Source organism: Hippocampus zosterae, chromosome 11 (assembly GCF_025434085.1).
Source record: "Hippocampus zosterae strain Florida chromosome 11, ASM2543408v3, whole genome shotgun sequence".
Lineage (NCBI taxonomy): Eukaryota > Metazoa > Chordata > Actinopteri > Syngnathiformes > Syngnathidae > Hippocampus > Hippocampus zosterae.
Genome location: NC_067461.1, coordinates 22,710,530 through 22,776,365, shown reverse-complemented (window position 1 = coordinate 22,776,365; position 65,836 = coordinate 22,710,530). Strand labels below are relative to the sequence as shown.

The window sequence follows — 65,836 nt, the reverse complement described above, 5'->3', positions numbered from 1 at the left end:
TTGTGGGAGTTGAAGGACCGTCACTCTGCGGACGAGAGTGGCTAGATAAAATAAAGTTAAACTGGGAAATGATCAAAACTGTCACAGAAAACAAAATGCATGCATCTTCAAGAACCAAGTCAATCCAAGATGTACTCGCAAAACATGATGATGTTTTCACAGATGAGTTGGGGACATTAAAGGACATCAAGGCAACAATATCCGTCAAGCCTGATGCAGTCCCTAAATTTCACAAAGCCCGTGTTTTGCCCTTTGCCATGAAATAAAAAGTAGAAAAAGAATTGGAGCGACTTGAGAAAGATGGCGTCATCACCCCCGTCAAGTGCAGTGAGTGGGCGGCTCCAGTGGTTCCAGTACCCAAGCGGGATGGTGGGCTTCGCTTGTGTGGTGATTACAAGATAACGGTGAACCAAGCTATTAACACAGAGACGTATCCACTACCACGCATTGAGGAGGTGTTGGCCACACTATGTGGTGGGAAAATATTCTCAAAAATTGATTTGGCTGCAGCTTATCAACAAATTCTTCTCGATGACGACTCAAAGAAGTATACTACGATCAATACACACAAAGGACTGTGTACAATAGACTGTGTTTTGGTGTCAACTCTGCTGTCAGTATTTTCCAAAGGATAATGGAGAATCTAATGAAAGACCTCAATGTGGTTGTCTACCTCGATGACTTGCTTGTGATGGGCCGAGACGAATCCGAGCACCTAATGAACCTGGACAGAGTTCTTCAGCGGCTGAAAGAGAATGGTCTGAGAGTGAAGAGGACAAAGTGTGACTTTGGTAAAACGCAAATAGAGTAGCTGGGGCACGTGCTGGAATAGAAAAGGAGTCTACCCGTCCAAAGATAAGGTCAGGGCCATTCATGATGCTCCAGCACCCACAAACACTAAAGAGGTAGGAGCCTTCTTAGGTCTCGTGAACTACTATGGACGCTTTGTACCATGCCGAAGTACCGTTTTGGCTCCACTTTACAGACTGCTGAAGGAGAAAACAAAGTGGAAATGGAGTAAAGATGAGCAGAGCGCGTTTGACAACTGTAAAGAACTGTTGACAAGTGAAAATATATTAACCCATTACAACCCGCGCCTGCCACTTACACTCGCATGTGATGCTTCTGCTTATGGGATCGGAACTGTCATTCAGCACACGACGCCTGATGGGAAAGAACATCCCATCGCTTTTGCTTCTCGAACGCTCTCTCCGGCGGAAAAGAACTACTCACAAATAGAAAAGGAGGCTTTGAGTCTGGTGTACGGAGTAAAGAAATTCCACCAATACCTTTGGGGGCGGAAGTTCGAATTGTTAACCGACCACAAGCCTCTGATCGGAGATTGCAAGGGACTACCAACGATGGCAGCAGCACGCATACAGAGATGGGCAATCATATTGTCTGCTTATGATTATCACATTACGTACAGGCGATTGGAGGAGCACGGTAATGCAGATGGACTATTCCGTGTCCCCCTGCCTGAGACGATAGACGATGCAACAAAGACAATAACTGCTTCTCTCAACGCACTGATTTGTGAGCACCTGGAGGAGGCGCCATTAAGTGCAAAACAAATATCAAAGGCTACACGCAATGACACTGAGCTCTAACTACTACACAGATACTGTACATCCAGTTAGGGTGGCCAACTGAAATTCCCGAAAATTTCAGGGTATTTCACAGAAAGAAAGATGAACTTGCTGTAGAACAGGGACGTGTTCTGTGCGGAACAAGATTAGTAGTGCCAGAGAAAATGAGAAGAGCAGTGTTAAAAGAGATCCACGACGGACACCCTGGTATCATAAAAATGAAGACAATTGCACGACAATATGTCTGGTGGCCAAATATTGACATGGACGTCGAGAAGGTCTGCAAGCAGTGAGACGTGCCAGCTAGAACAACGCATGCCACGCCATGTTCCACTGCACCCATGGGAGTTTCCTGGAGGGGTATGGAGAAGGTTTCACATTGATTTTGCAGGTCCATTCATGAGTCACAAAATGTCACAGATAACCTCAGCAGCCACCATCACAAGGCTTAAAAGACTGTTTGCAGCACAAGGAGTACCCGAACAAATCGTCACTGACAACGCCACAACCTTCATGTCGGATGAGTTCCAACTCTTCATGAAAAGGAACGGAATCTTGCACACTACTGGAGCACCGAAGCATCCTGCTACAAATGGACTCGCTGAGAGATGCATTTTAACCTTCAAGGCGCGCATGAAGAAGCTTTCAAAAGAGATCCTGAGTGTTGAGGATAAGATTTCACACTTTTTACTGCGTTATCACACAACGCCAAATAGTACAACTGGAGAGTCACCAGCAGACTTGTTCTTAAAGAGACTTGTACGAACACGGCTGGATTTCCTTAAACCGAGCATCTCTGAGACGGTGAGGAGGAGACAGTATCAACAGAAGGAGGAACATGATCGTCAGGCTGCCGAAAGACAGTTTGATGTGGATGACCCCGTTTATCTCCGCAACACAGCAGGAGAACATCCCAAATGGATCCCTGGAGTAGTGACAGGGATTGATTGTGATGTCGTAATTGAAAGATGTTCACTTGTTTATTATTGAAGAAATGTTATGCAGTATGATGGATAAGGAGATGTGAATTTGTTATGTATCTTTAAACTAGGTGGGGGGGGGGGAGGTAATGTGGTGTATTAACCATCATAGATTTGTATGTTGTTTGGACGCATTGACTTCCTGTACTTAGTATTCGACTCAGCATGATTTTACTGCTTGGTGCTTTCTACCGCCTTTATTACCATTTCGTCTTACTGTTTATTGTGTATGTTAAATCGCTCCATGTACAGCACTTTGTATGCAGCAATGGCTGTTTGAAAGTGCTCTATAAATACTGTTGACTTGACTTGACTTGTATTGCCATCTACTGCGCATGTGTGAAATGTTACCTGGGATGTCTAAGCCTCAATCCCCACGAGGTTAATGGTGCAACTCGACGGTCGAATACATTATAGAAAACGCGTGTGTGCGCCTCATCATTTCAAGACACAACAGTATGCATACGAGATGGATTTATAAAGGTGTACATATTGATTGAATGTTATAATATTCGTTTTATTTGTTGCGAAATGTAATACTTGGTAATGCACTCGAACTAGCTAATAATATTTGTACCTGTACTAGGTTTCCAATGACTGGGGAGCTTAGTGAGACATGCCATGATTTGCTGACAACTTAGCAACAGGCTGTGATTCAACGTTGCAAGCTCGTTTGGTGGGCTTTGTCATACTGTATTTGAAATTTGACTTTAGCCAAATGTGAATTTATAGACATCTGTTGTTGATATTTGCATGTACTTTTTTTTAACAACATTTGTAAATAACACGAATTACATTTGGCCAATTTTGTCATCTTGTGATCTGTGAATGCACAATTATTTACCAATAAAGTTTAGTGATGACATGCCACTGAAGTAGGACTTTTTGCACCATGTCAATATTGAAGTCCCAGTTGTCACCATATCTTCTGAACCATGAAACACACGTTTAAACCTCAGTTGTACACATGGCACATGAATGTGTTTGCCTTGCTGGCCTACTAAATGTGGTCATATTTAATGGCTATATATAGTTGAAACGGTAGACCCAGATGTAACATTTTAATATAACATAATAGTCATTATGACCTTTGTAAAATGTTTTTGTGATGTGGCCCAAGCTTTTGTCCCTAAAGTCAAGTCAAAATTGTCATGGGGTGGATTAATCTGATTAATAATAATTTCACAAAAGCGAGATTCGTCACAAAACTGAATTTTGATGATCAGGACAAATAGAACATATTGAAACTGAAATTTATGTCCGTAACTATGAATCCCGAATGACTGCGAGGGGCGGTGCTTGAAGCACTGAATGAGCTCAGTCTCTGCCAAGGTTGTTTTAATTCATGAAAAAATTACAATCGAAAAAACGTTTTCATTCACTAAAAATATGATGTTTTAAAAAATGAAAACTCACTACTTCTGAGTCTTATGTTTATAAACTTCCCCGGACTAACTGCTGTATAATTATAGCTAAAATGTCCTTTGTTTTCATCTTTGTTAATGAAAATAAAATATGAGTTTCAGAGTTACAGGTATTTTTAGGTGCATTTCTTTTTGCCGTATGCCTGTGCAGAGAAGGAAGGTCAAACAGTCATTTGAGAATTGTTCATTTACTTTTCTTACTTACACAATAATTAATAACCACTCCCCTTTTTTTATCTTGGACACGACAAAGTCTCTATGAGAAAAATAAAACGAATACTCAAACTAATAAAACCGAAACTAATACAAAGCATTTCTGAAAGAATGAAAACTAACAAACCTGTTAGAAAAAATGAATACTGAAAAGAGCTGAATCTACAACAACAAAAGTTTTTTTTAAACTACCTTATCTGAAAAAAATGCCAAACTATATAACCATTGGCTTTTCACATGTTTTCTGCAATTACCTTCAGACATATATAATGTATTTTGAAAGAAATATCTTAATTCTCTTGACAGGATCTTCAAGTGATGAGGATCAGATGTGAAGGTGGAAGAAGTAATGATGGAATGATCAGCCTTTGATAACAAAACATAAGAGACAAAAATCAAGAAAAAACAATTCTACAATACAACAGGCTGCCAATGTCTTCAGTACTGCCTCTAATGCACTGGTGTCAAACTCAAGGCCGGGGCCAGATTCGGCCCGCCGCATCATTTTATGTGGTACCCCGAAAGAAAATAATGTGTGTCAACTTACATGGTCCTTGCTAAAAAAAAATGTTCAGAAATGTCAAATTGTGATGTGTAATAAATGACGTTGAGATTTTGAAATAATTTGGTTACCCATAAAAGTAATACAGTAATGCAATAACGCGATGAAACATTTTTCAAAAGCGGCCCGCAACGAAAATGAGTTTGACACCCCTGCTCAAACGAATCACTCCTGGCGGCCTACAAGGCTTGTGGGATTCATCTTGTAAAATAAAATATTTTCCAGGATAAGCTTCCTTGAAATCCAGAGTCATTTTTCTGAACTGTATGTCATCTAGTCCATGAGGTGCTGGAATCCCCATACTAGACATCTGACACCGAAGATCTTTTTTACTTTGAAGGCCGGGTGACCATACTGAGACAGTCAAAAGCCTGCTTGGGTTCCCCTTTGGCTCCAGTAAGGCTATTAATCCTGACCAAAATAAAAAATTCAAAAAATAAGATAAAACAGGAAAACCTTTATTAGTTTTGCAATGGAGAAATTCCCAATTCACAGCAGCAAAGTTATGAAAGGAAGAAGTAGAACAACAGAATATAGGAGCTGCTGGAAAGGCAGCCACTTTCGCGGCACCATTTTGAAGTCAAAATAACAAAAATAACACAACACAACACATAGGACACAGACAGTCGTGCAATCTTCACCACTTTTCTGCATACACTTTGTTGTCTGAAGCAGTTATAGATGAAAGAGGAGAGAATCAAAGTGTCCTTTCACCAGTGGATCAGAGACGTCATGCTGAAAATGTGCACACGTCTGCTACAAGCTAAGTTTTGAAAGCAGACACGAAGCTGTAGCGTCCATTGACGAAAAGAGATATGTATCAAGCCGTTTATTTTCACCTTTTCAACAAGTTCATTTGAATTTTTGCACTGGAAATGGGGGTAAGTGGGCTGTGAGATGCCTGATCCAGCAGACAGAGCTGAAGAGGAAAAAAATGGCTTCAGTGGCTTCCAGCCCAGTTTCCTGTACGGATCTCAACCAAAACCACAATTATATTAATCTGGTTTAATTGAATTCACACTAATTAAATGATTTACCTGTAATCTGACATTTACTAATTTGAAACTTTCAGATTCAGGTAATCAAGTGGTAAAAAAGGTGGGGGTGCGCTGAAAACCTCGAGTGGAATATTTCAAAAATTTTAACTGTGTTAGTGTGTGTGTGTGTGTGTGTGTGCGTGTGTGTGCGTGTGTATGTGTCATAAAAGGGAAAATGAAATAATCCAAAAACTGTTTTTGTGAAAATGAGAAGAAGCAGTTGAACGAAAGAATTTTAAAAAGCCTCGCAAGAGACCAATATTGCTTTCCACGCCATCAAAGGCTGAGTGTGCATCATTGACTCAAAATAGCGGGAGAATGACTTGGCTGTGAAGATATATATATATATATATATATATATATATATATATATATATATATATATATATATATATATATATATATATATATATATATATATATATATATATTTTTTTTTTAGGGTGGAGTCATTTTCAGTTTTTAATAATAATAATAATACATTTTATTTCTAAGTGCCTTTCAAAACACTCAAGGACACCTTAAAATCAAAACAAGAACAATAAAACCACAGATTAAATTATAAATAATAAAAGAAGAGATTAATATAAACTGAGTATGCGTTTTGAGATCTGATTTGAATGTGGGAAGAGAATCAATATTTCGGATGTTGGGCGGGAGTGAGTTCCAGAGTTTGGGGGCAGAGCGGCTGAAAGCTCTGCACCCCATCGTGCAGAGAGAAGCCGAGGGTACACAGAGGTGGAGGGAGGATGAAGACGGTCTTTGAGGATATCCTGGACAAGACAACCCCTCCCAGCAAACGAACAAATTTTTCCGAGCCTTGCTTGTTGTTTTTTGTTCTTTTTTGTTGTTTTTGTCTTTTTGTTTTGTCACATGTTGTTTTTGCTTCATCGTGTGGACCTGATATGGACTGTTTTCAGCGTTTCTTTGGCCACGACATTCGTCAAAGGAGAAGTATCTGTGCTTAGTGGTTGCACGCCTGTACCAGCACAGATTTTGATTGGGAGGAATGTCGGCGCCATTGACTGTTGGTGCTGGACAGACCTGTGGCGCTTGTTTTTTTTGCACCTGTAATGGGCAGCATTTTTCACAACCCCGTTTTGTTCAGTGGAGATGTCGGCGCTGTTGGACAGTCGGCGTTGGTGCGGCTGGATGGATGGCTGCTGAAGTTGAGGATGAGGAGAGAGGAGCGTCGGCGCAGGAATTGAAATGGATTTCAATGGGACAGGAGAAGTGAACCAATCTCTTTTTTTCGTCAATGGATGCTACAACTTCTTGTTGACTTTGAAACTTAGCTTGTAGCCGACGTGTGCACATTTTGAGCATGACATCTCTGATCCACTGGTTAAAGGACACTTTGATTCTCTCCTCTTTCATCTCAAACTGCTTCAAACAACAGAGCGTGTGACGGAAAAGTGGTTAGGACTGCACGACTGTCTGTTATGTGTTGTGTTTATTATTTTACATTATGTTAACTGTTTTGTTAAGCGCTTTGTTACAGCTGCAGCTGTTGTGAAAGCGCTATATAAATCAGCATGTATTGTATTGTAATAGTCCGAAGCCGACGCCGGCTACATCGCTAACACGCTGCCGCTGCGCGGCCGGCGGGAGTACAACCAAAATGAGGCGATGCCCCCGGGCCACTGAAGTGGAAGCCACGACGAGATCCGCGGTGGATGGACCTCTGGGAAGTTGTGTCGCGCAGGTGGGGAGCCCGACCATCGGAAGCGGAGCCCAATAAGCCCCGCCACTGAGCACTGCAACAGCCCCTCCACGGGCAGACGGAGGAGCGACAGGACGATCCACAGTAGCACGGCCCAGAGACAGGCCCCGCCGACCCCCACCACGGGGCGCACAGGGGTGGAGAAGACACGGGGCCCCGTCCGACAGCCGAACAGGCAGGACGCTGCGATAGCGCAACCAGATAAGATAAGATAAGATAAGATATCCTTTATTTGTATAATATTACTATAAAATGTATTCTTATAATGGGGAAATTACAATCAGAATTCAGAAAGGAAATCTCTGGGTAGGGAGAGGGAAAAAAAACCACGCTCGAACTATCCTCTTCCGAGGATAATTTAAGTCCAGGATAAAAAAGGAAACCGAGGACAACCGTGCGACGATCGACGGCCTAAAACCACAATGAATTGTGACAGGAGTGTAGGGGTTTTCTTATGACGAAAGTAAACCGTAAAAACGCAAAACAATTTTTTTTGGGGGGGAATATTTTGCAACAGAACATACAGTTGAACCTCGTTGCAATATATCTCGTGGGACATCACGAAATCTGGACGCTGTATCGGTACTTCATTGTAACCATTTCCAATTAAATGGCCACCAACTACGATGTATAATACAGTACATACAGTACATACACATTAATACCGGTACATTAAAAAACACAAACATGTAATCCAGTCATGTCAATTACATGTATATAGTATGAAGAAAAAATGATTTTATAAGACATGAAACAAACAACTGTAGCATTCCTACTTTCATCTTTGAAAACATTCAATCAGCAAATGAAAAGTGCCTCCTCCAGTTCAGGATATGCCTCACCCTAAAGTCGTTTACGATGATCTCAATCTGTTGGCCTTGAATTCTGCCATGATTTTGTTGCCATTACGGATGATTGTCAAAATCATAGACTTTTCCAATTTGTAGTCTCGACTGAGCTGCATTTTGGAGCTCCCTTTTCCCTTTCAAAAGTGAGAGACAATTTCAATATTCACACACAGCGAGATTTTCTTCCGTTTACCAGACATGTTTTCAGACGATGTGTTCAGGGCTGCGCAGTGCCTCCAGAAGTACAAGGATGTACAAATTGATCAGTAGCATCGCAAAGCAACGGAGGGCAATTCCGCGCTGTACATTTTGTTCAGAAGCAAAGTTGCGGTGGTAGTTAGCTTCGTTGGAATGAAGGCCTTTTGTGGGAAAAATCTTGTTTTTATCATGGAGTTTACATTATAAAGGTATTTGTTGCAGGCAAAAACGGAAAATGTGAACAGTTTAAGTGTGAAAACATTTCAACGGGGTACCTTGAAAAGAAGTTTGACGGTATCAACATGCCTAGCTGGTGTGTGTACGGGTGTACGTTCGGAGTAGAAGGGAGTCCAAATGTTTCTCAACCACAAGAGGAAACAGGCCATTTCAAGACACCTGAAAAGCATGTGGCTGTAAACTAGTTAACACAGACTGAACTGAGGACACCATAAAGGATTGTCCGCGTTTGCAGTGCTCATTTCGTATCTGGTTATCGTGGCCATTTAGTTGAATTTAACCTCTTGAAATGTTGAGTAAGTGAACAGGAGTGAAATTGAATAATAGCAAGAGTGCTAGTTCTAGTGCTAGCTAGTAACTAGTCGCTAACTCATTCAGCTATGAGCTTTAAAGTACACTTGCTACATAAAACTCAAGCTCCCAATAGAGCAGGGGTGTCAAAGTCAAATGGACAGAGGGCCAGATAAAAAATGTTGTTGCAAGCCGAGGGCCGGAATGATCGAATGTTCACTGAAAAATTGAAAAATGACCACATATAGTTTATTGAACCAAAGTTAATTGACTGAAAACCTACCAAATACATTCCAATATGATCAGATAAATAAAGCAACATTTTCTTATGGCTCTGTCAGTAAACTATAATTTTCAACAGGCACAAAAAAACTAATTTAAAAATACCCATAACATAAATGAAAGAAGCCGGTATTATTCAAGGCACCATCAATAGCCCATATTTTCTCTTTCAGCAAAAGTAGGCTAAATTTACTTGCAAGAAAAACAAACGAACAATTTTCAATCATTTACTCGAATAAAATATTTTAAAAACATAATTGGATTTAGTGGCGGCCCGGTAGTCCAGTGGTTAGCACGTCGGCTTCACAGTGCAGAGGTACCGGGTTCGATTCCAGCTCCGGCCTCCCTGTGTGGAGTTTGCATGTTCTCCCCGGGCCAGCGTGGGTTTTCTCCGGGTGCTCCGGTTTCCTCCCACATTCCAAAAACATGCGTGGCAGGCTGATTGGACGCTCTAAATTGTCCCTAGGTGTGAGTGTGAGCGTGGATGGTTGTTCGTCTCTGTGTGCCCTGTGATTGGCTGGCAACCGATTCAGGGTGTCCCCCGCCTACTGCCCGGAGACAGCTGGATAGGCTCCAGCAACCCCCCGCGACCCTAGTGAGGATCAAGCGGTTAGGAAGATGAATGAATGAATAATTGGATTTAAATACAATAAAGTGCAAAAATTGATTCACCAAAAACAACACTTTAAGGAAGCACGTCGGCTTCACAGTGCAGAGGTACCGGGTTCTATTCCAGCTCTGGCCTCCCTGTGTGGAGTTTGCATGTTCTCCCCGGGCCTGCGTGGGTTTTCTCCAGGTTCTCCGGTTTCCTCCCACGTTCCAAAAACATGCATGGCAGGCTGATTGAACACTCTCGCCCTGCGATTGGCTGCCAACCGATTCAGGGTGTCCTCCGCCTACTGCCCGGAGACAGCTGGGATAGGCTCCAGCACCCCCCGCAACCCTAGTGAGGATCAAGCGGTTCGGAAGATAGCATACAGTGAAAGCCAATATTATACTTTAATTTTTAAACTTGAAGTGAGTAAAAACTCTTCCTATGTGATTGCACAGAATTCACTTCTTTGAGGCTGAGCCTGATACTCGGTGGTGTCTCATCTTTTCTACAAGTTCATCAATATTTGGGGTCAGGCTCTGAGCTGAGCAAATCCTCAAAATTGAGTGAAGGTATTCAGCAGACTTATTCGTGATGTTTTGTTCACCTTTATCAAAGAAAGTAGTTGTTCACACAGGTATGTGCTGCCAAACATTTGACAACGTTTGATCAGCCTGGATGCGCAGCTGGGCCACTGTGTGGGGGAGGAAACGGGCAAACTGCGCAGCACCCACTGCCGTATCTTTTTCATGTATAGGATGTAAACCCCAAAACTCCTGTCATGCTTAGGCTGGAGTCCAATACGCGGATGAAAATTGACAACTGGGCAACGTCAGAAACTTCAGCGTTCTCATCCACAGCCAAAGAATATGCGATGACATATTTTCTGTTTTTCACAAGCTGTACTTTAGAATAATGGACAACTGCTCTACTCGCTCAGCACTTGTGTTTCTGCTCATGCTCACGTTTAAAAAGAGTTGCGTTTTTCGGGGCAAACTTCATCACAACTTTTAAGTATACCGTTTTTAATGAAATCCCCCTCCTCCTCCATGTCAATATTCTTGTTTTTTGTGTGTGTTTCGTTTCATAATGTCGTCTCAGATTACACTCTTTCAGTCCCGCCACACTTTCTCCGCACAGAAGACACACAGGTTTTCCAGCGAGGTCCATGAACATGCACTCCGACTCCCACCTTGTTTGAAACCCCTGGTTCTCAGTGTCCACCTTCCGTTTTGCCATTTCTGATGGGTACTAAAGTCACTGCTATGCGAACTACCCCTGCACTAATATTGAAATAAAGCGGACACTGCTTGGCGCTTCACCATTGCATTGTGGGAAATGAAGTATTGGTGTGTGTAAAAGATCTGCGGGCTCCCGGCTGTCCGCTGGCCGGTTCTAATAATAAATCAATATCATCCCAGGTGTCATGATGCTGTTTTCGGTCTGGCAAGCAGGTGGCATAAGCGGACTGAACTGCTAGCTGTCGTTATGGCTCTTTAGGAGTAGCGACACTGGCTCGAGGGGACTAAGGAGCCGTTTACTGTGTACACCGACAAGAAACTCGCATACATTCGATCAGCCAAAAGACTCAAATCACGTCAACCCCGGTGGGTGCTTCTTCTAACACGGTTCAACTTTACTCTCACTTATCGTCCTGGTTCCAAAAACGTCCTGATGCTCACCCGGATTCATGACCCTCCGGAAAGAAGCAACGAGCTGCAGCACATTCTTCCCACCCATCGTATTTGGGGGTTCTACAATGGGAGATCGAACGGAACGGAACGGAAGCCCAGAGTGGAACCCCAGTCCCGGCTGGCTGTGCCACAGGGCAAATTTTTGTGCTGGCACCCCTTCGCTCGGACGTCTTGCAGTCGGGGCACTCGTCTAAGGTTGCGTGCCATCCTGGGGTGAACCGGACCTTCCACCTCGTCTCCCAGCGGTTTTGGTGGCCGGAGTTGCAGAAGGACTTACGAGATTTCGTCATGGCCTGCCCCGACTGCGCAGGCAGTAAATCATCCCGTCAGCCACCGGCCGGGTTGCTGCGGCCTCTGCCCGTCCCGCCTCGGCCGTGGTCCCACATCTCCATGGACTTTGTCACGGGCCTGCCTCTTTCTCGAGGCAAGTTCGTCATACTCACCGTTGTGGATAGATTCTCCAAATTGGCCCATTTTGTAGCCTTGTCCAAGCTGCCGTCCGCTCTGGAGACCGCCGACATCAAGCATGTTTTCCGTCTTCATGGGATTCCGGTGGACATCGTGTCCGACCAGGGCCCTCAGTTCGTCTCCCGAGTATGGAAGCGGTTCTGTCGGGCTTTGGGGGCCACTGCGAGCTTGTCTTCGGGTTACCACCCGCAGACCAAAGGACAAACTGAACGTGCCAATCAGGACTTGGAAGCAGCACTGCGCTGCGTGTGTCTCTATCGCACTTCATCTTGGTCGACTCACCTGCCGTGGGTGGAACACGCCCACAACACCCTCGTCTCGTCTGCCACTGGCCGGTCTCCGTTTATGTCGGCCTATGGGTACCAGCCTCCTCTGTTTCCTTCCCAGGAGGGTCAGGTGGAACTCCCGTCCATACAGCTCATCGGGTGAGGAGAGAAACCAGGGCTGCGCTGTCGTGCACAGCCGCGAGGAACTGCCAGATTGCGGATCGTCGCCCTGCGCCGAGCTATCAGGTGGGGCAGAAGGTATGGCTGTCCGCGAAGGATCTACGACTGGCGGGAACGTCGCGCAAGTTGGGGCCTCGCTTCTTGGGACCGTTTGAGGTGCGGTCCATCAACAGCCCCGTCTCCGTTACGGCTCCTTCTGCCACCCTCCATGGAGGTGCATCCCATCTTCCACATTTCCCTGATTAAGCCTGTGACCGCAAGCCCCCTGGCTCCTCCACCCACATCACCTCCTCCTCCCCGGATTATTGATGGCGATCCGGTGTACACAGTGCGGGAAATCTTGGACTCTCGGCGCAGGGGCAAGGGGTTCCAGTACCTGGTCGACTGGGAGAGCTACGGCCCGGAGGATCGGCAGTGGGTCCCCCGCTCCTGGATCTTGGACCTGTCCGTCCCTTCTCCGCGCTTTCCATACTGCGCACCCGTCAAAGCCAGGTGGTCCACCAGGAGGCGTCCGTTGAAGGGGGGGGGGGGGTACTGTCATGATGCTGTTTTCGGTCTGGCCAGCAGGTGGCATGAGCGGACTTCGGTACTCACTTGCTGCCAATCTGTAATTTGTAAACTCTGTATTTAAGGTCTCTTCTGCTAGACACCTGTGTCAGAGTATTGTTTCTGGTATTGCTATTCTCGCTGCTCATGGACTATTTGGCTATTGACCTCGTCGCGTTTCGCGTTTTGCACTCTCGGTATGCCTGCTTTTTGTAAGTACGATTTTGGTTTTGTGATTTGGCTTTTCGCTCCCGTGTATTTTGATACATTGTTTTAGTTTGTATTGGCGGTCTTTAATTTTCTCCCTTGCCTTTTGTGCAAGCGCCTTTTGTTATTCGTTTGTGTTCTCTCTGGTCCTTGTTTTGACCAGGGCTTTATGTTACCTCTTTGTCGGTGCGATTATTAGCATTAAAACCTATTTTTGTTACGGAGACCTTGTTTACGTCTACGTTTTTGGGATCCAGACTTAACTCGGCTTATCCGAGTCGTGACACCAGGGGCCACTGAAAACATTCTCGTGGGCCGAATCTGGCCCGCAGGCCGGCACTTTGAAATTGTGCATTAGAGTTTGTAATGTTTACCTTTGCCGTTTTTCCCTGGGCATTCTAAAAAAAAATGTCAGCAACTTTAAAAAAAGTGCTTAAAAGTGGATAAATTGAGCTAGTTAGTGAAAAATCTACCCTCCCAGCCGAATGATACCGCTTGAGTCGTTTTTGTGTTCTTTTACAGTTAATCAGCTTGTGTACATATCAACCCTTTCAGGGACAACGGTTACTACAGTGAACAGTTTATCTATCATGTTACCAGGTTACAGGGTGCATGAAAGGGTTAAGGAACCCTGCTGTTCTCTCTGCTTCAACAATGCGCATGCATCCTGATTACGTCATCTTTTTTTTACATACTGAAAATCGGTCAATACTGGAGATGACAAACATCATGATTCAGTAGCAGAAAAAAAAGAAATTCTTTGACCAGGAACATAGTGTGACCAAAATTTGGCAAAGCAGTATTTGTTGACGGGGGCTTGGAGGGGGGCTGTTGACATGCGCCAAATCCTAGTCGTTGAAGTGGGGTGGGGAGTTTGACCAGCCCAAAAAAGTTACCGCCGTTTAGGAAATTCCTGAAGTTCCCCATGGCCACCGTGCCCCTGTCATGGGCTGAGATTATGAATTTGTATAGTTAAAATCAAACTGCTACCAACAGGACCCTCCATGATCTTCAGGTAAGATTTAATTTTTTGTCAACCTGATATTACTTAGCATTCTCTATCAAATGTATGTTTTCTCATATGTGGCAAACACACACGTGTGTATATATTGCTTCATAAAGGTGCTGTGGAAAAACATTCAGATACAATGAAGTAACACCACAGCAAGACAGGTGTGGGGGATTCCGAGTTAGACCAGATACTGGTCACCTGGGAGACTTGTTGATGTCACAGCTCTGCATCTTCTGATGAAGGATACTTAATTGGAAGATGACATCCATTTATACAACAAATTACTCCAGAGAGGTTTCCAAATTCATAGAACGTTAGCTGGTCTCCATCTGGAAACTTGATGCATTTTTTTTCCCTCAAATCACATCTTACTTTGCAATACGTACATGGGCCTGCTGTTTCATAGTGGAAAATTCCACATGCCAGAAACCTCAAAATGGTAAGTACTTGTACAGGAGGAAGTAAGGGAGTTGCCCTTAATAAGTCACATGCAAGTTTTGTTTGTAGGAAATAAACGGTCACAGAAATCTGGATCATCAAATTTACTCAACAGGTTACTTTCTCTGAGAAATCTTTCTGGGCTAGGTGGTGGTCTTTCAGTGTCATTGATGTTGTCAAAGTAATCCATTTTCAACATGCACAGTGAGGCATTCGGCCTTTCCTCTGAAGTTAAACACCTGGCCAGGCTGAACTTAAATATTGCCACTTTGGCACTTGAAGGGTTAATTTAGATCGGGATTAGTCCTTATCTTTCTTCAAGACAGAATACTATATTCCGTTTTGGATTGCACCGTTTTTGGTCCTTGGTATTTCCTCCTGAGTCTATGGATGAAACGCGGTCAAAGGTGCGTCCTGTCGTTTTAATCTTTTAGGATGCTGTTTAACATTTTCGGGGACAGGAGTTACTACAGCAGACAGCTTATCATGTTATCAAGTAACAGTATGAAACAGTTAAGGCTAGTGTCAACAATTTGATCAACAGCAATTGTTGTATTGACCCATTCCTTTCATCCAAAATAGTCTTGCTATTGTGAATTAACAGTACACATCAAATAAAATGTCTTGGAGTCATGTTTCGTGTCAAATGTAATAATCAAATCAATCATCGGAATTTTTCATGAGCAGGAACAGTTGATTTCTTTTACACCAACAAAACATTCACGGAATGACCATATTAGAAAAGGTTTTGAGAAGCAATATTTAAAGGCGTCATTACCTGTTCAGTAATCCACTTGAAACTGCGCAATGCAAATAGACTGCAGTTGTAATCAGAAGCATTTGAGATCATGTACATTGCCTCATCGTGCAACTAAATTATGGTTAGTGAAGAAAATATTAACCCAAGTCTGTGTAAAGTAAAAACTTCTCATGACCTCTGCCCAATTTAGTGCGTAATGAACTAAATGTCAGAAAGTTGAAGTGCTTTAACAGAGTTCACCATTCTAACATTCTTCAGGCTGACAGAAATCCTTTGGCAGCAAGAGCATCTCGTTGGATGCTGCAGGATAACCAAGTTGGCATCAGGAGCAACTGCCAAGTGCCGCGTGGGGCCACTCCACCATGTCTACACATTGTCCACATAAATGTAATTGAAGTCACAAAGGTGCCAAACATTGTGAAAATTCTCAGTGTTGTTGTAATCTTTTCCCAGAAAATAAGAAAAGATCCTTCCTTGTGCAGAAAAGCAGAGAGAATCAAGTCCTCCCCATTAGTGCATGCCTTACTGTTTATTTATTATTATATTTTTAGTCACTTAGCAACTCACCGTGTATGACACTTCGAGTCACAGGGATAGCACCTTGGATTTGGGGCAAAGTAAAAACAATCTCACTTCACCCCCACAAGTCCATCCATCCATTTTCTAATCCTTTTATCCTCACGAGCAACACAGGTGTGCTGGGTCCTTGCGCAGTTGTCTTCAGGCAGGAGGCGGGGTACATCCTGAACTGGTTCCAATCGCAGGGCATGCATAGACAAATAACCAATCGTGCTCAGAATCTCACCAAGGGACAGTGTAGAGTGTCCAATTAACCTGCAATGCATATTTCTGGAATGTGGGAGGAACCGGAGTACCTGGAGAAAACCCACGGGAGGGGAGAACATGCAAACTCCACATAGCAGAGAGGTTGAAGCCCGAATTCAAACCCTCGACCTCTGCACTGTGAGGCAGACATGCTAATCAGTCGGACCACCATGCCACATCCTCATACAAGTCAATTTTGCAAATTGAAATCATTTTTAAGGCACCTCGCTGTTATCGTTCTTTTTTTCCATCTTATCAGTGCAAATAAATTGCCAAACACTAGAACAGGGGTCACCAACCTTTATGAAACTACAGTGCACTCCGCTTAATAGAACATCGGTTAATAGAGTAATCCGCTTAATAGAGCAAAAGGCTCTGGAACAGATTTGCCTAATGCAATTTACTATAAAGATACTCCGCTTAGTAGAACAGATCTCCGCTTAATAGAACAGGCCGTAAGCAATGAACATTGTAAACTAGTGGTTTTCGAAGTGTAGCTATCGCGATACTGTACCACTATCGCGAGAAAACGCGGTAGTTCTAGCCGTATACAGTAACAGGTAGCACGCGTCACTCCACACATAGACACACGCACGTCACAATGGCTTCAACGTCATTCAAGAGACGAGGGCTATCACCTGCGGATAAGAAGGACATACTCAGACGATACGATGCATTGCCGGATTCTCAGAAGGTACGCCCGCGGTTTCCAGGACTTCCCTCTTATCCAGTGCATTGAGAGGGAAGTCAACCGCAAAATTACGGACTCCTGTTTCCAGACAAAAGTAACGAAATTTTTCTCGTGATTTGAGATGTTTGACTGAAGTTGATTAAAATTGTTGTTTGATTAAAGATATGGACGTCCACAGTCGAAATATCTCTTCTAACTCGTCAGCAGGGGGTTTTCTGCGTGCATAACTTGGTCGTCGACGTGTCTGAAGGTGTACCTAATAAAGTGTCTCCGGTTAATAGAAACCCCGCTTAGTAGAACAGAAGCGCTTCGGCCCAATGGTGTTCTATTAAGCGGAGTGCACTGTACTGACGAATGCGAAGCACGACCAGTTTGACACACACTTCTGAAACAACAAATTTGCCCAAATTACCTTTAGTAACGTTGTTAATGTATACTATTAATAATGATACTCATTCACGTGAAGACACTGATCATTTAACGATTTTAATTAGGAAACAGAAATAGGTCAATGTGCAAAATGTTTTTTCTTTCTAACTCTGTCGCTGTTTTCATTCCAAATGATCACTTCAACAACATTCTGAGAAAATCACCACGTCCCATTACTGGTCAGCTATATTTTAGAACAGGGCCTCTGGGTTACTGTGGTGCTTTGGGGCAACCTGTCGCCTGTGGGTTCCGTGTTGGTGAGCCCTACATGAGAGGACAGCTTTGAACGTTTTTGTTTTTTCGTGGGGTGGCAATATAAGGAATGCTATTTCTTACATAGTACAATGTAATGAGGCTGTTTGAAAAGCACGTTTTTGTGCGTATGTGTTTTAAGTACGTCAACATGGGAATCACGACTTGATACAGCACTGGTGCTATTTTTTTCTTCGCCAAACGAGGTCAGTGCAGAGCTGCCTGACGCTATCCGTTTGTGTCCCGCGTCTCCACTCCAGCTGGAGTCGGCAATTCATTTTTCTCCGGGACCGTGTAAGGAACTGAAAGTGCTAATCAATTGTCTACCATATGAGTTTATCTTATTAATATAAAGCACTTAAATAGTATTAGTTGTTTTAATAAGATGCTACTTGTGTAACTGTGGATTATGTCGGTACGATTAGGCAATGAAAACCTCATGAGTCATTACAATTACCATCACGTTTCAGTCCCCATTCAATAAAAAAAATGTTTACTGTGCCGACGACATTTTTTTTTTTTTTGTCATTCGGCCTAACTCATTTGGCCTTCCTGAGTTGTGACTCACGAATGACTCCAAGTGCAAATTTCTCTCTTCCACCGTGCAAGAATCGTAATGTTGCAATGGAGAGCTCGTTCCAAAAAACAAACAAACAAACAAACAAACAAACAAACAAACAACAACGAAAAAACAGAGAGTCGCCATATCACTGATTTGGCAACAAAGTCTTGTTGCTAAATTGGTAACACTGAAGTTACAAGTCGTTGCTTGTTTGCACTGCTGACATGACTGTGCTGTACTGAATTTCAAAATAAAAGAATAATTTTCAAAACAGAAGCCGGGCAAACGCTGTGGTGTGGATAAACGGATGTGGTCCGCGGACCGCAATTTGCCCAGGTCTGCTCTACATCAGTGTTTTTCAAACTTTTTTGAGCCAAGGCACACCTCTTTCATTGAAAAAAATCTCATGGCACACCACTAGCTGAAAATGTGAACGCCCCCCCCCCCCGCTTATTTTAACAATGAACGTGTTATATTGTGATTATAATTTCCCCAGTGTGGGACAAATAAAGGATATCTTAATCTGCACCATCCTGCCTTTCTTCTCATGTTCTTGGCCAATCACAAGTCTTATTAAAATCTCCAAATACTATCTACCGAAGTCTTTCAGTTACCGTATTTTCACGACCATTCGGCGCACCGTATGGTTGGGCGCAGTCTCATTAATGGGTGCTATTTCTGTATTTTACACATAGACAAAACGCACTGTATTATTAGCCGCAGTTTTAAAGTGATAAAACATACGCCAGCTTAACATACGGCATGCATGTGTGCACGCTAAAGCACGTTAGCTTGAAGCATACGGTAACATGCCAAGACATACAGATACAAGCTAAAAACACGTTTTTAAAAAAGGCAATGGAAGCAAAACTGAGTTCCCTTGTATTTTATTTAGCCATCGTACAATGTACTCACGTTTTTCAATCACTCATCACCCAGAAATCCAAAGTCCTCATCCTCTGTATCAGAATCGAACAATTGTGCAAGTACCGGTAATCCATCAAAAACGCTGTGTTCCCTCTCGTTGTCAGAGTCACTCTCATTGCCACGTGGCTCCACAGAAATGATGCCGGCTTTGCCAAAAACTTGAACAACAGTGCAAGCAGACACGTTCGTCCAAGCAGCCACAATCCATTCGCAAATTGTGGTGTGACTCGCCCAGCGCTGCCTCTCACTCTTTGTAAAGTTGTGTTTGCCATCGATCATCCATTGTTCCCATGCCGTTCGCAACTTTACTTTGAACGCCCGGTTGATGCCGATGTCCACTGGTTGGAGTTCTTTAGTCAAGCCTCCGGGAATGACGGCAAGCTCAGAGTTTATTTGCTTGACTTGGTTTTTCACCCCTGCTGGGAGATGGGCACGCATGCCAAAAGCATAACCGATGGCTTGAAGTTTGAACTGAGCTTCGTAGGCGTGTCTCTTTGTAGAATTTATTTTCGGGGGTTCCAAACCCGAAAACCAAAACCGAAGTTGTTTTGCAACAATGCACATAGCCACACTCTATACAGGTGTTGGTACCTGCTTGGGGCGTCCCTTTAACGTCCTCTTACACACCCACCCTTCACTCATTGGCAGACTTCTTCACCGCATGCCTGTCCTCAGTCACGTCTACCTTTTCTCTCTCTCTCCATATATGTATATATACACGCCCATCCTTCACTAATTGGCCGACTTCTTTGCCGCATGCCTGTCCACAGTCACTTCTGCCTTTTCTTTATATGAACAGCGTGTCGGCTGTCATTCAGGTTTTGGAACTCAGCGCATAGACAAGACGCTCCGCATCATAAGGTGTCCTGTCCATTTTGGAGAAAATTTAAGACTTTTAATGGCGCCTTATAGTCGTGAAAATACAGTCATCTTAATAACTGTTTTTAACATTCAAGAATGACGTTATAACAGCTCGAATTGGAATCAAATGAACACAAAGAAAACTGTATTTTATCATCTTTCATATTTATTGTTTCACCGTCATCCTGCATTCATACGTCACAAATTCGCTTGTCTCTCATCGAAACACAAGGCAATTGGCTAGCTGTTGCTGCTCCTTAGCGGTATTTTCCCGCGGCACACCTGACAATGTCTCGCGGCACACCAGTGTTCCGCGGCACACGGGTTGAAAAACACTGCTCTAATTATTCGTCAGACAGAAGTCTGTTCACTTTCGTAGGAAATGAATTGTGATGAGTGTAATTTGTCGCTCAACTCAATCCACTTCAGTTTTGGGTCTGTTTCTACTTTAGAGTAGAAAAGCTATTCAACACGTATTAAATTGTTATATACAGGTATATCTATGTATATATGTTTTACAGACAATTTCATGTACCGATCAATGAACCATTCTTTTCATTTTCAATCGGTCTTATGTGTCTCTTTATTATATATATTATGTAAGTGAATGAGGATCGATGGTGTTATCGTGTACCGAGTATTTCTCGGGGAGCGAATGTCAAACATAGGCAAGGAGGAGGCAGGGTATTTCTTCAATGAAAAAAAAAACACATTTGTGTGATGAAAGAATGGTGGATCCACTTTAATAAGTGTAACCTCAGTCTTGTGTTGTTCTTGGGTAGGACAGTTGAAGTTAGTACTCAAACAGATGCTGGATGCTTCAAAGTGGCCCAGCAGATGGCTTTTCCAGCCTGAAGCCATAGCTAAATGGGCATAGACCCATAGACCCACAGTCAGCATGAGCTTTTCAATGGAGAAACCACCTGGACACCAAAAGTAGTCCAAACAACAGTTATTTGAATGTCGGGGATTGTAATGATAGAAAACACCCGTTCAAAAATAAATGTGGTCAATTTTTAAACAGATCGTAGGACCACACTCATTATACATAAAAGAAAGCAAACCGGTCCCCGCATGAGCAATTACTGAACTTTGGCAACAGTAGCAAAGGGCAGAGGTGGCTCTAAAACACATATGGGCAAGTCATAAGGAAGTCTCAAGTATTAACCTTCAAATTTCAAGCTTTTCCCAAGTTATTGCTGCAAAAATCAAGAAAGTCAAGTCGCGCGTCTCCACCCTCATTTCAAGCAGGTCAGAAGTCGAGCGAGACAATTTTGCCTGGTCACAACATATATTGATCCATTCAGCCATTTTCCGATCCGCTTAATCCTAAAAAGGATCGCGGTGGGGTGTTGGAGCCTATTCCAGCCGTCTTCATGCAGTAGGCGGGGGACACCCTGAACCGGTTGCCAGCCAATCACAGGGCACACAGAGACGAACAACCATCCGTGCTCACACTCACACCTCGGACAATTTTGAGTGGTCAATCAGCGTGCCACATATGTTTTTGGAATGTCGGAGGAAACCGGAGTACCTGGAGAAAACCCACGCAGGCCCAGGTCTGAATAAGCAAAATAAAGTTTATAAACGAGACCCGCTCGACCTATTGACACCCCCCACCCCCTCCCAGTTTACATACATTGTTACAGAACTGCGCAGATTGTGAAACAACCTCTGTCTTGTATACAAATGTACTTGAAAAGAAATGAGCAAGTACAAATTTATAAATACTGTATCTATTCTTTGTGCATTACAGTCAAAATAAACATATTGAATAATATGCCACAAAAAGGGTTTGGGGATTTTGTTGGCATGGTTGGATGGCTCTGATATCTCTGTCTTCTCAGAATTGTGGATTAAAAAAATAAATAAATCACACTAATCACACCAGGGCTTCAAGAGGCAATAAATAATTGCCAGTACTCTCTTTAGTCGACTGTTGCCAATGAAAATTGGGCGGTGGGTACAGCAGATCATTCAGTTAATTAATGAATAATTGAATATACAATATTCAACCAAGTTGAAGAGGGTGGCACAGTGGTCAAATGGTTAGCGTGTCGGCCTCACGCTGCAGAGATGCAGGGTTCATTCCGGCTCCGGCCTTCCTGTGTGGAGTTTGCATGTTCTCCTCGTGCCCGTGTGGATTTTCTCCGAGTACTGCGTTTTCCTCTCACATTCCAAAAACATGCATGGCAGGTTAATGGAACACTCGAAATTGTCCCTAGGTGTGAGCGTGTGCATGGATAGTTGTTTGTCTGTGTGTGCCCTGTGATTGGCTGGCAACTGGTTCAGGGTGTACCCCGCCTACTGCACGAAGACAGCTGGGATTGGCTGCGGCTTATTATTATTCTACATTTGTTGTAGAGTAGAATAACACTGTTTGAGATTAATTTTAAAAAACTAACTAAACAATGTCAATAAAATGTTAAATTGCTCTATAATTACCTTTGTTGTCACTACCGGTCCTTTAAAACTGGCAATTTGAAAGCAATGAAAAAAAATGTGTGGGGGTCCGCGAACAGCATGTACTTGTCTCAACTGGTCCGTGACACAAAAACGGTTGGGGACCACTGCCCTCGGAGACAAAGAGCTTTGTCAAGTTAGCGTATACAAGTCTTCATCTTCATAATTCAGACTAAATTGAACTTGCGTCTTTGTTGACCCGCTTGCAAAGACTGCAAGCAGTTGTGAAAAGTACGACAATGTCAACGATGACGATAACTAACTAGAATGGCGCTTTAAATATCCAGCATATCAACTTAGAAAAAATATATATATATATATATATATATATATATATATATATATATATATATATATATATATTTTAAAAGAAATTCTGCTTCATCAATTCATTTTATCCACAACATTGTTTATTTCATCCTGGGAAAAGGACCTTGCTTGTCAGCCATGTTAAATTTCTGATCATCCTTTGACCCGGCCTATCTTAGTTATACAAGTAGAAGAGGGAAACCCAGCCTTTCCTCTTTATGGATGGAGGTAATGACAGTTTTTGAGGTCACGCTGATTTATTTCAGGGTCTTTGTGCTTTGTTGAGTGACCTGTGATGGGGTGGACAGGGAGAAGGTGAAGGAGTTCATCCTACGTTAGGTTTTGTAGTTGGAGGATCTCGACACTTTGGACAACAATGACCACTTATCCCAGATTAGAATGAGAAATGGTGGCGTCTAACATTCCGATGCTTGTTATTTCCTGCCCAGATAGAAGCGCACTTGGAGCTCAACCTTTACCTCTGCACTTTGCAACTTTGAAACAAGACTTTATTCATCCTAACCACCTATTTTCTTGACATTCTGGTGTGTTAATTGATGCAACATTATTTGGCACTACAATACACTGTACAACTCCACACCTATAAGCAAACAGATGAGAAATGTTACAGAGCACGGGTGTCAAAGTCAAGGTCCGGGCCGAGATCCGGGCCCCCATGTAATTTTATGTGGCCCGCAGGAGCAAATCATGTACCGGTATATCAACTATCATGATTCTTGCTGAAATCCATACCGAAATGTCAAATTGTCACGGCTAATAAATAACGTTGAGATTTTGCACCGGCCCTCTGATGGAAACCGTAACTCAGAAGTGGCCCGTGACAAAAAATGAGTTTGACACCCCTGTTATAGAGGGACGGGGTTGGGGGTTGGGGGGGGGTAGCTCAATGATAATGCAGCCTTGAGCACTCCAGGGATATGGTGCCTTGGGGCACCTTGGAAGTACTCAAAAAGCAGATTTAGCATCCTTTCAGGGAAACGTCAAATCTTCCGAAGGTCACGACTTCCTGTAATTACTATTACAAGTTACTATGTTTAGAGAGTTGGGGGATAAATAAATAAACTAAACTACAACTATCCCCAAACCCTTGCTGTTCAGTATGATTTATCGACAGAATTCAAGTATGTCAAGTATTGAAAGATGTTTGTTTGTTTTTTCTCTTTCTTCTTCCTTCTTACTACATACATTCTTGCTGCTGGAGGCTGTAAATTTCCCCAGTGTGGGACGAATAAAGGATATCTTATCTTATCTTAACTCAAGAAGATTCTTCTGAGTTTTGATCTTCCCAACATCCCCGGCGGTTTTCGAACACTTGCCACAATTGCACGCAGATGAAGCTCATTTCTAGTCCAGCATCGGGTTAACCGTGTGATAAGTGCGGAAGCTGCAGCGTATGGGACAAGAGGAGAGTATATTTTCCCAGCAGTGGAAAAGTCATCTTCCAAAAAGTGGAAGCCACATTCAGGTGGCACCATTAAGTCGCAGCTGAAATATCTATCAGACTGTTTACTCGATCTTTGCTCCACTTTGTCTATCTAATCTATGCTTAGCGGTTGCTTTCAAGTCGATGATATTAACTTTTAGACATTTTCTATACTGATTCTCCTCACGGCTGAGGCTGGAGCTTACCCGAGCTGTCTCACCAGTTCACTTGAAAGGGAATTACTCATGAGAATGAGAACCAGCCCATTTTTAAGTGGCACACATTTGACGGAGTCATTTAGAGTTTTGTGTTGAACTCCATTTTTAAGTTCAACACTGCTTAAAAAAAAATTGGGCAGACAGAAGTCAAAAGCAAATACAGCACGTTGAAAGTTCAGATGTGTCACATCTGCTGAGCTAATTTAAGGATCGTAACAGCTGGAATGGAATGGAATGGAATGTCTTCCCTGTATCATTTTGAAATCACATCTCAAAAATGGTTTAACCAAAGTAGTAATCACTGCGAGCTGATCTTGTGGAATCTATATGCACATGAGTAAGGTACATATCTGCCTTGCAATTTACATTTAAAACTACCGTAGTTGATATACGATCATGATGTTTTATTTGGGGAAGCCCTGGGAAAAGGAGTCATAGTCGTCAGACTTCTGCAGATTTTTGGGGGGTTTCTTTAGGCCACGGGTCAGGCTTATTATAATTGTAAGTAGAAAAAAAAATCAATTTCAATCGGTTTAAATTTTACATTGGTTCTTTTTGGAGAATGACCATTGTGGTTGCCCACAGCCATTTCTTTTCAGTAGTACACCCACATTTAGTACTCACCTGAGGAGTGGCACCTTTTGCAACCAAAACTTTCTTCAAGAGTTTTGGGAGTCAAGTCAGATTTGCACACCCAGACATGACATTTAATTTCTATTAGTCTTGCAGATCCTGTACAGCAGTGGTGCCCAAACATTTTCCTGTGAGGGCCGCATAATCTTTCGCTTCTGTGATGGTGGCTGGGGTCAGTTTGTGACAGAAAAAGTGTGACTGAAAGATTACCTAAATGTAAAAAAAAATCGTTTTCCAGAAACCCAAGCAAAATGAAATATCCTTTTCTGGATTTTTCACAAAACAAAAGTCAGGAAATAAGACTATTAATGAAATAAATAATAATAAATACCCCTCCATGGGTTCTTCACAGAAAAAAAGCCAGGAAATAAATTACACCATTTATGAAATAAATAATAATCAACTTTGCTGTGATGAGGTTTATGCATGACACCACAACCTTCATGACAGAATCCCAAGTCAATACTTTGCAGCACAGTGCTTGCTGGTGAATTAGGCAGTGAATTTGAAAGCCCGTTCTTTCATCTCCTGGTTCATGCGTCCTATTAGACCCCCAAGACACGCCCACCATACTCGGAGCCTCGTCAGTTGTGTTGCTGACCAGCTTTGACTAGTCCAGGGCTAACTCTTCCATATTGTGGTGCACTTTGCCGAAAATATTCTCCCCCGGCGTAGTCCTTATGAGACTTTGGAGGGCTGCCAGCTCCTCGCACATCTCAAAGTTCGCGCTAACCTCACGAATAAAAATTAGCAGTTGTGCTGTGTCCTGCACGTCCATGATCTCATCCAGTGCTAATGAAAATAATGCTTTTGTCTGCTTCAGCTGGGCAAATAAATACATTACCCGCAATTTCTTCAATACGTCTGATGATTGTACGCGCTGATAGACTCACGCCATTGAAGACGTCTTTCTTCTCGGGACACACAGCATTCATGCATTTCTTGACAAACTCCTTACCGCTGCTTGCTATCAATTGAGCAAGACCAAAGCTTGCTCGAACAGATGACTGGTTCAGCTAAGCTTGGCGTACAAATGTATTGTGCTCAGCTAACATTACACTTTTTAGTTTTGACAGTTTGCTCACATTTGTCCTCGCCGGCTCTCGTATTTGTCATTGTGATGGGATTCAGTGTCCCGGCAGATTGTATTCTTTGAATACCGCCACTGCCTCTTGACAGATGAGACAAACAGCTGTTTCTTTGCGTTGAAAAAAATATATAATCGTTTGTCCACTTTGGGTTAAATACCATGCATTCTGCATCTATTTTACTCTTACCTAACCTTTGTGCCATGATCCCCTTCTCCTCGAGAGGGGCAAGTTTAGGATTTTTTTCTGGGGTTATACAATACATGCTGATTTACAATACATGCTGATTTATATAGCGCTTTCACAACAGCGGCAGCTGTAACAAAGCGCTTAACAAAACAGTTAACATGAAGTAAAATAATAAACACAACACATAACATAAAACATGGACAGTTGTGCAGTCCTAACCACTTTTCCGTCACACGTTTTGTTGTTTGGAGCAGTTTGAGATGAAAGAGGAGAGAATCAAAGTGTCCTTTAACCAGTGGATCAGAGACGTCATGGTCAAAATATGCACACGTCGGCTCCAATCTAAGTTTCAAAGTCAACAAGAAGCTGGAGAAAAAAGAGATTGGTTCACTTTTCCTGTCCCATAGAAATCCATTTCAATTACTCTCGGTTCCAAATACGCAATGGCGCTCTGCGCCAACGCTCCGCTCTCCACATCCTCAACTTCAGCAGCCATCCATCCAGCCGCACCAATGCCGACTGTCCAACAGCGCCGACACAGCCACTGAACAAAACGGGGTTGTGAAAAATGCTGCCCATTACAGGCGCAAAAAACACAAGCACCCCAGGTCTGTCCAGCACTGACAGTCAATGACGCTGACATTCCTCCCAATCAAAATCTGTGCTGGTACAGGCGTGCTGCCGAGAAGGCGCAACCACCAAGCACAGATACTTCTCCTTTGACGAATGTCGTGGCCAAAAAGTGCTGAAAACAGTCCATATCAGGTCCACACGATGAAACAACAAATAACGTGACAAAACAAAAGACAAAAACACCAAAAAAGAACAAAAAAGCAAGGCTCTTGAAGAGCACTTGCCGAAGGCTGCCTACTCGGGCGCCATCTTGGGGGGAAAAAAAAGGGTTGTCAGAATAGGTTGTCAGATAACGGCACAAAGCGCAAAAAAGATGCAACAAATGTCACACTATAGTACATGTGTTTATGAAATAGCTACTAATTAATAGTTAATAATGAAAATAGTTCAGAACTAAGGAACACTTTATGGCAAAAGCCCAACTTTATTATCAGATACAAATCCACATAGATGAAAAATAAATCAAAATAGTATATTTCAGGGGGGGGCAGACCTAATGCAGAGGTGGGCCGGATCCGGCCCACGGGCTGTAGTTTTGGGGACCGATTTACAATATTGTCAATTTTTTTTTGGGGGGGGGCCTTCCCAGGTCTCTGCCTTGAATAATAAATGACGCTACTGGAGTACAAAAACTGATTGTACACTTTTTGAGTTGACTATGAATTGGTGCACCGTTAACTATTTTTAGTGGACCTCACATAGTCAGTGCTCACTAGCACATCATGTGGGGGGTCGGGGGGGGGGGGGCGGGGGGGAGCTACAAGGAGTTTTATTGCTGTGATTGATTCAATTCTTAAATAAGCTCTCCTTTTCAGGACGAGAGTCTCAAAAATGGCCATAAAGCTCATTTATTAGTTAATACATCACTAAAACTTGGAAAAGAGCATTACTCACATCAAAGGGATGAAAAGGTTAAGTACCTAGCCTTGAAAAGAAATTAGCAGTATGATTCCCCTTTTCATTCCACAAATAAAATAAATTCCTGTATTTTGATTGCAAATTCTGCTACTAGAAGTTGCTGGTGTTAGGGTTTGGATGTGACACCAATAGCACGACAACAGGCAGGTATCGTGGAAGCCAACGCTTGGCGTAGTTTATTTAAGAGTAGTGATGGGTCCAGCGACACCGATGCATTGACACATGCGCCGGGCTCACAGAGCAAACCACGTGTCGATGCATGTGCTGCTTCATTACGTCACGTGATTGACACGTGAACTGCATTGACACAGTCCAGGCTTCTAAATGACACACCGGCTGCGTTGACACAGTCCAGGCTGCTAATTGACACATCGACTGTGTTGACACAGTCCAGGCTGCTAATTGACACATCGGCTGCGTTGACACAGTCCAGGCTGCTAATTGACACGTGAACTGCACCGGTGCAGTTTAGACCGCATCGGCTGCTTGGCACAGTACAGGCCGCGACACTTAGTCCAGGGGGCGTCGACTCAGTGCAGAGGGCGTTGACACAGCAAAAGCCCGCCGTACAGTGTTTATAAGGAAGTGGGTTTGGCGACACAATGCCACTTGCCGAAACAAGCCAGACCTCACTCACGCTCGCTTGTCGAAGTTCGTGTCAGTGCAGACTTCGTGTTCGTGCCTTGCCTTCCTTGCCGATTATGGCGCAGAGACGCAAATCATCGGCCGTGTGGGACCATTTTGATGTCCTGGAGAATAAGGTATTATTTATTTATTTATTCAAATCGCCTTATGTCGCCGAGTGCCTCTCAGATTATTGACATGTGTTGTACCATTCTAATCCGAATACATTTCAAGGTAACTCTTAGTTACTTCTTATTCACATTCCATTACAGGTGAAATGTCGAATTTGCCAAGTCGAATTGTCATACACCAACAGAAGCACCTCCACCATGCTGAGGCATTATCGGGCCAAGCATGAGAATGAAGTTCGCGATACACCCAGTATTACGCCAGGTATACAAACGTTCACTCATCTTTTCACGGTTGCTATGTTGATGATTTAATTGAAATCAGTAATTATTATTGGTTGACTCTCCACTCCATGTTTGACAATCAAGGTTCCAGGAAGCAGCTGTACTGGAAGGACCAACACACTTCTTTCCCAAACCTCTCCCACCTCGCAAAGGAGTTCCTTTGTACGCCAGCCTCATCCGTCCCTTGTGAGCGTGTGTTCTCCACAGCAGGAGAAATCGCTTGTAAAAGACGCAACAGGCTGAAGTTTAAAACATTGGAGCATCTTATTTTTCTCAATAAAAATTTGTGAAATAAAAGCCCACTAGCATCCTCATTCAAATGATCTTCACATTATTTGAACACATTGAATGTTGCAAAATGAATGCATGGATGTGAATGATATTGTATACACTTCATCATCAAATCGATGAATGACTTTATGAAAATGTTTTGGAACAGTTGTAGATGCAAAACCGTGCTGGTAGCGACATAATAGATGATAAAAGAAAAATATCCCAAACCATAGGGATCCTCCCAAAAACTAAGGATGTGCTGAATAAGAGATCCTTGTACACCTTATACTTTTATTACTTCCATATTTGACATTGTGTGGGAATATGGGGAAATGCCAGTAAAACACTGTTTTAAAACTACAATACAAAGCAATCGGAACAATCACTGGCTCCAAATGGACGGAACCCACAAATCCACTGTTTATCAAATTAAACAATGAAATCTCATGACCTGATTGACTTTAAAATCGCCCAATTAATGTACAAGGCACACAATAATAACCTTTGCCAAAAGATCCAGAAGCTTTTTAAAATTCGAGAAAGTTGTCATAATTTAGGGGGTACTAATCTATACAAAAAAATCCAAAACGCGAACGAACATCACACAAAGGAGTTTATCTGTAATAGGTGTAAATCTGTGGAATGATTCTGAAACGGACCAGTAAAATGAGGAACTCTCTTGCTGAGATTAAAAATGAATTTGAGAGTAGTACAAGACAACTACACAAATCAGAATTAAGCCGATAAATTCGATACACTCATGAAATATAGCAATACATCAGAAATACATTGATGAGATTATTTAATATATTAATGAAATGTAGCATCCATTATGAATATGAGTAAATCGACATATACATGTGCTCTAAAGAGTATGTACTGTATATACAAACCTAATGTAAAAATGTATTAGTACAGCATACATAAGGGTAAAAGCATTTGTTGATATTTAGACTTTCTTTCCTATTTAGAAAAATGATCAATTCATATATAAGAAGGGGTAGGACTCGGGGTAGGTATTTTGCTTCTTTCTACTCGTTTGAACACATATTTGTGATGATGACTATTTTCTTTTCCTTTTTTTATATCTTACCTTCACCTTTTGCCAATTTATTACCGAATTGTATATTTTATATGTTCAATATACAAAACAATTTATCAGTCAGTTCAGTCTGTTAAGTGGGTTGGCTGCAGAGATCTTGAAGGTCCAGCAGGTGGCAGTGGTCAGTGACACAGTATCAGCACAGTATCAACACAGTGTGTCAGTGTGTCGACACGCCTCATGAGGCCTCATGGACCCATCACTATTTAAGAGTCTCACAAAGTCACTCAGGGAGAAGCACGAGGAGTCCACAAGGAAATGTCCACACAAGGAACAAGAAGCTGCAGGAGACGGCAACAGAGTCCACTGGCGTGGTGACGGCACGAAATTGCACTGGGGAATGGTCTGTGAGTCAATTTGTACCAGTCCAAACGAGCAGATAGGCAACAGGTGGGTGATGAGCTGATGAGTCTCAGGTGTGAGGTGCAGAGCACCCTGGCTGAGGAGGCTGCCTGGCTGCCCCCTTCCTAACAGCTGGAAAGCACCGGGTGCAAATAAATGCACACGTCAGATACAAATTGGAACCTGAAGTCAATGTAGAAGATGCCAGTACTTCAGCAGCCACTGACCTCACTGCTCACGCCTCACTCGGAGTTCTGCAATAGCAGAGCTGGTTGACGTTTTACAATACGGATGGGAGAAGAGGAACATCTTCCGTCTTTCTGAACTGCCAGGCCATATGGGTTCTCTATCAGGCCGGGATGCATTAAGTAAAGACAATTGCAGCCCTTCGCAGGGAAAGGGATTGTCAATCCATGAGGGATTGACATCATGGATTGATGGGTCCATGAGGCCTCATGAGGCGTGTCGACTAGTGATGGGTCCATGAGGCCTCATGAGGCGTGTTGACACAATGACACACTGTGTTGATACTGTACTGTACTTTTTGAAGTCAAGATGGCGCCCGAGTAGGCAGCCGTCAGCAAGTGCTCTCATGAGCCTTGCTTTTTTTGTTGTTCTTGTGTTTCTTTTGTCACTTTGTGTTTGTTGTTACGTCGTGTGGACTTGATGTGGACCTTTTTCAGCATTTTTTGGCCACGACATTCATCAAGGAGGAGACTCTGTGCTTGGTGGTTGCGCCTTCTCGGCAGCATGGGTATACCAGCACTGTTTTTGACTGGAGGAATGTCGGCGCCATTTGACTGTCGTTGCTGGACAGTCCCGGGGCGCTTGTGTCTTGCGCCTGTAATGGGCAGCATTTTTCACAGCCCCGCTTTGTTCAGCGGAGAGATCGGTGCTGTTGAACGGTCTGCGGCTGGATGGATGGAGGTCTTGAGGAGCCGACGATGAGAAGAAAGGAGCGTTGGCGCGGAGTGCCGATGCGGATTTGGAGCTGGGAGTCGCGGCTTGGAGTTTGAAGCGGATTATGTGGGACAGGAGAAGTGAACTAATCTCTTTTCGTCAATGGACGCTACAGCTTCGTGTTTGCTTTCAAAACTTTGCGTGTAGCAGACGTGTGCACATTTTTCAGCATGATGTCTCTGATCCACTGGTGAAAGGACATTTTTATCCTCTCCTCTTTCATCTATAACTGCTTCAGACAACAAAGTGTATGCAGAAAAGTGGTGAAGATTGCACGACTGTCTCTGTCCTATGTGTTGTCTTGTGTTATTTTTGTTATTTTTGACTTCATAATGGCGCCGCAAGAGTGGCTGCCTTTCCAGCAGCTCCTATTTTTTTGTTGTTCTACTTCTTCCTTTCATAACTTTGCTGCTGTGAATCTGGAATTTCTCCATTGCGAGACTAATAAAGGTTTTCTTAAACTTAAACTTACTGATACTGTGTCGCTGACCACTGCCACCTGCTGGACCTTCAAAATCCCTGCAGCCAACCCACTTGACAGACTGAACAAACTGATTTGATGATGACGTGTATACAATGCACTACCTCACTCTACCCAATGACTGGTACTGAATGAGTTAAAAGCTCAGTGAAGCCACAAGCGCCATTGTTTATGTTGTTGTTTATGCTGTTTATATTGTCTATACTGTTCAGATTACATGTCTTTTTTTATATAGTGTAGCTGCTATCCTTTCTTAGCTGCGTGTGTTTAATGCACAGCATGTTTAAATGCAAGGCGACCCGGTAGTCCAGTGGTTAGCAGGTCGGCTTCACAGTGCAGAGGTACCGGGTTCGATTCCAGCTCCGGCCTCCCTGTGTGGAGTTTGCATGTTCTCCCCGGGCCTGCGTGGGTTTTCTCCGGGTGCTCCGGTTTCCTCCCACATTCCAAAAACATGCGTGGCAGGCTGATTGAACACTCTGAATTGTCCCTAGGTGTGAGTGTGAGTGCGAATGGTTGTTCGTCTCTGTGTTCCCTGCGATTGGCTGGCAACTGATTCAGGGTGTCCCCCGCCTACTGCCCGGAGACGGCCCTGGATAGGCTCCAGCACCCCCGCGACCCTAGTGAGGATCAAGCGGTTAGGAAGATGAATGAATGAATGAATGTTTACATGCATGTGTGCACTGAGGATTGAGAGGAAGAAATTTCATCTATGCTGCATATCATACATTAAGCATATTTGACAATAAAGATGACATTGACCCTTGACAATATCATTCACATCCATGCATTCATATTGTATCATTCAATGTGTTTCAATAATGTGAAATTCATGTGAATGAGGATGCTTGTGGGCTTTGTCTTCGCAATTTCTGATTTAGAAAAATAAGATGCTCCAGTGTTTTAAAATCCAGTCTGTTGCATTTAATGCATGCTATTTCCTCTGTTGTGGAGAAGACACACACACAATGGAATAAGACATGTCAAAAATCCGAGAGGCACTTGGTGAGACAAGGAGATTTTAATGAATACCTTATTCTCCAAAAGGAGATCAAAATGGCTATACGCGGCGGACAATTTGTATTTGTCCGGAAGCTGCTCCATAACATGCACGTACTGTAGCAACATCACTCGAGTGAAGCGCGTCTCAGCACTCAGCAGTCGATAGTCTGCTGCTCTCAGCTGTGCGCGCGAGCACGTACTTGCGGCGCCGACCCAACCCACGCCACATATTAAGCTTTGAACTACGACAACAGCTAAGCTAGCCTAGCCGATGTAATGATGGTCAGCAGACAAGGTTTTATGTGACTTTTAATAGCAACATTAATAGCAACGTGGCAGAGTCATCACTTTCTGGAACCCCCCCTGTCCAAAGATAAGGTCAGGGCCATTCATGATGCTCCAGCACCCACAAACACTAAAGAGCTAAGAGCCTTCTTAGGTCTCGTGAACTACTATGGACGCTTTGTACCATGCCAAAATACAGTTTTGGTTCCACTTTACAGACTGCTGAAGGAGAAAACAAAGTGGAAATGGAGTAAAGATGAGCAGAGCGCGTTTGACAACTGTAAAGAACTATTGACATGTGAAAATATATTAACCCATTACAACCCGTGCCTGTCACTTACACTCGCACGTGATGCTTCTGCCTATGGGATAGGAGCTGTCATTCAGCACATGACACCTGATGGGAAAGAACATCCCATCGCTTTTGCTTCTCGAACGATCTCTCCAGCGGAAAAGAACGACCGGTACTCACAAATAGAAAAGGAGGCTTTGAGTCTGGTGTACGGAGTAAAGAAATTCCACCAATACCTTTGGGGGCGGAAGTTCGAATTGGTAACCGACCACAAGCCTCTGATCGCGTTGTTCGGAGAATGCAAGGGACTACCAACGTTGGCAGCAGCACGCATACAGAGATGGGCAATCATATTGTCTGCTTATGATTATCACATAACCTACAGGGAATGAGAGGAGCACGGTAATGTAGATGGACTAACCCATGTCCCCCTGCCTGCGACGATAGACGATGGAACAAAGACAATAACAGCTTGGTTGGTTGGTTTGGTTTGTTTGTTTATTGAACATAAAACATATACAGTAATAATTTGACAGAAAATAAGGTAGATAAAAAAGTAAAAGAAAGAAATCAGTCTTCATTCAACACAGTTATTATGTTCAAGGGAGTGGGATGAAGTAAAAAAACTTATCTAGTCCTACCCCGTTATGTGTTTATATCTACTAAATCATTTTTATATCAATCAGAAAAGAAAAAGTAAGAAGAAGTCTCCATTAAGGCTCATACTTTACCCTTAACCGTGATATTTTCACAACTTTTGGTTTGTATCGGGATTATATACATCCTCACCCTGGCACTCTTGTGTCAATTTTCTCTTGTATTCATAATGGATATTGCAATACCTTTCTCTATTTATCAACTTAGTTCTGATTTATCATTATATTTAATGTTTAGAATTTATCATTTTAACTCTGATTGGTGTAGGTTGTTTGTACTATTTTTTTGAATTTGTTTTTGAACTCAGCAAGCGATTTACTCATTTTTAGGTCCGTTTCGAGATTATTCCACAGATTAACACCGTTGCTAGATACACTTCTTTGCTTGATGTTTGTTCTTGTTTTGAGTTTTTTGAATAAGTTGGTACCTCTTAATTCATAGTTGCTTTCTCGAATTTCAAAAAACTTCAGAATGTTTTGGCAGAGCAGGTTATTGTGTGCTTTGTACATTAATTGGGCAATTTTAAAGTCAACCAGGTCATAAAATTTCATCGTATTTAATTTGATAAATAGTGGATTTGTAGGTTCCGTATATTTTGATCTATTAATAATTCGAATTGCTTTTTTTTGTAGTTTGAGAATAGGGAGTGTGTTTGTTTTGCAGGCATTTCCCCAATTTCCACACAGTAGGTCATGTATGGTAATAATAATGAAGTGTATAATGTGTACAAGGATCTCTTATTTAGCACTTAAGATAAGATAAGATATCCTTTATTTTCCTTGGTTTTGTAGAGGATCCCTACGGTCTTGGCTATTTTTCTTTTTACGTTATCGATATGTGGTTTCCAACATAGTTTTGAGTCTATTACTAATCCGAGAAACTTGGTTTCATAAGCTCTTTCTATTTCAATTGAGTTTACCATAATTTTAGCTTGGTGTTTGATTGGTCTTGTGCCAAAAACAATTGACTTCGATTTTTTCAGGTTAAGTGACAATTTATTTCTGTCGAACCAGTTTTTTAATTTGTTTAATTCGTTTTCTACGGTTGTCAGGAGCTGTTTCAGATTTATTCCAGAACAGTAGAAAGTTGTATCATCAGCAAATAGGACACATTTAAATAGTTTTGAGACCTTGCAGATATCATTTATATATAAGATGAATAGTTTTGGACCAAGCACTGACCCCTGAGGAACTCCGTGAGTGATTTTCAGTTGATTCGTTTTTTTATTGTTGAGTTGCACGTACTGATATCTGTTTTCTAAATAACTTTTTATCCATTTATAAGCTACACCTCTAATGCCATATCTTTCTAGTTTTTTCAATAATATACTGTGATCTATTGTGTCAAAAGCTTTTTTTAGATCTAGGAAAACCCCAACAGTAAATTCTTTGTTGTCTATATTAGTGGCTATTGCTTCCACAAACTCCATAACTGCCATTGAGGTGGTCCATTTTTCCCTGAAGCCATATTGATTCTCACTTAACAGCGCATACTTTTGTATAAAACTATCAAGTCTGCGAGAAAATAGTTTTTCTAATATTTTTGAAAATTGTGGTAGTAGTGATATTGGTCTATAATTTGTAAACAGATGTTTTTCTCCACTTTTATAGATTGGAATAACTTTAGCAATTTTCATTTTTGATGGAAAGATACCAGCTTTGAATGACAGGTTGCATATGTGCGTGAAAGGTCGCACTCCATATTCTATAATCTGCTTGATTATTGTCATATCAATATTAAAGCAATCAGTTGACTTTTTATTTTTAAAAGTTTTTATAATATTTGATACTTCTTCTTGTTTTACTGCAGTAAGGAACATCGTGGAGGAGTTTTTTTCTACGTATCTATCCACTTCAAACAGGTCTGTTGGATCAGGAATTTGTTTTGCTAGGTTACTGCCGATGTTGACAAAATACTCATTAAATTCAGTTGCTATTTCTGCAGTTTTTTCCAAAATAGTATTTTTGCCTTTGATAAAATACTCTGGATAATCAATTTTTTTAGGACTATTTCTGATTACTTGGTTAAGTATTTTCCATATTTCTTGTGTGTTACCTTTATTCTGCTCTAATAGTGCATGATAATGATCTCTTTTACTGGTTCTTATAATATTTACTAGTTTATTTTTATAGGTCTTATATTTTTTTCTGCTTCTTCAGTTCTGAATTTTAAAAACAATTTATATAAATTGTTTTTCTTTTTACATGCGTTTTCTATGCCTTTCGTTATCCATGGCTTACTTGGGTCTTTATACTTTTTGGAGACTTTAGTTAATGGAAAATGTTTATCATATAAGGAGATTATGGTAGACTGAAATACTTCAAACGCTGTATTTGGGTCATCGTTTGAGTAGACCTCGGTCCAGTTTTGTTTTTCTAGGTCTTGCTTAAAGGCATCGATGGAACGTTGGGTTCTTAGTCTTATTTCTGTTATACGAGTTGTTGATTTAGCTTTTCTATCGAAATAATTATGAAAAACTGCAAAAACAGGCAGGTGGTCACCTATGTCATTAATGAGAAGTCCACTTTCCATTTTAGGATCAATCTTATTTATAAATATGTTATCTATTAATGTGGCCGTGTCAACTGTTATTCTGCTAGGTTTCAGGATTACTGGGAAAAAGCTGTTGCTGTACATAGTATTTATGAAGTCAGTTGTTTTTTTGTGTCTATTTGGGTTTAATAAGTCAATGTTAAAGTCACCACATATTATTCGTGTTTTCTTATCGTTGTAGTAACTGAGCATATCTGTTAGTTTTTTATTGAATGTGTCAATACATGTTCCTGGTGTCCTATAGATGCAACTTATGATGATATTTGATGCCTTTTTATTGTGTATTTCAATAGTTAGACATTCCATTAGGTTTTCTATTGTGTTTGTCAATCTCTCGATTTTACTGCATTTAAGTGCTTTGTCTACATATATTGCAACCCCTCCTCCTTTTTTGTTTTCTCTATTAGTTGCAAACATTTCATAACCTTCTATTTCCATTTCAGTTCTTTTATCTTCATCAAGCCAAGTTTCTGATATGGCAATTATTTTAAATTGATTGAATTTAGTCAGGTATTCTTTCATTTTTGTGAAGTTTTTATAGAGACTTCTACTGTTTAAGTGTATTACCGAAAGTGCATTTTCCAATTTTATATTAGTGTTGAATTGTTCATCCAGGTAATAGTCAGAGTTTGTTACCCTTTGTTTGTTGTTGAAGAAGTTATTGTCTGGGTCCAAATTGTTCTCGGGATCGAATGGCTTATAGTCAATATCTTCAAAGGGTTGGAAGTTCATGTTTTTGGGATGTGAATTTCCCGCTCCCACACGGTCGTCGATGGCTCCCTCACGGCCGTCGTTGGTTCCCTCGCTGTCGTCGCTCGCTCTCTCGCCGTCATCACTGGGTCCCTCGTGGTCACTGGCTCCCTTGCGGTCGTCGCTGACTCCCTCACGCTCGCCGGCTGGCTGCCTCCCGGCTCTCTCACACGCGCTGATTTGTGAGCACCATTAAGGCGCCATTAAGTGCAAAACAAATATCGAAGGCTACACGCAAAGACACTGAGCTCTTACTACTACACAGATACATCCAGTTAGGGTGGCCAACTGAAATTCCCAAAATTTTCAGGGTATTTCACAGAAAGAAAGATGAACTTTCTGTAGAACAGGGATGTGTTCTGTGGGGAACAAGAGTAGTGGTGTTAGAGAAAATGAGAAGAGCAGTGTTAAAAGAGATCCACGACGGACACCCTGGTATCGTAAAAATGAAGACAATTGCACGACAATATGTCTGGTGGCCAAATATTGACATGGACATCGGGAAGGTCTGCAAGCAGTGTGAGACGTGCCAGCTAGAACAACGCATTCCACGTCATGTTCCACTGCACCCATGGGAGTTTCCTGGAGGGGTATGGAGAAGAATTCACATTGATTTTTCAGGTCCATTTATGAGTCACATGTTTATGATAGTGGTCGATGCGTACTCTAAGTGGCTAGAGGTCTTCAAAATGTCACAGATAACCTCAGCAGCCACCATCACAAGGCTTAAAAGACTGTTTGCAGCACAAGGAGTACCCGAACGAATCGTCACTGACAACGCCACAACCTTCATGTTGGATGAGTTCCAACTCTTCATGAAAAGGAACGGAATCTTGCACACTACTGGAGCACCGAAGCAACCTGCTACAAATGGACTCGCTGAGAGACGCATTGCAACCTTCAAGGCGGGCATGAAGAAGCTTGCAAAATAGATCCTGAGTGTTGAGGATAAGATTTCACACTTCTTACTGCATTATCGCACAACACCAAATAGTACAACTGGAGAGTCACCAGCAGACTTGTTCTTAAAGAGACATGTACGAACACAGCTGGATTTCCTTAAACCGAGCATCTCTGAGACGGTGAGGAGGAGACAGTATCAACAGAAGGAGAAACATGATCGTCAGGCTGCCGAAAGACAGTTTGATGTGGATGACCCCATTTATCTACGCAACACAGCAGGAGAACATCCCAAATGGATCCCTGGAGTAGTGACACAACGGACTGGACCAGTGTCATACCATGTGCAAGGTGAAACTGATATAGGTATACAGGCGCCATGGAGACCAGCTGCGTCTTTGATACCCACCTGACATTTTAGATCCTGGACCTGAAAGTGCGACTCAGTCAGCTGAGCAGGAGAAAGACTTTGACGAACTGGAGTCCACAATTCCTGCATCACCAGTCTTTGCACCAGACCCGCCTGAACCACTTGTGCCAGAGATAGTAGCTTTGAGACGTTCAGGACGTAAACCACAACGCCCTTTACGTTACAGGGATTGATTGTGATTTCGTAATTGAAAGATGTTCAAATTGAGTTTGTTTATTATTGAAGAAATGTTATGCAGTATGATGGATAAGGAAATGTGAATTTGTTATGTATCTTTAAACTAAGGAGGGAGGTAATGTGGTGTATTAACCATCATATATGATTTGTGCGATACGGCCATACACATAAGATTCACCACAAAATCCATATGAACTATGGCTAAACCGTATGAGTTGACAGGTATCCATGTTGTCTTATTTCCTTGTGTTTTTCACATGTCTCATTTGGTAAGCTTCCACCTCTTCTCGTCTGATTAGTCCCTTGTGTAAACCAATCGGCTCCCTCCAACCACTCTTGTCTTGTCCATGTGTTTCTAGTTGTCATGTCAATTTATTTGGATTTAGTTCCCTGGTTTCTTTTGGATCATGGTTCCGATCATGGTTCGTTCATGGTGTTTGTTGCTTCTGTTTGTGTCGATGTTGTTGACGTCACCTGTGATGGATCCTGGTCAGGTCATGTTTCCATTTGTGGAGGGTGCGTTGTTTTCTTGTGTGTGGTGTATTAACTATAATAGATTTGTATGTTGTTTGGACGCATTGACTTCCCGTAGTTTGTATTGCCATTTACTGCGCATGAGTGAAATGTTACCTGAACGTCTAAGCCCCTTCCCCACGAGATGATTGGGGAACTCGACGGTCGAATACATAATAGAAAACGCGTGTGTGTGCCTCGTCATTTCAAGACACAACATTGTGTTTATTTGATACGCTGAAATTTGATTTGTTGTTCTTTGTCAAATTAGTATTTAGGTTATTCCCTGAGGTTATTGCCATGTTTGCCTTTTTATGTTTCCATTTCCATTTTCCAATGCGCTTTATCTTTACAAGAGTCACGGGGGGTGCTGGAGCCTATCCTAGCTGTTTTCTTGCAGTAAATGGGGGACAACCTGGACCGGTTGCCAGGCAATCGATGGGCACAGACACACAGACACGAACAACCATCTGTGCTCACACTCACACCTTGGGACAATTTTTAGTGTTTAATCAGCTTGCATGGTTTTTTTGTAATGTGGGAGGAAACCGGAGTACCCAGAGAAAACCCACGCAGGCCCGGGGAGAACATGGAAACTCCACACAGGGAGGCCGGTGCTGGAATCGAACCGTGCACCTCTGCACTGTGAGGTCGATGTGGCCCACTGGGCCGCCCTTTTTATGTTTCATTAAATGAAACGACTGCGATCGGCTGGCAATCGATTCAGGGTTTCTCCCGCCTACTGCCTGAAGACATCTAGGGATAGGCTCCAGCACCCCCCGCAAACCCCGTGAGGATAAAGCGGTTGGGAAAATGAATTAAAGGAATGAATGAATGAATAAATGAAACAAATTTGAGACTCTTGAAACTAATGCTTCCCTGCTCTGGGGCCTAACTAGTTATCAAACTTGACAGAGAAGGTATCAAATTCAGCTCTGGAAAATAAAAACCAGTAATAACTTCCACAGTTTGGCTTCTACTGAATCAGCTGAAAAAATGACCTCCTTGGTAAAGCCAAACTGTGACATGCTTTTTACTTTCTGGGCCTGGATTTGACAATTCTGCTTGACAGTTTCCAGCATATCCATGACCCACACAAAATGGAATGATGTATGGGTGGATAATGAGCATGGTTCCTGTTTTGGGGTATAATAATAATAATAATAATGATAATAATAATAATAATAATAATAACACATTTTATTTGAAAGCGCTTTTCATCACACTCAAAGACACTTTACAAGAGCTTAAAACACAGGATAAAAATGTGCATTTAAAGTATGGTGAACAAAGACTTGTATTGTTGAGAGTGTGGCATATTCCTCCCAATTTCTGTCGCCCCTGTCACGTTGTACCCGAAGCGACAGAATAATCGCTTCGTGTACAACCAAATAACTGAAAGTGGATCCCCGAAATAGCAGACACAGAAAGAGGTTTGTCAGAGAACAAAAGGAGTCTTTAATACAAACACAAAATTACCCGACGGGAGAATAACAAAAAGCGCTGGTCAAAATAAGGACCAGGGATAAAATGAAGAGACCAACAGAAAACCCTTGTGGAAAAAATAGCCAGGAGGGTCTGATTAGACAATACTATAAATTTCACTCGAAAGAGGAATAACGACGCGCAATAACAGCCACAAGGCTAAGAGTCAATGAATAATACGAATAGGAATTGGGCGAGAGAATTTTGGCACGGCGTGGAATACTCCGGCAGTGAGTAGACTGCCAGAGCGTCCAAATAAAGGCTGAGCAATCACTCACAAATGTGCAAGCGGCGGGCAGAAAGCCCGCTCCCTGCTGGCAAACACGGGACGTGACAGTACCCCCCCCCCCCCCCCCCCCCAACGGACGCCTCCCAGCGGCCTACCCGGTTTGGACAGATGAGCTGCGTGGAAGTCGCGCAAAAGGGACGGATCAAGGATCCAGGAGCGGGGGACCCATTGCCGCTCCTCCGGCCCGTAGCCCTCCCAGTCGACCAGATACTGGAACCCCCTTCCCCTGCGCCGAGAGTCCAGGATGGCTCGTACCGTGTACACCGGGTCACCATCGACGACCCGCGGAGGAGGGGGCGGAGTGGGAGAAGGAACCAAGGGACTGGAAGTCACCGGTTTGAGCAGGGAGACATGGAACACGGTGTGAACCTTCATGGTGGCCGATAGCCAGAGCTTGACCGCGACGGGGCTGATGATGGACTCGACCTCGAAAGGTCCGGTGAATCGGGGCCCGAGTTTCGCAGACGTGCCGGCCAGGCGAAGGTCCCTCGTCGCCAGCCACACCTTTTGTCCCACCACGGAGGTAGGTCCCGGGCGCCGACGACGATCAGTGCAGCTCGGGCCTCCTTCCACACGCGGTGGGCCCGCTTGAGGTGGTGCTGCACCGAAGGGACCTCCACCTGTCCCTCCTGGGACGGGAACAGCGGTGGTTGGTACCCGTAGGCGGACATGAAGGGTGACCTAACGGTGGCTGACGAGACGAGGGTGTTGTGCGCATACTCTACCCAAGGTAAGTGGTCGGCCCAGGAGGAGGGACGGTGGAGGCACACACAGCGGAGGGCCGCCCCCAGATCCTAGTTGGCACGTTCATCCTGTCCGTTGGACTGGGGGTGATATCCCGAGGTCAGACTGGCCGTGGCCCCGAGGGACCGGCAGAACCGCTTCCATACGCGGGACACGAACTGGGGCCCCCACCGGGATGCCATGGAGACGGAAAACGTGCTTGACGAGGAGGTCGGCGGTCTCCAAAGCAGACGGCAACTTGGACAGATGAACAAAATGGGCGGCCTCAGAGAACCGGTCCACGATAGTGAGAACGACGGACCGCCCACGGGATGGAGGAAGGCCCGTGACAAAGTCCAGGGCGATGTGGGACCAGGGTCGCGGAGGAATGGGAAGAGGCTGATGCAATCCCGCCGGAGGCCGACGCGAGGTCTTTCCGCAGGCGCAGGAGGAGCAGGCGTTGATGTAGTCCACCACATCCCTCCGGAGCTCCGGCCACCAGAACCGCTGGGTGATGAGATGCACAGTCCGGTTCACCCCAGGATGACAAGCCACCTTGGACTCGTGCCCCCACACCTCCGAACGCAGCGGTGGGGGCACAAGCAGCTTCCCCGCGGGACATCCCGCCGGGACTCGGATACCATCCTGAGCTTCTTGTATCCGCTGCTCGATCTCCCATCTCAGCGCCCCCACGATGCACTGGGCTGGGAGCATGGTCTCCGGCGTCCGGTCCCTTTCTGCGGGGTCGTGGAGACGGGAAAGGGCGTCGGGCTTGGTGTTCTTAGACCCTGGAGAGTATGTGAGGACGAAATTGAACCGGGTCAATAATAGGGCCCCCCTGGCCTGACGGGAGTTGAGTCTTTTGGCGGAGCGGAGATATTCCAGGTTTTTGTGGTCTGTGTAGACAGTGAATGGCTCCTTCGCCCCCTCAAGCCAGTGGCGCCATTCTTGCAAGGCGGCGACCACAGCCAACAGTTCGCGATTGCCCACGTCATAGTTTGACTCGGCTGCACTGAGTCGACGAGAGAAAAAGGCGCAGGGGTGCAGCTTCTGGTCGACCGGGGAACGCTGGGACAGCACCGCCCCCACCCCTGAATCCGAGGCGTCCACTTTTACGACGAACGGAAAGTCAGGGTTAGCATGTTGCAACACTGGAGGATTAGTGAATGCTGCCTTTAAGCTTGCGAACGCCGTGTCCGCAGCCGAGTCCCATTTGAATGGGACTTTAGTGGACGTCAGTCGGGTCAACGGGAGTGCCTTTTGGCTGTAGCCGCGAATGAATCGCCTATAGAAATTGGCAAACCCAAGATAGACGAAACAGAAGATGTTCAGCATATCCCTTAACACGTCATTGATCAAACTTTGGAATACCGCGGGAGCATTAGTCAGACCGAAAGGCATGACTAAATACTCGAAATGACCCAGCGGGGTCTTAAAAGCAGTCTTCCATTCATCTCCTTCCCGAATGCTGACCAAATGGTAAGCACTGCGCAAATCTAACTTAGAAAATATAGTGGCTGATTGCAACGGAGCGAAGGCCGAGTCCAACAACGGCAGCGGATACTTATTTTTTATCGTGATGTCATTCAATCCACGATAATTGACGCACGGTCGTAGCGACTTGTCCTTCTTTTCCACAAAAAAGAATCCCGCCCCTAACGGTGATCTCGACGGTCTAATTAGACCTGCAGTGAGCGAGCTATTTATATACTCCGTTAGTGCCTCTCGTTCTGGTTGAGACACCTGATAAAGCCGTGAATTCGGCAACGGAGTGCCCACCTGCAGGTCTATGGCGCAGTCGTATGGGCAGTGCGGAGGCAACGAGCATGCGTGATCCTTGCTGAATACTTGTCGTAGGTCATGATAGCAGTTTGGCACTCCGTCAAGGCAGATTCGTTACCGGCACGTTCGCGCTCCCCTATTGCTGATCGTAAACAATGCTCGTAACAGTACCGGCTCCAACTCTCTATTGCCGGGCGCTCCCAGGAAATGACGGGGTTGTGAGTCTTGAGCCAGGGCAAACCGAATATAACCGGAGCGGCTCAAGACCGCATTAAATAAAACCGTCTATGCTCGACATGGTTACCGGATACTTGGAGTTTAAGTGGTTCTGTTCTTTGTGTCACAACCGCCAGGAGGCGCCCATCGAGGTCATGAACCCGCTTCTTCTCGACCAACTCCTCGATAAAACAACCTAAGTCAGAGGCGAGATCGGTATCAATGAAACAATCATCGGCCCCCGAGTCTATCAGGGCCCTAACCCGTCGCGACCGGGACCCCCCCATATAGATCCCCTTCGAGTTCCAGTCGCCTGGTGTGCCCCGGCCGGGAGTCGATTCGCCGAGGCTCGGGAGCCTCCGCGCGGGGTCGTGACTCACAGTACTCGGGGAAAAAAGGTGGCTGAGGTTCCGGAAGGCTGGGAGCAGCATGAGGTCCTTGTAGGTCGCTGTCAGACCGAGTGCCGATCGGCGCCTTCCCACTTCCGATCCAGAGTTTTCGCCACCCAGCTGCATCGGTTCCTCCGCGGTGGCCACATCCCGGGGTCGAGGGTGATCTTCGGGTCCTGCTGCCCGAAGCGCCTCATGGTAATCACCGCGGTACGCGGCATGCCGGGACAGGAACCGATCACCTCCACGTTCCCGGTCTCTCTCCCTCAGGTGGTTGTCCAATAGTAGGGAGAGCTCGATCAACTCCTCCAGGTCGGAACTGTGGTCGCGGGTCGCCAGTTCATCCTTGAGCTGGGGGTTTAATCCGTGACGAAACAGCCCACACAGCGCCCGATCATCATAGCCACTCTGGGCGGCCAAAATCCGGAACTCGATCGAGTAGTCCGCCACCGATCGCCTCCCCTGTGGAGTGCGAGTAACCGGGACTCCGCCTCTCTGGCCCGCACAGGATGGTGGAACGCCGTTACGAAGTCGTGGAACGAAAACCGGAGGCTCGGCTTTGCGTCGCTCGTTGCCATAGTCCAGTACGCCGCTGGACCTGTCAACAAACTCATTATATATGCCACCTTCGTGGCGTCACTAGCATAGACGGACTGTTGTTGGTCGAATATGAGTGAGCACTGGTGGAGAAAGTGCCCACACTGCCCGTGCTCACCCCCGTAACGTGGGGGGGGGCGGGGGTGGAAGCGAGGGCTCCCTCATCATTGTGGGGAATGATGCGGGCGCCTCAGTGGTGGTGGGACGAACCACGGGGGGAGGTGTTCTCCGTGCCTCCACCCGTACCAAACGGGGTTCGAATTCATCGAACCGATGAGCCAGCATGGAAACCGCGCTACAGAGTTCCGTAAGGGCTTGGCCCTGCGGACTCATCTGTTGCTCTTGTCGGGACAGAGCGGACAAAATCTTTTCTATGTCTGCGGGATCCATGGTGGCCGGAGTATTGTGTTACGTTGTACCTGAGGCGACAGAATAATCGCTTTGTGTACAACCAAATAACTGAAAGTGGATCCCCGAAATAGCAGACACAGAAAGAGGTTTGTCAGAGAACAAAAGGAGTCTTTAATACAAACACAAAATTACCCGACCGGGAGAATAACAAAAAGCGCTGGTCAAAATAAGGACCAGGGATAAAATAAAGAGAACAACAGAAAACGCTTGCGGAAAAAATAGCAAGGAGCGTCTGATTAGACAATACTATAAATTTCACTCGAAAGAGGAATAACGACGCGCAATAACAGCCACAAGGCTAAGAGGCAATGAATAATACGAATAGGAATCGGGCGAGAGAATTTTGGCACGGCGTGGAATACTCCGGCAGTGAGTAGACTGCCTGAGCGTCCAAATAAAGGCTGAGCAATCACTCACAAATGGATGACAGGTGTGCAAGCGACGGGCAGAAAGCCCGCCCCCTGCTGGCAAACACGGGACGTGACAGCCCCAGGTCAAACATACCAGTGTAGGGCTCCATTAATCCTCTTTAGGGGGTGCTCCAAAGATATTTTTTGTAATCGTGGATGACAGCTTTGAAAGAGCAGACACTGCTAAAGTCGTTTTCTGGATTTAAACTTCTGTGATAATTTCAATGAGATCCTTCATTAATTAATTAATTATTAAAGCCGATGCGGATTTGGAGCTGGGAGTCGCGGCTTGGAGTTTGAAGCGGATTACGTGGGACAGGAGAAGTGAACTAATCTCTTTTCGTCAATGGATGCTACAGCTTTGTGTTTGCTTTCAAAACTTAGCTTGTAGCAGACGTGTGCACATTTTTCAGCATGACGTCTCTGATCCACTGGAGAAAGGACACTTTGATCCTCTCCTCTTTCATCTAGAACTGCTTCAGACAACAAAGTGTATGCAGAAAATTGGTGAAGATTGAACAACTGTCTGTGTCCTATGTGTTGTCTTATGTTTTTTTTGTTATTTTGACTTCAAAATGGCGCCGCGAGAGTGGCTGCCTTTCCAGCAGCTCCTATATTTTGTTGTTCTACTTCTTCCTTTCATAACTTTGCTGCTGTGAATTGGGAATTTCTCCATTGTGAGACTAATAAAGGGTTTCTTATCTTATCTTATCTTATCTTATCTATTCTTATCTTAATTGATTAGTTGTGCCAATGTGGAATAGGTTGTGATGTTTTGAAATGAGCTGCCTTTTGCTCCACAGCATGTTGGGTCATCCATCAGATGCATGTAGAGTAACTAGATATTGATGTATGTCCTTTTTGATGCCCCACCCGCAATGGTCTGTGGTGGTGCTGTACAAACACAAACCTATCTGTAGTCTATTAACATACTGGATACTTTTTTTGAGGGGGGAGGGGGGAACTTATTTAGCATTTCTTATTAATTTGCTGAAACTAAATTAAAATGTTTTGTGCAATTTAAATCCCACGTAATGGCTTTACCTGTAAATAGCTGCTGCGATCAAGTAGGAAATGTGCAGTGGAGGCCTGGATTCTCATCAGCGGTGCCTATTACGTCGATCGCGATCTAATGGCAGCTCACGGACTGGTCCCAAGTATGATTGTGAGGGTTGTATGTCTCTGCATATTAGTAACAGATTTTTGTGCTAATGCACATTGCACCCTAATCATCCGATCAGTCTCACTTTCACGAAAAGTATTTAAAAAATAAAATAATTGCAGCTCGCGATCAGAGCTGTTGCAATATAGCTTTTATTATTGAAAGTTTGTTTCGCGTACTATTCAACGATGGCATTCGCAATGAATGGGAATCTGTCGGTCCGAGAGAAGCATTTTAATAAAACGTTACACGTGAGCTACGATAGTTAACGAGCTGCAAAAGTGTGTCACATGCCTCATCATCAGGTCTTTCCTTTTCACAAACGCTTGTGTCTACTTCATTTTTGTGTTTCGTTCATGCTCGGCGCCGTTATGGGTGTTGCTCATCATGGCATGCGTGAGTATGTGCGTGTATGCGCGCGTGAGCGGTAACGGGTTGATCGCAGGAGCTAGGTTGATCGAAATGTAGATCTTGGGTCCAAAAAGGTTGGGCACCCCTGCTCTACGTAATATTGTACATCTTACTCCAGATTAAACTGATTAACTTGTGGTCATTACAACTAGCCCCCTGAAATTTGCGGTATCGATTAAATTGTGAAAATACTGTATCCAAAATTGCTCAACTCAGGAGCTCAAAAGAAATCATAGAAAATATACAGAAAATGGCCTACTAATTGAAAAATTGAAAATGTACTAATTCTGGAAAAAGTTTTAAATCTACGGGTTGACAAAATATCACAACACATATCTTCCTATGATTCAGCAGTGATCATTTCTTGATTTTTTTTGTCAACAAAATAGTCACTACAACGTGAGAGGTAATCATTAGTTTCCTCTTCCAACTTCCTGTCACGTCTCGGACAAGCCGAGTTAAGTCTGGATCCCAAAAACGTAGACGTAAACAAGGTCTCCGTAACAAAAATTGGTTTAATGCTTATAATCGCACCGACAAAGAGGTAACATAAAGCACTGGTCAAAACAAGGACCAGAGAGAACATAAACGAATAACAAAAGGCACTTGCACAAAGGCAAGGGAGAAAATTAAAGACCACCAATACAAACTAAAACAATGTATCAAAATACACGCGGGCGTAAAGCCAAATCACGAAACCAAAATCGTACTCACAAAAAGCAGGTGTACCGAAATTGCAAAACGCGAAACACGACGAGGTCAAAAGCACAATAGTGCATGAGCAGCGAGAATAGCAATAACAAAACAATTCTCCGACACAGGTGCAATGCAGAAGAGACCTTAAATACAGTGTTCACAAATTATAGATTGGCAGCAGGTGCGTGCCGAAGTCCGCTAATGCCACCTGCTGGCCAGACCAAAACAGGATAATGACAGTACCCCCCCTTCAACGGACGCATCGATTCTTGTCGTCGGTGTACACAGTAAACGACTCCTTAGTCCCCTCGAGCCAGTGTCAAATTTTCAACAGCGGGACATTCCCAGGAGATGACGGGATTATGGGTCCTTAACCACGGCAACCCCAGCACTAACGGAACGGAACGGGATCGCATCAGGTAAAACCTCCGGTATTCCGTCTAATTCCAGTCTCTTCTGAAATCCACAACCGGACTCCTCCCGGCTCAGCTCCAGCGGGACGGTGCGGGATGCGAACTTACATATGTCGGTGCGCGTCGCAAGGCGGGTCGGAGTCAAGGGACAGTCGGCCACTCGATGTCCTTGTTCGACGCAGTAGTAGCAGGATTGTTCCCAAATCCGGCGCCATCTCTCCTCCAGTCCCACACGTCCACCTCCCAGCTGCATATGATCCTCCGCGGCATCGGCAGTCCGGGTACCGGAGGACTGCTCTGGTCTGGAGGTCCGCCAGGACTCGCGGAAAGACGGCCGACCACCAGCACGACGGGGCAGGGAACGGGCGTCATCCCGTGCCTCTCCACGTTCCCGCAAGCGGTTGTCCACAACGAGGGCCAGGCTAATAAGGCCCTCCACATTGGCGCAGTCATCACGGATTGCCAGTTCATCCTTCACGGACGTGTTTAGCCCACGCCAAAACAAGCCGCAAAGCGCGCGGTCACCGTAACCACTCTGGGTGGCCAAGATCCGAAAAGAAATCGAGTATTCGGCAACGGATTGTTTCCCTTGCCGAATACTCAATAGCCGCCCTTTGGCCTCTCTTCCCATCACCGGATGGTGGAACACACGACGAAACTCGGTGACAAAATTCGGGAAGGAAGACCGAAGCACGGGTTTAGTATTGCTCACTTCCACTGCCCATGACGCCGCCTGACCAGTCAACAGGCTCATAACAAACGTTACCCTGGTAGAGTCACTCTCATAGGCTAACGGCTGCTGATCAAATATGAGCGAGCATTGGTGCAGAAATTGGGTACATAACCCTGGTTTGCCACCATAACGGGGAAAATTAGGTTCCCGTGCCATAATCGGGGGTAGTGGTGCTGGGTTGCCAGATTGTTCCATCCTGCAACTCAGTACGTCAAGTCGCTGAGCCAGGACGGTGACGGTTTCCCGGAGCTCCGCAAGCTCTTGCCTCTGCTGGCCCACTAGTTGCCCCTGCCTGGTCAAGGCAGTTATGATCTTATTTAGGTCTACGGGATCCATAATGGTCGGAGAATTCTGTCACGTCTCGGACAAGCTGATTTAAGTCTGGATCCCAAAAACGTAGACGTAAACAAGGTGTCCATAACAAAAATAGGTTTAATGCTTTTAATTGCACCGACAAAGAGGTAACATAAAGCGCTGGTCAAAACGAGGACCAGAGAGAACATAAACGAATAACAAAAGGCGCTTGCACAAAGGCAAGGGAGAAAATTAAAGACCGCCAATACAAATCTACGCATCTACCGGTACTTTAGGATGCTTGACCACTGGCTGGCACTGATGACTGCCCCATACCTGGTCTTGTTTTTGTTCTAGTGTTCTTCTTTCGAGGGAATTTCTTCCCTTGCCTCTGTCACCATTATGTTTGAAAGTGCTCTATAAATGCTGTTGACTTGACTTGACTTGACTTCTTGCATCTGCGAGCAGCATGGTTCAAGTCCTGCCCCACAAGTAAAGCGCTTTGAGATAACAATTGCAGTGAGGTGGCACTCTATGAATAAATCTGACATGACTGTTCTCATGTGAAAGACATAGGCCCCGAGAGTGGCGACAAAGCCCAAGAAACCAACTTGTCCACATTGCCAACTCCTGCATTCTAGTTGGATATTTTTAGCTCTGGCATTTATACTTGGCAACCGTTCACATACCCATCCGGTCGATTCACACCATTTCCCAACCAGGTGGGAACTCTTCAGCGAGGTTCATGGGGAGGACATTGATGCACTCACTGACACCATCACGGACTATATAAACTTATGTGAGGAGAACACCGTACCCACCAGAACTCTGCGGTGTTTTTCCAACAACAAACCATGGATTAATCCTGACATAAAGACCCTGCTGAAGGAGAAGAAGAGAGCTTTTCGGTCGAGAAACAGAGAGGAGCTCAAGGCCGTGCAGATTCGGCTGAGAAGAAAGATCAGGGAGGGGAAGAAGATATACAGGATGAAATTGGAGGACCAGTTACAGGCCAGCAATGTCACTGGTGTCTGGAGGGGCCTGAAAACCATCTAAGGCCATGACAGCCCAAAGACAGTGATCGAGAAGGACAAGGACTGGGCAGATGGACTGAACCATTTTTTCAACCGTTTCGACCAGTCGTCTGTCCCATCCCCCAACCACAAACTGCAACCTCTCTCACTGAGGACTTCTTCTCCTCCCCCTCCTCTTTCGACCAGCTCTCATCAACCCAGTATGTCACCTGGTTCCTGCCTGTCCGTCACAACAGAGCAGGTAAGGAACCAACTGAGGAAGATGAATGTGAGGAAGGCAGCAGGTCCGGACAAGATCAGTTCCCGGCTCCTCAGGACCTGCTCTGACCAGCTGTGTAACATTGTCCAGCACATCTTCAACCTGAGCCTGAAGCTGGGCAGAGCTCCACAGCTGTGGAAAACTTTGTGCCTGGTCCCAGTGCCCAAGACCCCCCACCCTAAGGAGCTGAAATGCTACAGACCGGTGGCGCTGACGTCTCACCTGATGAAGACGCTGGAGAGACTCATCCTCGCCCACCTTCGACCGCTGGTGAGCCCGTCACTGGACCCGCTGCAGTTTGCCTATCAGCCTGGCATCGGCGTGGAAGACGCCATTATCTACCTCCTCCACTCAGTGCTGTCACACTTGGAGAAGGCTGGGAGCACTGTGAGAATCATGTTCTTTGATTTCTCCAGTGCCTTCAACACCATCCAGCCCAATTTGCTGGGAGGCAAACTGCAGAACACCGGAGTGGACCACCATCTCACAGCATGGATCATAGACTACCTCACAAATCGGCCGCAGAACGTGAGATTGCAGAGCTGTGAGTCGGACCGGCTTCACTGCAGCACTGGAGCGCCGCAGGGGACTGTTCTGGCTCCATTCCTGTTCATCCTCTACACCTCGGACTTCAGACACGACACTCCAAACTGCCACCTTCAGAAGTTCTCCGATGACTCTGCGATTGTTGGCCTCATTACAGAAGGGGACGATCGGGAGTACAGGGGACTGACAAAGGACCTCGGCCATCCATTATGGCATTGTCTGCTGGTCAGGCGGCATCCAGCCCGGGACAGAAAGAGACTGGAGCGACTGGTCAGGAAGGCCAGTTCTGTCCTGGGTTGCTCCCTTGACACTCTGGAGGAGGTGGGCAACAGAAGGATGCTAACTAAGCTAAAGCTATGATGGCCAGTCCCTCCTACCCCCTCCAGCCCGCCCTGACAGCACTTGGTAGCTCCTTCAGCCAGAGGCTGTTACACCCGCGCTGCAAGAAGGAGAGATACCGACGCTCGTTCCTACCGACTGCTGTCAGGCTGATGAATAAAAAATAACAATCATAATAATAATAATAATTAATAAATTATTATTATTATTAATAAAATGATGTGAAGGAAAATTGTAAATAGTACTGCGATTTATCCATTTGTGTTCGTATTGTATTTAATTGAAAGATGTTTGTTGTTTTTTTTTCTCTTTCTCCTTTCTTCTTTCTACATACATTCTTGCTGCTGGAGGGTGTAAATTTCCCCAGTGTGGGACGAATAAAGGATATCTTATCTTAATTGAGCCGTCCAATATTCAAAGTTCATGACATATTTAGCATTTCTTTTTTTAATTTGCCAAAAGTAAAAAAAAAGGCATCACTTTCAATTTAAGATTGATAAATGACATCTATTTTTATCAAGATAATATTTAGTATTTACTACTAGGCTACGCATGACAGAAATGGATGGCTCTCCAGTTGTTCAAGTCTGTCAGGATGTCTGGAAGGTTCTGGACAGAATTGAACTCTACAAACGTAGTGAAGATTTTGACAAAAATATTTATTTACAGAAAAAGGCGCAAGGCCGACAAAGTAAACCAGAACAAAAAGCGCTTTCAAAAGGCAAGGATAATATAAATGGAAATAGCTTGTCTCAAAAGGACAAGAGGACCCAAAACGCATATGGTACAAACCGTGAATACAAGTCAGAGGCGATTGCTCTAAGACTCCAAGGGAAGCTCAGCTTCCCTGAAAATGTCAAAAAATAACTGATCAAATATATGTGTGTACATACAATTGTGTGTCCATGTCATTGACTAAATATGCGCTACAACGCGCTCAACTTTTGTTCCAAATCAGCTTCTTATGACTGGTTACGACGCGACTCTCTTCTCATTCATTCCTGCAGCTTCACTGTGCTTTAAACTGTGTGGACGCTGAGTGTCTCCAGCGCGGACGCTGGGTGTCGAGAGAGTTCAGAGCCCGGTGTCCCAATGCATTGAAATGAGACGAGTCATTGGATAAATGCTGGTTTTCTCCCGCCCATCGGACGCTCAGCGTCTCTGGGAGTCTATGGACAGTGGGCGATTATCGGCTGGCCCGGACGCTCAGCTTTTCTGCATGATGATTGGATGATCTGTCTGAGGCTGAATCTCTTTTTGATTGACAGCGAAGTGGGCCAATCTTATGGCATCCGTGGGAGCATTTTTCAATTCTCATTCTGTTCTGAGTTGGACTGGAGACTTCTTCTAATAATCTTAGTAAAATTAAATCTAATAGTCTCTTTGTTGAAAAAGACATGCGACAAAGTAATATTTTATTTCTGGTGTGTTTTATTGTAGTTGCTTGTGTTCGCAGACTGATTTATATCAGAATCAGAATCAGAATCATCTTTATTGGCCAAGTATATAGAACACGCAAGGAATTTGTCTCCGGTATAACACGCTGCATGACTATCTATGGAAGAGGATTAGGGCTAATGAAGAAAGAAAAAATAAGGTTGGCAAGATTCTCACTTTAATCTCAGAATTCTGACTTTAAAGTCTGAATTCTGAGATTAAAGTCAGAATTCTCACTTTAAAGTCAGAATTCTGAGATTAAAGTGAGAATCTTACCAACCTTATTTTTTCTTTCTTCATTGGCCCTAATCCTCTTCCGTAACTATCATCATAAACAAGGACATGACAAATAAGGATGGAAAAACTAAGTATGGAAGGACATTTCGAATGTAAATGAACCGTAGTGCGGTGGTACCACCCAGTGACAACTGTGAGACAATGTGCAAAGTATCAAGCAGAGCTAAAGTGATCAGTGGTAGAATACAACACTGTAACAATCGTTAAAAAAAATCATTGAACCATTTTAAAGCGACCAATAGCAGTGTTTGTAGTACAAAAAGTGTGCAATTGTGCCGATGTCCTTGAGCGCTTTGAAGTGTCTAGTGCGGTGGAGTATATGTCAGTGACTGTTTGGGAGTTCATGGCTAGAGGGAAGAAGCTGTTAAAGTGTCTGCTGGATTTGGTGAGCGTGGATCTGTAGCGCGTGCCTGAGAGGAGTAGCTGGAAAAGGTGATGGGCAGGGTGCGGGGGATCCAGTAGGACTTCCATGCCCTTGTTTTGATTCTTGCAGTATGCAAGTCCTCAAGAGTACTGATTTGATGACTGCCGTGTAGAACTGTCGTAGCACCTCATGTGGCAGGCCATAATTCTTCAGTAGTCTCAGGAAGTACATCCTCTGCTGGGCCATTTTCAGGATGGAGTTGGTGTTGACTTCCCACTTCATGTCCTGGGAGACTGCGATTCCCAGGAACTTGAAGGTCTCGACGGTTGACACAGGACAGTTGGATAGTGTGAGGAGCAGCTGTGGTGAAGGATGTTTCCTGAAGTCCACAATCATCTCTACAGTCTTGAGCGTGTTCAGCCCTAGGTTGTGTCGGTTGCACCAGAGCTCCAGCTGCTCCACTTGTCGTCGATATGCAGACTCGTCGCCGTTTTTGATGAGACCGATGATCATGGTGTCGTCTGCGGACTTTGAGTTTGACAGCTGGGCTTGTTGAGGTGCAATCGTTCGTGTAGAGGGAGAAGATCAGTGGAGAGAGGACACATCCCTGTGGGGCTGCAGTGCTAGTGGTGCGTGTTGATGATGTTGTTCTTCCCAGTCTCACCTGTTGTGTCCCACCCATCAGGAAGCTGAGGATCCACTGGCAGATCACAGGGGACACACCGAACTGGAGAAGTTTGGGGTTGAGGACTTTCGGGATGATGGTGTTGAACGCAGAGCTGAAATCCACAAACAGGATCGTTGCGTAGGTCCCTGTGCTGTCGAGGTGCTCGAGGATGTGCAGGCTTATTTCGACTGCATCCTCCACAGACCTGGTAGGCAAACTGAAGAGGGTCCAGCAGGGGTCCGGTGACGTTCTTTAGTTGGTTCAGCACAAGGCGTTCAAAGGACTTCATGACCACAGACGTCAGGGCGACAGGCCTATAGTCGTTCAGTTCCGATGTTGCCGATTTCTTGGGAACTGGGATGATGGTAGACTGTTTGAAGCAGGATGGGACCTCACACAGCTCCAGGGATCTGTTGAAGATTTGTGTGAAGACCGGAGCCAGCTGGTCAGCGCAGACTTTCAGGCAGGAAGGGGACACTTTGTCGGGCCCCGGAGCTTTCTTGATCTTTTGCTGCTTGAAGAGCCGTCTCACGTCCTGTTCATGGATCTGTAGTGGAGAGAAAGAGGGTGGGGGCGTAGATAGAGTAGTTTCTGGTAGAGGTGGTTGTATGTGGGAATATGTGGGAAATGGGGGTGTCCTTTTCAAATCGGCAGAAAAACATGTTTAGTTCATAAGCCAGACCCTTATTGTTCACTGTTTGGGGGGGGTGGCATTCTATAGTTTGTGATTGCTTTCAGGCCATTCCACAGTTAGCAGAGAAAGTTTTCGCTTTGCGATGTTAATTTCCTTTGTCAATTTGTTTCGGGCGTGTTTGTACAGTGCCCGATCTCCACTTCTAAATGCGGCCTCTTTCTCTTTTCTAAGTTGCCTGAGTTTGGGAGTGAACCATGGCTTGTTATTGTTGAAGGAGCAGAAGGACTTCGTTGGTACACACGCCCTCACAGAAATTGATGTATGATGTTACAGTGTCTGTGTATTCATCCAGTGTGCCTGTTGAACTTTCAAAGACGCCCCAATCAGTGAAGTGCATTCTTGTAAAGCTCGCTTTGGTTCATTGGTCCATTTCTTCACAGTCTTAACAAGCGGTTTAACACATCTGAGTTTCTGTCTGTATGTTGGTATTAAGTGTATTCAATTGTGGTCAGAAAGACCCAATGCTGCACGTGCGATCGATCGGTATGAATTTTTGAGTGTTGTATAGCAGTGGTCTAGAACGTTGCCTTGTCTGGTGAAACAGTCAATGTGCTGCTTATATCTGGGAAGTTCACGGTTAAGATGTGCTCTATTAAAATCGCCCAAAATGATGAGGGGTGACTCTGGATATTTTAGTTCGAGTTTGTTTACTTGTTCAGCTCGCGTTTGTATCGCCATGTTCGCGTTAGCTTGTGTCGCAATGTAAACACTGACGAGTACAAAGGAGGTGAACTCACGTGGCGAGTAGAATGGCTTGCAGTTCAAAGACAGCGACTCCAGGTCCGGGCTGCAGTGTGCGTCGAGCTTTGTGACATCAATGCACCATTCTACGTTGATATAGAAGCAAATTCCACCACCTTTCGATTTCCCTGATAGCTCCGTGTCGCGGTCGGCTTGGAGTAGACGGAAGCCGGGTAGATGTAGCGCGGAATCCGGGCGGTGATCACTGAGCTAGGTTTCAGTGCGCAGCAGAACGTGCAAAGGTTTTGTTGTTCTTTGTGAGGAGAAGGAGTTCATCCATCTTGTTTGCCAGAGAACGTAGATTAGCAAGATGGATCGATGGGAGCGGGGTTCGAAATCCACGCTGCCGGAGCTTGACGAGCACGCCAGCTCACTTCCCCCTCCTCCGACGAAGGTTCAGCCCCTTATGGGTGTGAGGCCACGAGGTTTGTGTTCTTTTCATGTTAAATTAATTGTCTTTGTGGTTTTGCCTTTTATTTGGTTTGTAATGCCAGTTGTTTGTATGTTTCATGTTCGTGGGACCAGTTCTCATGAGTTGCCAAAATTAAACCCTGTATTTTCATTTGGACTTCATGTTGTCATTCATGCCGCATCCTGAGAGCGCTACATCCTTAAGAAGTGGCTTAATCATGGTGCGAGACATGTGCACCTCTGAAGGGAAATTCCCACCGCTCCAGCTGGAACTCAGACACGAACAAACAGAACATGACAAAGTACAAGTGACTCAAATTTTTTTTCCACCAGGCAGAAATTTGGTTTCGAGACAAGCAGAATGCTGCAACAGGTTAATTACATACAATGGAAACAACACAACACAACTGTTCCACAAAACTACATCCATGCCGGGCGAGACACGGAAAACAACAGAGGTGGGCATTTCATCAGTATTGACGGAAGGTCTATCAATCCATCACTGACGGACACCGGTGTTACTGACGAATGATGGATGACAGGAAACTTTTAAAAAATTTCATCTGTCACTGGAATTGTCACTAACTGGGTCAGTACCAGCAGACCTTCTCATTCTGTCACTGACAGACTCCTGTTCCAATGACGGAAACATGGGCCACATGTCCCGTGTGTTTGTGCGTGGTTGAGATGACACCGGGGTTGTTTCGAACTGAAAAGAGGAAGGGCTCCTCTGACATAAAAAAAAAGTTTTAACATCTGCTAAATGTTATCTTGGTTGACAGTTAAACAGTTGTAAACACGTCAATCCGCTCACCACATAATTCAACATTCTCCAAAAGTTGGCTGTGTTGACTCTAGGTCTTACAGACCGCAATTATATTGTCCCATATTGTTTTTTTTTTCACCACGCTCTGTGTAAGTGTGTGTGTGTGAGAGAGAGAGAGACAGAGAGAGAGAGAGCGTGTATGTGAGTGTGTGAGTGTGTGTGCATGTGCTGCGTGTGCATGTGACGTAAGTACATTCCTGACATAGATTGGCAGATGCGACATTGCCAAAGAAGTCCAAATCATCCAAAAATGGTGGTGATGAACTATATTAATTTGTTTAATAAAGGATAAATAACAAACAAAATTTAGAAGTAACGCGAATGAGGTTAAAATAATGATGATGAACTGATGACGATGACAGATTTGATCAGCTTGAAATAATGACGCATTTATAATATATACAGAAAGAGACTGGAGCGACTGGTCAGGAAGGCCAGTTCTGTCCTGGGCTGCTCCCTTGACACTCTGGAGGAGGTGGGCAACAGAAGGATGCTAACTAAGCTAAAAGCTCTGATGGACAGTCCTGCCCACCCTCTCCAGCCCGCCCTGACAGCACTAGGTAGCTCCTTCAGCCAGTGACTGTTACACCCGCACTACAAGAAGGAGAGATACCGACGCTTGTTCCGACCGACTGCTGTCAGGGTACTGAATAAAAAATAATAACAATAATAATAATACTAATTACCAGTAAATTATGTGAAAAACAGTTGAAATTAGCACTGCGATTTATCCATTTTGTATTTATATTGCACTTAATTGAACTGTTTTTTTTCTTCTTCTTTCTACCCACATTCTTGCTGCTGTAGGCTGTAATTTTCCCCAGTGTGGGACAGATAAAGGATATCTTAATCTTAATCTTAATGACACACAGATTGCCAGGCCGCTGGCGATTGACAAATGAAGTGTCCAAATCGGCAAACCAACACTGGATGTTGTCGTCACTCATATATTGCCACCATTCCAGTCCACCTCAACAACATCAAAGCAACCACACAAGCACTCGTGTCACCTCACATCCCACTCACTCACATCACCACGTCAACATTACAAAAACATTCCATCATAAATATAGGTTCAGTCCCACACCCCAACACAATCACCAACGTTCATTGATCCATTCACATGCACTGCAATGTATGTAAGAAATGTACTTTCATGTTCCAAGAAATCACAAATTGATTTCTGGCTGTGAAGGTCCTCAATTGCTCCGACAACAAGAGAATATTTGTAATTCACATTGGAAGGCATTACTCCCATCTTACCTGCTGTTCTAACTCGGCTAGAATTTTCAGATCTAGTTTTCACTGTGAATTGCCAAGCCAGCTTGGCACCATAACAGCGCACAGAATCAAACTACAAATACTTTGGGGCTGTGTAAAAACTTAAGATCCTGATGGATCGTGGCTCAGACATTCATTTGTTGATGAAACCATCGACGATATCAACCTTTGTATTCAAACCAGTGCGGCCTGTGATCAGAGCTGTTTTTCATGCTCTTGAAATAAAACATGAAAGTGGAATGCCGTGACACCCAGACGAATGGCCATCACGATATGTCAGTCATCTCATGAATGTAACCCGATTCCTGCGAGGGGACCACGTTGCTTCCACTCCGCAGCCTGTAGAAAGATGACTTCTAATGTTGCTCCACTCAGGGTTCGCCATGTTCGCTGGGCTTCCTTGTTCGTCTTATTGCATATCGACACAATTTTATCATCTTTCAGTCAATTATTGCCAAAGGAAGAAACTATAATGAATGACAAAAGACATACTGTGGCCCAAGTGGAGAAAGTCCAAAACAGTGCATGTTCCTTGTCACTGCTCTGCCAGGTTTCATTTTCAAAGTGCGCTTCTAACTCACTTGTCTCGTAGTGCTAAGGCACTGCGCCTTTTGGCCAGGCTGAGAAAAGTGTCATGACTGTTGGAGACCTTTTTTTCCCCTTCATTCATCAATATTTAAAACATAAAAATTAAACACATACAATTACACAACGCCCAGTAGTCCAGTGGTTAGCACGTCGGCTTCACAGTGCAGAGGTACCGTGTTCGATTCCAGCTCCGGCCTCCCTGTGTGGAGTTTGCATGTTCTCCCCGGGCCTGCGTGGGTTTTCTCCGGGTGCTCCGGTTTCCTCCCACTCCAAAAATATGCATGGCAGGTTGATTGAACACTCTAAATTGTCCCTAGGTGTGAGTGTGAGCGTGGATGGTTGTTCGTCTATGTGTGCCCTGCGATTGGCTGGCAACCGGTTCAGGGTGTCCCCCGCCTACTGCCCGGAGACGGCTGGGATGGGCTCCAGCACCCCCCGCGACCCTAGTGAGGATCAAGCGGTACGGAAGATGAGATGAGATGAGATAACATAAAATGCAGTCGCAGTCAGTCCTAACCACTTTTGCGTCACACGCTTTGTTGTTTGAGTGACTTCCTTGTCAGCTCTGCCTGATCTACGGCGGGAAGCTGGTGCCATATTGTGCGCTGTTGCGTCATATATATATATATATATATATAGGTGGCCGGCTGCTTAGTGCCTCGATATCAAAGTGCAGAGGTACAGGGTTCGGCTCCGGCCTGTTAGGATTTGGATGTGACCCCAATAGCATGACAACAGGCAGGTATCGTTGAAGCCAAAACTTGGCATAGTTTATTGAAGAGTCTTCACAAAGTCACTCAGGGAGAAGCACAAGGAGTCCACAAGCAAATGTCCACACAAGGAACAAGAAGCTGCAGGAGATGGCAACAGAGTCAACTGGCATGGTGACGGCACAAACTTGCACTGAGGAATGGTCTGTGAGTCAATTTGTACCAGTCCAAACGAGCAGATAGGCCACAGGTGGGTGATGAGCTGACAAGTCTTAGGTGTGAGGTGCAGAGCACCCTGGCTGAGGAGGCTGCCTGGCTGGCCCCTCCCTAACACGGCCCTCTGTGTGGAGTTTGAATGTTTTCCCCATGCCTGGGGCAATTGTTTAATACAGTATATTTTCTGTCATGCTAAATTAATGTATGGCAGGTCACAAATGGACCTCGGTCCGGAATTTGGAAACCACTGACCTACATTTTCTTTGCAACCACCCAACCCAGATTTACAACAAAAATAAACTAGTAAAGTTAAATGCAATATAGCGGTTTAAAAGGTGATAACTAGCTAGCTAGCTAGCTAGATAGTCAGTCATTTATCTATGTGTAACCCCACTGACTTTGATGTTCGTCACATGGTGTTTATGACAAACTAATACTTGGATAATCCTGCTCAGTCACATGAATAGAAGTCCAGCTTCCAGAGTGATGCCATGGAGTTTCCATCCAGCTCACTGTGGTTTTGTCCTCTATGCAATCATTGTCTCACCTGGGAGCAGAGGGCTTCCAATTTCCATGAAAGCAGATCCCAAGGCAAAACATGGTCTCTAACAAAGTGTTCAAAGTACAGGTAGTCCATTCTAAATACTCAACGAAATCATCTAGCCTACATTTTCTGCAATGCTCATCCTGACGAGGGTCGCGGATGAGATGGAGTGTGATATCCTGGCTGACTTTGGGTGGGAGGCAGTGTTCACTCTGGATCGTTTGCAAGCCAAAATCATAGTTAACCAATTTTTAAAAATCATAATACTGTAATTGGGCGGCCCAGTGGGCCAGTGGTTAGCACGCACGTCGACTTCACAGTGCAGAGGTACCCAGTGGGGGTTCTGGATCAATTTCACTGAGGGGGCCGGTGTAACCCGGATTATGGCATGAGGCAATGGGGAGTGGGCATAACCAAAATCTATATTGACTAAAAGAGTAGCGTCGTTAAAAAATGCTTAATTAAACAGAACTGAATATTGCCGTGGCCCGAGCGAATCAGGGCACAAAATACTAGTGGGGTGTCAGGAAATGAGAGGTGCAGTTTTTCACCTTCGTGACGTCACGAATGTGCGACGCAACCTAACGCGGTCTCTTTTCTGACGGCACCTGAACGCGGACGTATTCTTTGCCGTTGTGAGGAAGTGTTTCGGGAGAAAGAGAGTCATTCTACACAGTGAGTGTGCTCAGAGGCTTGAACGTGTTATGCGCATTTCGTTTAAAATCGCTTGTTGCTAAAACGTAGTCACTTTCCTTAGACCTCGAGTACTGTACCTGGCTAACGTAGCTGTTAGCATTCCGTACCGCCGGGATTTTGCCGACCGTATAATATCGTCGGAGTATCGTTCAACATTCTTCTGGTGAGTGTACATGAATGTTAATAATGTCTCACAGTACTGAGAATTAAGTAGTTAATATTAATTACTGTAGTTATTTTATTGTGCTCGTGTGCTCTCGGCCCTATTAGGCCGGGTCTTTTGTGGAGTTCTAATTGAGGACAGCGCTGGGATTAGCGTGCCTTCAGTGGAGTTGATTCCATTACGGTGCCCTGACGTCCAAAAGTGCTGGAAAGTGGGTACAGTGGTGGTGGCGAGCCAACCAAAAAACATGCAGTATATTACATTTGATAAATTTTAATTAATTTTATTTGTGTTGGTGATGTTTAGAAGAATTTATTTTGTACGACAGGAGTTGACAAGAACATTTTGTTTAGTTATTTCATTCGGATTGAAAGAAAAAAAAGGAGACTCACACTGGTGTTGAGAAAGGTGATCACCAATTATTTTGCTTGAGGGAAAGGTCAACTAAGAGGTTGAGACTAAATTGGATTTATTTACTTTCTTTTTTCACTGTGGTCGTGATAATAATTTTGTTGTCCTGTGTTTATGTTTGATACAAAAGTTAATTGTTTTTACAACCGTTGTCTTGTTTCTTTACCCATGCCACCCCCTCAATGGTGACATCATTGGCTCCAGTGAATCGAATCTAGTGTCCCCTTACTGGTCCAAGTAGAAACCCGTTGTCTGCCCATAGTGTTTTATCATCTCCAGCAATTATAAAACAGACGTAGCCCTTGTTACACCGGGCTGGGGCCAGGGGCTTTGATGGGGGGCACATTCAACCCAGGGCTAAAAAGACAGATTTGAAATCTTATTTGACTTTTTATTTCTTCAAACTTTGAAATTGTAGTCATAACATTACAGTGATGAGAAAAAAACAGTATTAGGAGGTCTAAAATGTCTGCAAGCGTAACAATACACCGTGTCCATCTGTTGAGAATATTCAAGCCAGGGGATGATATGGTACCAGCCTGCCGGAGACAAAAATTGTAAATACACTGAAGCTTTTACATGCATATAATTATCCAAATTTTAAAAGGCAATGTCTTATATATTGATCCTGTTAAATAAAATAAAAAGGGAGACTAAAAAAGTTACAGTTTCTCTGCGGACTGTTTCTCATTTTCCCGCTCATTATTAAGTGGCGCAGCGGACTAAAGGGTCCGACTAGAATGTTAAATCATGCACTTTGGTTCCACCTTTCGTGTCAGCGACTCGGCGCGACTGCGCTCTCGGGGTCAGAATCAGTGCTACAGGGGCACTGGCCCCCATCCTTAGACCGGCAGCCTCTTCACTTCCAATAGAGCCGCTCCCATCGGTTGAATTTTGCGATAGATCAGGAAACTGCTCACACCAAACGGCAGCATACCTGTTATCGGAAGGCCGAAAAGGTAGATGTCATCCACATCCTCAACGGACAGTGTTGACAGGCACACCATTCTCCGCTTCCTCCAAGGATCTAGGGTGTGCCCAGCAGCAAAAGTCCCCGAGGGGCAAGTGGGCTCCCCACTGGCTGTTCTAATCATCAAGAAAATGTTGTCGATGGCATCGAGAGACCAGCCAACCAATTCCATGTTTGTTTTTAGGATGAAAATATGATAGGAGGCTAGGAAAAGTCGGACAAAGACAGCACATGGACTGAGTGGCGAGCAGGGAAGGGTGGGGGACAGGAGCAGAAAGCAAAAGCGTCCGCCTTCGTCGAGAGACAAGCAAGAGTGGTAATCCTGTAATTTGTAATGTCTAACGAATAAATACAAGGACATTTGGCCAGACTGACTTACTGTGAGCTGTCCTGAGCCTCAGTGTTGTGTGGTTAGCCACTGTGGAGTTGCTCATACACGCAAGGTCGACATTTCATAAAAGTTAGTGAGTCAAAAAATCTCTTACTAGGTGTACTTGAGTACATGTGAGGAAATAAAGTCATAAACTAACTTCACTACGTTGAACAAGAAGACATGTACAGTATGTGTATTTATGATACCACAAAAGTGAAACTCGGGTATTATTTTTGTCACCTGGTGTTGTAATTCATTCAAACTACAACTAAAGCTTAAAAAAAAAAAAAAAAAAAAGGCGCTCATGGGAGTCTGCTTTGAGTCACCGCTCTCTTCTATGAAAGTATGTCTTCCCTGATCTGTCACGTGTAGCGTTCGCTGTGGTGGAGCACATGTCAAAAAGCAAGTAGACCCAAAAGCAAACAAGTAGCCAAGACAAGAGGGCAAAGTGCAGTATTCTCAAAATGGATTTATTACCCCCCCCCCCCCCAAAAAAAAGAGCAAATGAAGGTACTTGGTGGTCAGAAAAAGAAAAAAAGCCCCCCAAAAAACGAAGCAAAACCAACAACCACAGAAACCCACTACCACAGACACGGTGACAGGCCACTCAAAGCGACAATGTGACAATGAGCAGACAAAGAGTGAACAGAAACGGAACTTAACAGGCTACACATAGACTGACAAGGCACACCCGGACAAGACACAAATGGCTGGACACAGCTGAATGAGCATGACAAGGTTTAGCAGAAATGACAAGACCAAGTGGTGACAAAGACATAGGGCCCGAGTTTTGTGCCCAGACTAAATCTACCGCAGTAACCGTGTGGATGGATGGAGTTTTCTTTTTTGGGGTATTTTCCTAGACGGGTGCAAAGAGAAGCGGGCGTTTGCGCCCTAGCGGCTCATTGTGGGAGAGAACGCAGTTGTCTTGTTTACCATCCAATGAAAGTGGTTCCCTTCATTCCCTATAAATTCAGCACAGAAATGGACGTGGTCTCCTTGGCTTACAGCTGCACGAGATGGACGTTTGCATAATAATTTTCAAATGAACTGCACAATCATACCTTTAGGATGATGTAAAGTTGGCCCCTGTGGAGTCGCTTCCTATTTCGATCATTGGTTCGTGTTTGAGCTCAGACCCTGCCTGGACTGCCTGCCTCTCGATCAGTCCACCAAAATCTCGTTACAACACCTGTGCCATAACTTGGACTTGATTTTAGCGGGTTTAAATTTTAATCTACTTTCTGACACAATTGTTAGGTTTGCAATTGCAGCACTAACTGATGTTGCACAAACAGTTTAATTCTTTACATTGTATTAAATTGTGTTATTACTCTTTGTTTTTCTTCATGGGTTCTATTCTCCTTTTTAAAAATCCTTTTTGGAGGTTGGAATGGTTTAATGGCATTTTTATTCATTTTATATTTTATATATTTTGGAGCAAAATATGTTGAGAGGGAAGAAATTTCATCTGTGCTGTATGTTACGCATACAGTACATTTGGCAATAAAGTTTATCCAATCCAAATCCAATCCAGAATGATTTGAGATGGCATTTTAAGTACAAGCAGAATTATTTAAATATGTAGCTCAAGGCACCACTGCAATCCGAAACCCGATCAAAACCCCAAACCAAAAGAAAATCATATACACATATTCATCAGCTTATTAGAAGATTTAAAACGCTCGATGCTCACAGAGTATGGATTCCCTTTCTTTCTAAGGCTATTTCATTTGCTTGTACAAATCGCATGAGCATGTTTGCATTTGATTCCACTCCAACAGAGGAAATAGTTACCATGCTGCAGCGTTTGCTAAAGGCCCGCTCAATTGGGGTCTTTCTGGAAAATAAGTAATGCCTGTAAAATGTGTTGTGCAGTTAAAAAAAAAAGATATAAAAAAACCATTTGTTAGGAGTCTTTTGTTTAGTATAAGATGACACGACACAGACTTGCTTGCTCAAAAGTACAGGTGTCTGTAATGGATTGCTTTGAAAAGATGGTCAGTGAAAATACTTAGTCTGTTTTACCCAATTATACTGTGGCTGTATGTAATCTGTCCATGGTGGAGAAGTTTTCACCCTTTTTCCCTGACTTAGTTTTTGTTTTGTGACACGCTAAACCAGGGGTGCCCATTAGGTAGATCCTTATCTACCGGTAGATCTAAAACAGTTCCCAAGTAGATCCGAGGAGTGTCGAGGAGAAAAAAAACAAAACAACCATTTGTGTGTCTTTGTACATGTTAGTAATATATTTTTTTGTGTTAATGTATGCTGCACCCTAATCATCCTATCAGTCTCATTTTCACCCCAAAAAAATTTAAAAATAAAATAAAGCCGGTAAATCTTGAAATTACGGTGGCGCGTGATTACGTCACCGTAAGTTGTTAGCGCTCAGCAGTCTGCAATTGCAGCTTGTGATCAGAGCTGTTGCGCTCTATCTTTTATCGTCATTATTCTCATTCAGAGTTTGCTTCGTGTACAATTCACCAAGGGCACGGGCAAAGAATAGGAATCTAGG

The 65,836-nt window shown here is 44.2% G+C and overlaps 2 long non-coding RNA genes across 2 annotated transcripts in view; both read left to right on the top strand.

Annotated features, from left to right (window-relative positions):
- Positions 1 to 28,714: 28,714 nt before the first annotated feature.
- Positions 28,715 to 29,318, top strand: LOC127610749 (uncharacterized). The gene is made up of 3 exons (XR_007965020.1): positions 28,715 to 28,750; positions 28,886 to 29,006; positions 29,111 to 29,318. It is a non-coding gene; the product is annotated as an uncharacterized LOC127610749 (long non-coding RNA).
- Positions 29,319 to 61,298: 31,980 nt separating this feature from the next.
- LOC127610767 (uncharacterized) overlaps positions 61,299 to 65,836 on the top strand; it is a 5,339-nt gene continuing 801 nt past the window's right edge. Inside the window, exons 1-3 of the long non-coding RNA XR_007965037.1 lie at positions 61,299 to 61,380; positions 61,463 to 61,564; positions 61,672 to 65,836. The exon at positions 61,672 to 65,836 is cut by the window's right edge and continues 801 nt beyond it. This is a non-coding gene — a long non-coding RNA (uncharacterized LOC127610767). The remainder of the gene's footprint in view (positions 61,381 to 61,462; positions 61,565 to 61,671) is intronic.